The sequence below is a fragment of the Acomys minous genome, assembly GCF_964271855.1.
Source record: "Acomys minous genome assembly, chromosome: 6".
Classification (NCBI taxonomy): domain Eukaryota; kingdom Metazoa; phylum Chordata; class Mammalia; order Rodentia; family Muridae; genus Acomys; species Acomys minous.
The window spans coordinates 10,230,878-10,302,966 of NC_140487.1; the positions used below are offsets into that span (position 1 = coordinate 10,230,878).

Consider the following 72,089-nt stretch of genomic DNA (forward strand, 5'->3'; position numbering starts at 1 on the left):
TGTATCAGAAACTGCTGGTCTTGACAAAGCGGTGCCTACATTCGGGTGGTGGCTCTAGCCCACTATGGCTCTTTGCTAGGAACTTCCCTAAAGGTGCCTTTGCCTAGATGGTCCTTGGGGCCACTCCTAGGTTTATCAACGTTCTCTGGCCCTCCTCACCCGGAGATATCTCTTGCCATCGTTTCTTCCACTCCTCTATAAAGCCCGGTGCCCCCCACGCCCCGCCCGGCGCAGCGCCCCCTTCTTTGGCTGCGCCTGGCGGGGAACCGAAAGGACACGGTGCGCGGGAGGCACGCAGAGCTCAGGGCTGCCTGCGCTCGCAGTGCCTGGGGAATTGGCTGTGGGCGAGGCGGCCCCGGCTGCCCTTTATCGCTCGCTGGGCTCGTCTTTTGAAACTTTATCAGTGAGTCTCACCACTAGCCGCAGACGCGAGCGGCGGGGGGGCGGGGGCGCAGAGGCGCCGGCAGCCGTGACGAGGCGCTCCCGGAGCTGAGCGCTTCTGCTCCGGGCACGCATGGCGCCCGCACACGGAGTCTGACCTGATGTAGACGCAAGGGGGTTAATATGAACGTCCCTCTCGGTGGAATCTGGCTCTGGCTCCCTCTTCTCTTGACCTGGCTCACCCCTGAGGTCAGCTCTTCATGGTGGTAAGTCCACGCATATGGGCGCGGTGCTGATGGATTTTTGGAGATGGGAGTGGGGACCCTACTGGTCGCATTAGACCCTCCCTGGCCCTTTCCCAGTCCTGGCAGTTGTGAGTTCTGGAACAACTCTGTCTTATCACAGCATCCTGAGCTGAACCCCTTCGCTTTTCTCAAAAACCCATTTTAGCTTTGACAACTCCAAAAAAATTCACATGTCCCACAAATGAAAACTCTAATGTTTGATTGTTTGGATCCAGCTAAGTGACAACAAACTCAGCCAGTATCTTATTCCACTGAGAATTGTGCTAGCTTGATCTCTACTTCTAGCAGAGTAGCAGAGACGTGTGTGTGTGTGTGTGTGTGTGTGTGTGTGTGTGTGTGAATTCATCTTGAAAACTACAACTGCTACCCCCACGCCCCGACCCCGCGTCCTCAAAAACTGCCTCAAGATAAATCAATCCAGGCAGTTGTAGTTGCAGAACCTGAAGCCTGTGATTTGGTATTATTTCTCGTCCTTCCACATTCCTGGTGCTTCAGCCCAATGGGGCAGCCTCCAGGAAGGGACTATTGTCTTGATGCAAAACTACTGGACTGGGACTTGGGTACCCAAGATGCTACCCTGCTCAAAACTGTCTTCCTAACGGGTAACTCAGCTGCTGTCTCTGTGTGTTAATGTATGCTTCATTTTTGCACATTCTCTGCCTATCTAGAAATCATCCCCAGCTCTCAATTTTATGACCTTGAAAAGAGATGGAGTTGAGAGCTCTATAACTTTCCTGTACATAAAGTTCCAGGGCAGATATTAAAGTATTCTGATACCAATTCAGAAAGATATACTATTTCCAACACACACACACACACACACACACACACACACACACACACACACACACACCAACAGTGAGGATCTCAGCCAAATACAGGACAAAGAGAATGGACTGTTTAGACACCAGAGTGACTGAGAGAAACAGAGCAAAACACTGACAGTGAAAGGGAGTGGGGAGGTGGGTGGGTGTTCAGCTCATTCCTAAGCCTGTTGAACAGGAAGGCCGTTAGGCTTGATGTTGCTGACACAGGATCAAAGACTGATTTGTCAGATTAACCATTTTTCAATAAAATAATTATTTCTGTTTCCATGTGTGTATAAACATTGTTTATTGCTTGGGCATTTTTGTCACATTGTCTCTCAGCTGTCACTTAAATATATTTTTGTAAGTCACAGCTGTAATGATTTTATGCTCATATAAAATAATGGCAATACAAAAAAAAGTATTCTCCTTGTTTGATCGCTTCAAAAGACACCTATGGCAGCTTGGGTTGTATAAAAGGAACCTTTCTAAACATTTCACAACTAATGGAGAACATCTGCCTAGAGATAATGATGTAATTTTGTTGTTAAAGTTTCTTTTCAAAAGTACTTTATGGAGCTATAATGTTTTTTTTTTTTCAAATATTTAGTACTTGTGATAACAATAGAAAGATTTTTTTTCCTCCACAAAAGTTTCTATAAATGCCCAAAAGAGCTAGAAAATGAAACCGTTTTAAGGGTTCTTTAGCATGGAAAGAGTGGCATGTTTGTAAGAGAAATGTAGCATCAGATCCCAGCAACTGCTAATAGGATACATGCTGGCAGTTTTGAAGACATTTAGGTCAAACAAATGGGAGTGAGGAACTTCTAAAGGTCAGCTTCCTCCAAAGCCAAAAGCAGACATATGGCAACACCGAAAGCAGTCTTCTTTGAAATTCTTCCTGTGTTCTCTCAAACACATTTGCCCTCGCTTCAAGCCCTCATCTTCACAATGCTACTACTGCCTCTGCCCCTCTGTCCAGAGCATCATTTGGTTGCCCCAACTTGGGGAGATAGTCATCACTCTGTTTGAAAGGTAGCTTTGACCAGGTCATTGGCCACACACTCCCTTTGCCAGCTTCTGCACTCCATGAAAATTAAGCAATCCTTGCCTTCTAATGTTATCAGAGGATACATAATTCATGCTCAAGTAGAGCTGTGAGTGCTAGTCTCCTGGGAAACACCAAGCCTGGCCTGTCTGTTCACATCACTGTCGCCTTTCTCTTGGTCTCTCACAGGTACATGAGAGCTACAGGTGGCTCCTCCAGGGTGATGTGTGACAATGTGCCAGGCCTGGTGAGCCGCCAGCGTCAGCTGTGCCACCGACACCCAGATGTGATGCGTGCCATTGGCCTGGGTGTGGCTGAGTGGACAGCAGAGTGCCAGCACCAGTTCCGCCAGCACCGCTGGAACTGCAACACCCTGGACAGAGATCACAGCCTCTTTGGCCGGGTCCTCCTCCGAAGTGAGTCTCCCGCCCTCCCTTGCCTAGTTCCCTGCCCCCAGCCCTCTCTGGATCTGTGCTCGAAGCCCCTGCTCAGTTGAGTTTGTGCTCTGGGTGGTATTATCTTCTTCCGGAGAAGAGGGTTGTGGCCACCAAGGAACTATCTCATGTTCAGCTGTCTCACTGTTAGAGCAGGTTGAGAGGCGACAGGCTGAATGATAGCAAACCGATGTCTTTTTATTCTGTGCTCTGTCCATCGCTTCAACACTGCATGACCATTTGGGATCAGCTTTTGTCTCTGGAAAGAAAGAAGCAACCCCAGGGCCCTTCTGACTTTAAAAAAAAATTTTTTTTTTCCTAAGGCCAGAAACTTTCAGAAGAATTTAATCTGAAGATCAAGATAGTATGCTAAAACCTTTGATCAGCCAAAGACTGCCATTATTACTTAAAATACACTATGAAATTTTTGTAAGAAGTAGAGGCAGATCTCACCTCACCACCTCTGACCTCTCCTTGATAACTATGTCAGGGTCACTCTGTATCTGCTTAACAGTATTTTTCATAGACTGGGATTCCAGAAGGCATTGCCTGTATTTTCTGCGCTCTGATTGGTGCCTGGGCATTGTAAGTCCCATTTATTTGTTACGATGAATGACCAGATAAACTTTTAGTGAGACTAGCGCTTTTACAGCTACATTTTAGGCAGTAAGAATATTTACGAAAGAGCACTAACAACTCTGAATACAGAGGTTTCTTTTTTTACTTAGAAGACGACAAAATTTTTCTAGTTAGATAATAAGAGCTGTTAAGTGTCTGAGTATTGAAGGTAACTTAAAGCTAGTGATCTGTGAGCATATATAATCAGCGAAGACAAATTAAACTCAGTTGTTACTTTCAAATACTACGTGTCCCCTAAGTTGGCAGGAATAGCATTCTTGAAGAAATAGCTCTGCTCAATTTGCTAGTGGGAAATTTGACTCAAAATACAACAGTTTGTGTGCAAAGACAGAGGAGACAGAGAGAACTTTACACTTGTTTTTGCCCACCCCACTCCCTCCAGTTCCCAAGAAAACCATCCAGGCTGTGCACTTGGTAATGCTTAGCAGAGGGTGTTTCTATCATGTCATCATCATAGCCCTAGAGTTTTATGAGGCCAAATGCATAAGTGAATGTCTCTAAAATCCCCCAAGGGCGTAGTGCACTCACTCTTAGAGTATCCCTAAAGTTAATTTACTGTGATAGTCTGCAGTTTCATTCTCTAGCTTAAGAACTATATTCTTACACATTCCTTTTAGAGTTTCATTATGACATCGCAAATTTTTGAAAGTATAATAGCGAATGTCGCCCTAGTGGAATTTTAAGATGTCTCCCAGGTTAGTTCAGCAGTAAATCAATTAATGGTAGACCTTGTCGGACAGAATTTGCAAATGTCCATGGCAAGTCCTGGTGTGTGCTGTATTGTTTGTAGGTTTTCCCCCATTAAGATAGGTCAGGATTTTCTGGTGATTTTAAATTGAGGAGTGTCCCACATATCCAGTGATAACCTGTAGGTCCATTAAGCTCATTGCTTATGGAGGGGTGAAGAAAACAGCCATTAAATCACAAAGAAAATGAAGCGATTTAAATTTTTAAACATGTATTCTTAATACGGAGCAGGGGTGGGGGCTTGTGGAGTTTCTGAATTTGTTTTTTTTTTTCTTGTCACTGTGGGTTCCAGAGAGTCAGCTCAGCCTCAGCCTAGTCTTGCTGAGTCATGCCGCTAACTTATAAGGAAGCAGCTTCAAGAGAGAATCCAAAAGATGGCATCTCTTCCAAAACTGAGGGGTCATTCATAGAATACTCCTTTGCAGGGTCACTGGAAGAGAAGAGGTGGTGAAGGGAGAAAACTGAACTAACTGATTAGGATCTGAGGCCTCGGGTAAATAAGGGACTCTGGATGGTACTTCCTGCAGCTGATGCTCAAAACATAAAAACCCTCACATCACATGATTTCTTTCCACTCTTGCCAGAAGGCCAACTCCTTCCTCGACATCTCTGCTGATCCCAAAACTGTCAGTGATGATTTTGTATTGTTTTGCAGAGGGCTGGATTTGGCCTACCAGCAGCTTCTCCTGGAAATAATATTCACGAAATTCCAATGAAGTAATCCAGAGATGTCTTACAGTTAATTACTTAGAGGGGAATTTCAATCCAGAGTTGTGGAGGACCCTGTTAGAAACCTAAATGTCCTTTTAGATGATCATGGAAGATACAGTGAAGGGTAACATTGCTGTATCAAGATCACCGTTGCTCCAAAAAGGCCCCATGGTTACAGGGAAGTGGAGAACACTTGCCCAGTGTGACCTAGAGTTCCAGAGTAAACCAGAAGAACTTTTAAAAACATATACAATTTACTCTTTCGTGGGTAGAGGAAAAACCCAAACATAGTCTTTCAAGTAGATACCTCTGCAAATTCTAGAGCAGGCTTTAAAAAAACAAAAAGAGATTAGTGTTCATCCGTGTAAGTTTCAAGAACAAGAAAAGACAAAAAAAGACAAGAAAGAAAACTAGAGGATAAAAGAATGCATATTTGAAAGGAGTTAGACAATCCAAGACCCTGAAGAAACTCCAGCTCCATGTCTTTTCTCCCCAACTGTGTGACTTGCCTATGTGCCCAGTTGCTCCCTTCATCTCCCTCCTAAAACGATGGTAGCTTCAACAGTAGCACACCAGAAGTGTCCACATCACCATTTAGATCGGGATTTGATTTCAATTTCGATGACCTGAAAACGAATCATTTTTTTTTCCTGAGAAGCCCATGATCAAGTGTTGTTTTGTTATGAAGCCAGGTCTTGAAATGTGCTACTACTTCACACATAACATCGTAGTGAATCATCCAAAGCCCTTAGCTGAAAACATCTTAAGTCCATATCTGGATGACACCGCAACATCTGGAGACCAAACAAAGAGCCATGTGCAACAATTTTGTTTAAATAAACATCCAGACATTAGTGGATGTGTTTGACAAATAACAAATATTTAGAAAGATGATGTTTTTCTTTGGAAAACTTTTTTTAGAATTATAGAAAATTACTATTATTTTGGTTTGAGTGAGCAAATCAATGGAGTTGTTTACCAGTTATACGAGGTTTGAATTTTCATCTCAAGCACCTCTCTGGTGCATTCAAATTCTGTGTTCCTAACTTGCTGTAATCCACATCTTCCATGCTTTTCCTCACTTACAAAACGTCTTGCTCAAACTATAATATTACTGGTAAATACATTAAGCATGTATGATCATTTCTCATATATATTCATATAATATCATATATACATCTGTAAATATGAACACTGGATTCCAAACTAGACTTTCAATGATAAAATTGACAACTGTCAGCAAGGAATTTTTCAAAACTATATAAATTAATACATAATGAAATTGTTATTTATCCAAAAGCCAGTAGATAAAATTAAGCCATATCAGTCACCACTTCTCAATTCTTTTCACCTATGCGTTATCCTTATAGCATTAGCTGGGACTTTTGAAACAGTTCCTATGAGCCTACAGTCTTTGCTCAAGAGCATTCCTTGCTACCTGTAGCAAATATTCATCTAAGCAATTGTCCCTGGAAATAATTGGTTCCCTTTCTGATGGCTAGAGTTTTATAGGGAGATATTCCTGAAAGGCTGAGATAAGTGCCATTTAATATTCTTGTAGATTTTTAATGGTTTTGAATAAGGAGACCAGCAAAGCGAATTTTGCAAGAGATGCACAGTAAGCTGTAGCAATGAGTGACACATGAAAATGAGCAAGGCTTCAATGCGGAAAAAGCAGCTTGTTCTCCCAGGTGTGTGGTTCAAAAAGTTACACTGGTCTTGACAGACTGAATCGCTGAACGTTCTCTGCTTTCTGCCTTGCATTGGCATTAGCTTGTCCAGCTTCTATTTTGATTGTTAATATATTTGCTGCAGCACCATTAATAAAAACCCATGCTAATAACAAAGAAATACAGTTCCACTTGAAAAATGAGGTGCACACAGACCCTAAAGAGCCTTATATCTGTCACTCTACCACAACGCCGTGTTATGAGTTACTACAGATTATTAAAATAATTTAATGTAGTTACTGCACTGAAATATGTGCCTCTCAGCCTGCAAGTGAGAGTAGGCTGCTGTCTAATAAAGAACAAGTCTAAGAAAGCCCCCAAAGGGTTCTTGCCCAAGTCTAATTATAGGCGGTAAATTTGTTTCCTTCCAGAAAAACCAAAGCAAAAGCTTTGCACTGTCTCTGACCCATACCCATGATTAGTGCAGGTGTTCCAAAAGAAAGGAAAATCACCTCAGGAGTTGGACACAGTTTGCAACACAAGGCTATTGCATGTCACTTTCAACACTCTTTCAATTGCTTGTGAAAGCCGATGGCAAGCCAGCTCCCCAGTGTTAACGCCAGGGGCTGGTGGCTGACTGAATTCTCCTCTCACCCTGGCCCCAACATTTCTTTCATATCTGGGTTTCACTGATGGTAAGTTCAGTTTGCCGTAGTGTCCTCAGTAAGGTCTAGAAGTTTGGGCATGTGTTTGTTTGTTCTGGCCCCCAACCCTTGGGTTCAAGCACTCTTCCAGCCCAGCCTCTGGAGGAGCCAAGACTATAACCGCACGCAACAGTGTCTATCTTGACAGACTTTTTTTTCCAAGTTGTGATATCATGACTCCTAAACCTTACAATGGAATGAATGATAGAACTGAAGAATTCAGTGAAACTAAGATGACTCATGCCAGCTCTGCTCTTCTGGGACATCTAGGGCTTGAGGTGAATGTGATTTGCTGAACCTAGGAGCAAGGCTATCTTTTATCTTTTCTACTGTGTATTTAGGAAGAGTTGGCCGATAGATAGTTAAATGGACCAAATCCTACATTAAACATAAGTGATGTATATTAGAGAAAGAACATGAGATCTAGAAAGGACTCCTAGAACACCATAAAAGATGAAATACCAAGCAGTTTGCCTTATGAAAACAATGCATAAAACTGGAGAGAAGCTCTCTGACCACTTTTAAGAAAAGCATTTTTGTTTCAGGTAGTCGGGAATCTGCCTTTGTTTACGCCATCTCCTCAGCTGGAGTTGTATTTGCCATCACCAGGGCCTGTAGCCAAGGAGAGTTAAAATCCTGTTCCTGTGATCCAAAGAAGAAAGGGAGTGCCAAGGACAGCAAAGGCACCTTCGACTGGGGTGGCTGTAGTGACAACATTGATTATGGGATCAAGTTCGCCCGTGCATTTGTAGATGCCAAGGAAAGGAAAGGGAAGGACGCCAGAGCCCTGATGAACCTTCACAACAACAGAGCTGGACGGAAGGTATGGACTGCTCTCTTGCTCATGTGAGGACCCACTGAGACAGGCCTTAAGCTTTCCTAGCTGGCTAAAGGCTCTGTAGCCCCAGCTTCTTAGTGATTCTCAGCCCAGGGCCACTTGTTCTACAGAGTCCCAGCAACATGGCTGAGACATCATCACCTGTGCCCCACCTTCTTCCCACAGTGAGCTCAAGAAGTCCACCCATTGCTTTGAGCAGTGTGGTGAGTCAGGTATTTTATGGTTTCTGCTAGATAGTGTAGAATCCAGGCAGGAGGTACATCTGCCAGATAGTTCTTCATCCCACAAAGCAATAGCCTCTTGAATACTTGTATGGACCATCAATGCTCAGAGCATCTTCTCCCAGATGTTTCACGAGAGCAACTCACCAGGCCTGGTGAGTTGGCTTCTCCTAAATTCAGAGGTACTCTCTTTTGGAGCCAGACCCAGCACTAGCATAAAGCTTCCAATTCTTTGTTTGTTTTGTTTTGTTTTGTACTGGCTGATTAGAAGAACTAAAGAAAAATCCTTCTCCTTTCATCCTGAAGAGCCACCCTCATAGTCCACAGGAATTTAGTCTACAATCACCTTCAACCACCCATTTGGTGGATGAGGATGTTGAAAGTCCCGAGGTACTCACCAAGAGTCAGCACAAAAGTCAGGACTAGAACTTGGGCTTAACGCTTAGGCCAGGGGACTTCAACCTAGGACTAAACTGCTTTGATGTCGGTGTTTAGATACATGAATGAGGAGGGACCGTTTAGGTGGTGGCTCGACCTGAATAACAAAGAAAACAGAATCTTGTTATTTGTGCCTTTGGGTAGAAAGCAGATACTTCTTGGGATAAACAAATATTTGATCTGAACCACTGTAAGAAAATCTACTTGCCAAAGGAAACAGATAGCCCTAATTTGTCTTTTATCAATAAAACACTAAATATGCCTTATATTAATTTGTAAAGAAAGATCAGCATAAAATGGGGAGGTATGCAGGAGGGACTGATATGAAGAAGCATAGAAAAAGAATACAGATCTATTTGAGTGAAATCTTCTTACGAGGCTCTTGAGAAGAGCAAATATAATTTAAAAGAAGTTGGGGAAAGGGGACTCTTAGCACATGAAGTAGCATGAGTGCGGCTGAGCTGTTTACAAATAGCACCTTTTTTAACTTAAATATTAACATTCTTTATTTGCATGAAGTTGAAAATTTATAATGACCACTGCCAAGAATATAGACTATGGTTGTGCAATCCTACAATTTGTAATTATTGTTTGTGCAATGATTTACATAAAAACAATCTATACTAACCTTTGTTTGGACATCAACAGAACACAAGTAAGTTATAAAGTGTGGTAGCTTGGATAGGATACACTGCTTAAATATTTGAATGGGATATATTAACTGGATCTCTTTATTTGGAAACTTGGGCGATATGTCATTACATTGTATCCAAAAGAATGTCAACTTATTAAAATATATGTTAAGTTTTTATAGTAGATCATTAGACACTGAATAGCTCTAATCTTCAAAGCGACATATCTTAGCTATTATATGCTAGGTCCTTCGTAAACCACTGTTTTAATGCAAATCACATGATTTGTTCACTGCATAGAGGTGAACATCTGTCGGGCCTCAGACATTCTCCTGCCTTCTCCATGAAACGTAGGAGGCTACTTTTGATTGGGATAAAAGTGCACACACTAACTTCTTAAAACGTGGATTTAATTAATGGTGGGTGGGCAGACTTTCTCAAGGAGAGGTGTGACGTCAGTGAATATGAACTTTAATGAGAGCAAAGTGTTGAGATAAACATGCGTCTCTAATTCTCCTCTTGCGGTCATCAGACCTCCAGCTCCTACTCCCTCTTCTTGCCAGCAGAAGATCCGTGCAATCAAAATGAGACTAGGCTGGGCTCATGTTTGAGAGCAGCCCTCCTGAGCAAAGTCTCCAGCTGGTCCAGTTCTAGAAAACCCCATTCTACCAGGGTTGACAGCAACATGAGCTCAGGTCTTTTGTTTTGTTGTTGTTGCTGTTTTTGTTTTGTTTTCTTCTATTGCTTTTCAGCATTTTCCAAATTGTCTAATATGAGCACCAGATACTTTTAAAAACTGAGAGTAATGGTGTGTGAGGGGGAGGGATAATATATTTTAATTGAAAGAAAAGTCATCTTTCCCAAGACATGTCTGTTTCGCCAATGCTAAGTAACAACCCAACACTGCTGTCCACGTTTACCCCAATTTCCATCTCAATTTCCCCCAATAACTAAAGTTTAATTAATTTATTAATTTATTATGACAGCTGGATAGAGCACCCTCATGTGTTTTTATTTTGTAATACCATCTAAATCTGCATTATCATTCATTTTAGCCATTTTAAATAGACTTATCACTGTTTTTCTTCTTTTATGTTCACTTGAGATTTGCCTTTCATTGGGTCGAGTTTCCTGGTTCCAAATAGAATAGGAAGTCAGTTCACCAGGCATAAGAATGTTCTTTCACCGCATATCCAGGCTGCTCTTTGTAAGTCTGACGAGGGCACATTATGAAGACTTGCAATCTATATTAAGATAAGATGTGGTGAATGGCCAGCAAAGTTTACCTCATCGAGAGCCACCATTTGTTCTCTTTCATGAGCTTGCAAAGAGATTTTAAATTATTCTATTATTTTGTAAGAAGATATAATCATGAGTTCATTCAACTTTCTTAAGAGAATCTGAATTAGAATATCAATCTAATCAAATACTGTTCTTCAATAACTCAAGAAATTTCCATTAAAATATGAATTTCCATAACAGAATTTTTTTAATATTTTGATTTTTTTTTTTTTTTGGTATTTCAAGACAGAGTTTCTCTGTGTAGCCTTGACTGTCCTGGACTCACTTTGTAGACCAGGCTGGCCTCGAACTCACAGCTATCCGCCTGCCTCTGCCTCCTGAGTGCTGGGATTAAAGGCGTGCGCCACCACCGCCCAGCTTTTTGTTTTTGTTTTTGTTTTAATATTTTGAAAACATGTTTCCAATACTGAAAGCAGGAAGAAGATGGAATTCAATATCAGACCCACCTTAGTGCTCATCTCAAAATGGCAGTGACTTTCTCACTGGTTTTATCAGCTGTAATGTTACATAAAATATGTGGAGCAAATGGCTGAGACTTCTCACTGTAATAAGTTCTCGGTTTCTATCCCATTAGCGGAGTCAACATTATTTATAATTCAGGTAAGAGAAGCTGGCCAAAACTCAACAGGAACTGTTACCTAGGGCATAATCTCTTACTCTGTCTACAGACTCATTTTCTGTACAAAAGAATGCACTAATTAGACATACAGGGCTCTGCTATTTTATAAAGTGTTTTATAATACTGCCTTCCTAAATCTTAATAGAAATAACAAGTAGTATGAATATTTCTAATTTTCAGTTGATAAGTTGCCCTGAAGGAGATAAGATGACTAACCCAGGGTCACACGAGGATGAGATTCTAGGCTTGAGGTTCAAACAGAGTGTGTTTACCTTTAGGCACATATCCAGATTTCTATATTGTCTCTAGTTCTGAATTTTTAGAAAAACAAATAGTATTTGTATATTTTTTAAAAAACTAAAAAGCAACAGCTGTCCTTGGAAGGTAGCTTTGCTAATGACATTTTCCCTTGTGTAGCTTCATCTCAGACTTTCTACAATGAGCTTGAGGTAATTCGTTGTTTTTATTTCATCTTTTTATTTTAAATTTTTTTCATGCCATCTACTTTGATCATAAATTCCACTCCTCCAATTCCTTCCCCACCCTACCCACCCAACTTGTATTTTCTCTCCCTTAAAAGAATGAAACCAAATCAACACCAAAAAAGCCAACAACAATAACAAAATAACACAAAATATCGAGGCCACTTTGTCTCTGTCAGCTACTCCTAAGTTTGCGGCCTTCCCCGGAGTGTGCTTGATAGACCCAGTGTCACTACATTTAGGAAAACTGATTTTACCTCTCCAGGCAGCTATCAGCTGCAAACACCTCCTAAGCTGGAGGGGGAACTTTGTGCTCACCCCTGTTGTGTCTATCATCATCCTTGATTTTAAGCTGTACTACAATGTTATAGTAAAAAAAAATAAATTAAAAAAAAAAACCATGGTGCAGGACCCCTGGGCCCATATCTGCAAGACAATACAGGCAGTAAACTTCGAACCCCTACCCATATCTAGCCAATGGACAGGACATTCTTCACAGTTGAGTGGAGAGTGGGGTTTGACTTTCACACAAACTCTGGTGCCCCATTAGACCACGTCCCCTGGATGGGGAGGCCTGGTGGCACTTGGAGCAAGGATAGCAGGCTACCAAGAAGAGACTTGATACCCTATGAGCATATACAGGGGGAGGAGGTCCCCCTCAGTCACAGTCACAGGGGAGGGGAGTAAGGGGAAAATGGGAGGGAGGGAGGAATGGGAGGATACAAGGGATGTGATAACAATTGAGATGTAATATGAATAAATTAATAAAAAATTTAAAAACATGGTGTTGTAATAAAATATTACAACATTATAGTAATAAAAACAGAAATGTTGATGAATGGAATAGGACTAAAGACCAGACATAACTCCACATACCTGAGGACACCTGATTTTTTTTTTTAAACAAAAAAGACTCCTAGGGAGCAATCGCTCTTAACAGGAAGATGTCTTAGTGGTGAAAACATGCCACGGGTCATTGTGAGCTCAGCTTAAACAACTTGATCTCATGGAAGAGATTTACGGAATGTCAACGAATGACACTGCAAGTCTGAAAGCGCACTGTGTGTCACTGGGCTGCTCTTAGTTGAAAAGAGAACTTCCCAAAGCTCCCTGGGGAAACACATTTGACAGTATTGAGTTAGATAAGAAAAAAATATGAAAAGGAAAGAGCATGACCACAGGAAACTATCTTTTAGTCGGAAAGATGGTGGCATTTAGGTACAAGACAAGCTGCACCAAGTAGTGCACAGCAGAGTAGGGTCTGTTAGCTGAGGAGATCTTTCTCTCTCTCTCTCTCTCTCTCTCTCTCTCTCTCTCTCTCTCTCTCTCTCTCTCTCTCTCTCACACACACACACACACACACACACACACACACACACACACACACCCTACAAGCTAGAGATAAGAGATTTTCCATAGAGAAACACCCTTCAGGGTTAATGGAATGTGAGATATAAAGGTGAGGATGACCAGGGTTCTATAGAGAAGCCACTGACAGAGTAAATGAAGCAAAAGCTGGACAAGTATTTTTGCTACATCTAGAGATCCTTAAGTACTGTGCGGAGACATTTCAATGTTACTGGAAAGGCACTCAATAATTTAGTTCAATTTTATGCATTTTTTCAATTCCTTTTAGTCTACTTTGAAAGATTAATGGCTATCAAAGTTCAAACTTTTTATAATATATTTGAATTAATAATTAAAAATAGATTTATTAGCAAAATTACAAGATTTCTTTTAGCTGCTTGAATTTTAAGACTAGTTTTAAGTATAAAACTAGGACTGTTCTACTTGCTTTCTGCTGGGTGTGGTGGCACATGCCTTTATCCCAGCACTTGGGAGGCAGAGGCAAGTGGATCACTGTGAGTTCGAGGCCAGCCTACTCTACAAAGCGAGTTCAGGACAGCCTTGATAATACAGAGAAACCCTGTCTCAAAACAACAAAAACAAACAAACAAAATATGTATATAGTTTGCTTTCTGATATTAATTAATTATAAATAGAGCATGTAGTAACTATGCTGATATATAAATATATAAATATCAAATATCTGTATTTATCAATAGATAATAGATAAATTAAGCAAACAGGTATAGATAAATATCAAATACATTGATAAAGGTTAATATTGTCTGTAGTAATTATGAGCAGTTTCTAGCTAGAGATGTCCCCTTGACTGGAGCAATAAGCAAGAGTCTCTAGTAGCTGAACACAGCCTTGGGCCGGCTCCCTGACTAGCATCGGTCACACCCATGCACCAGGTGTCAAGAAAACCTAACACTTAGGCGCCATTGTTATGAGAATGCGTATGAGAAGACATGGCTATAATAGGCAGAGTCAGCACACAAATGGACTGTATTTACTAATTGAAATGATCTGAAAATCCTACTTCAGTTAGTACACAGCATTTTGTAGGGCAGGACTTTCTCCAGTGAAGGAGAGACTCCAGCATTCTGCTCAAAGGAGCACTGGTTAAAGACTGATAAGAGAGCACTAAGGCCCTGCGGGTGGCCTACTAGAGAGATGGGCCCCAGCAGACATGTAGGTTCACCCACAGGAAATGCCTCCATAGTCAACATAAAAATCAGTGTTGGATAGCTTGTAGGCAGAACCTTAAAGCAAAAATCTAAGCTCTAATAAAGATATCAAAAAATAGAACCCCTAATATCACTTGAAGTAGGTAATAAACAAATCATGGATCCTCCTTCAGGGAACTGGAATATGATGAAAAAGAAGTCCCACTCTTTAAAAGTACGAAATATCAATAGACAAGGAAGGGATAAAACCAAACTGTACTGCGGAGCCAAACTGTGTTCACTTCCTCTTCATTCTGACCTTCCCTGTAACAACAGCAGCATCTTTATAGGGCACAAAGTTCAGCCAGCAGATCTGTGTTTTCCAGTTGACTTCCTTCGTTCAGAACATTAAAAACTCAGATTTTAAAAACTCGGAGTAAGCGCCAGCCTCTGTCTCATTAATCCCAAATCAGTATGCATTTGATAAACTATAGGTCTCCTTATATCATATGACTCTGAACCCAACCAAAATTAAAGTTCTCAAACAGAGGATAACTCTTAACAAAATTATTTCAGTTCCGTCAGAGTTCTATTATTAGCAAATGTGTCCTAGCCCTGCATCATTTGCCAGCTAGAATTATTGTATACATGGTTCGTCAATGGCGATGCTAAGGCCCACAAATACAAATTCCACACCTTATATTTTCCAGCTGAGCAAGCCCACCTACAGTCACTGCTTTAAGAGATGACAGAACTGAAGAAATCGCAGTGCCTTATTGAACTTAATAAGTGTTTGCATACGCTAACCCAGTGCGCGTTTTCTAATAAACATTCTTTGCTCCCCGAGTTCCAGTGCATGCACAGTTGAAGGGTATAAATTGTTTCAGTGTTCAGTAACTCCTATCTTAGAGATGTGGTCCTGTCAAAAGGGTTTAATTGGTAATAAATGCGTTTGGCTCTAAGCCAATCTGGAAATTAAATAATGTGTTTTTAATGTGTGTTTCCTCAGGAAAACCGATAGGACCCAAAATATGTTAGCTGCTTTGTGGAATACAACTAACTAAAAACTGCAGCACTAACACACCTTGAGATGATTCAGTTTATAAGCTAACCATGTAGAGACCTAAAATAAATTCTATATTTGATTTCTAAGTCAATGCTGGCTGATCATTGGCAAATATTTTTTTTGTATAAAGTAGATGGTCTTTTTTTTTTCGGGTTGGAAAATAATTAGTATAACACAATTCAGGCATTTGTAAACTTGGCAAAATGCATGCTAAGAATATTATTATATTATTTAAGAAGATCTGAGGAGGTCACCCTAGCAGTTCCCTCTGCTGTTTTCATAAAGGCTGACATAGCAAACCTCCTTGAGAGGTTGGCAAAATACTTCTTATTCAGAGCATAACAAAAGATGCGGGCATTCCATGTAGAAAAGTGTAGGATTTACCCAGGGCTTCGCAGATCCCAGGATGAGGAAACTATGGAGGGAGTTAACGGGTGTCATATATTGCCTGCCTACACATCTCCCTTACTGCGGCAGATCTCCCTCTGTGTGTGTGTGTGTGTGTGTGTGTGTGTGTGTGAGAGAGAGAGAGAGAGAGAGAGAGAGAGAGAGAGAGAGAGAGAGAGAGAGAGAGGTGGGGGGGGGGTAATGATAATACCTTATATGTTTGTGTTGGTTGAGTAAAATAGCCCCGCTAAAACGCTTACCGTGGCCTGACATAAAATAAGAATCTAATGAGTGCTGCGCTTGTTCTTTATACTCTGAAAGCAGCCTGAGCAAAGAAATGAAAAAATAGGCCCTTCTACACGATGCACGCAAATCCTTCCTTCTATGGTTCTTTTAACATTCAGGATTTTGTCTCTGTGATGTAGCCTGCTAACATCTAGCATTCCTTTTTCTCAAGGGAGTTTAAAATATTAAATTCTAAAAGTAGAATAGATTCTAAGTAAAAAAATTTTTGAAAACTTAAAAATGCTCAAAATCAAATATTTAAGGCTTCCATGAAGGCAATGCTAAGTAGAAATGTTAGGGGAAAAAGTTAATATATTGATCTAAAAATGTTCTTTGTACTAGTGCTAAACACCAAAAATAAGTGTTTCTGTCCTTAGGAAATCTCTATTTCTTCTGTCCTTTTAAAATTAGCTGTAGCACTGGAGCAAGATTGTAGTCACAGGGCACCTCAGAGTAAAACTCAGATGGGATTCAGACATGCGGTGGCAGAGGAGGCATCAAGAGTCATGTGACCAGCACGGTGATGTAAAGATCCATGAGTGCCCTGTGATTGACCGGAGATGCCTAACATAGGATTCTCCCAGTGACCCTCAGTGAATCCCAAAGGAAGGAGGAGAGCGTTAGAGGCTTCAGGAGAGATGTCAAGAGACAACAGAGAAATGGAGACCTAGCTATATGGTGGTGTTGATGTGAGATTGTGAATGAAGCTGTCCATCTTGTACGGGAGAGAAAATGACTGCAATTCATTCTTCTACAAAATGAAGATAGCAAAAGTAGAAAACAGTGTGTACACATAGCTTTAAAAAAAGTGAGAAACTGAGCAGTGGAAAAGTCTGTGCAATAAGATGGAAAATGACTCCCAAATTAAAATCAGTAATTTAGGGGGGTAAGAGGAGAAAGGTTTACAAAGTCTGATCAGTCTTCTCAAGGAGACTCAATAAAATAGTAGCATCTGTAAATAAAAGTGGGAGCCTTGAAATAGTGGTGACAAGAGAACAAGAAGTTGGAAAAGGAAGCTAAAAAAAATCGCTCCCAAAAGTAAAACTAAAAACCCAAATGATAAATGGAGTTTAAGGAGGTTCACAAAGTCTCCATTTCTCACAGGCTTGAAACCAGGAACCAAATGAGCAGATAGATGAAACAAATTTCAATTTCATTGCTGGCTGGGAAAAGCTTACACCAAGTGATGGGGGCTCTATATAAACCACAGAATGTGGACTTTCCAGACCTTTCAAAGGCCAGGCCTTGAAGCTCACTGAGGAGATCATGGCTGCTTTGTGAGGGTCGGCCATAGTGTGCATTCTTAATAGGCTAACAGATCCTGCCAAACAAGGAAGGAAAAGCCCTTAGACCTTCCTTCAAACTCACCAGTTGGATAAGTCAGTTTTCCTACTCTAGGGAGCAAAAAATGGAGTGGGGAGGGGGGGACTACAGAACCAGAAATGTTACTTAAATGCATTTTCCCCTAAGAAAGAAGGAAGAAAATTCTTTAAGAAAAAAATTAAAATTAAAATGGCATAGAGGATAGATTTACAAGGTCTGTGAGCTAATTACAGTGTCATAAAGACTATGGGAAATGCAGAAAGGCAGATATTAAAGACAAGATTTCAGCATTGAAGTCTCAAAGAATATGATAACTGTCAGGGAGGATTAATGGGGGAAAATTCCTGAGGTGTGATATTTTGGAACACCAAAAACACAGGAAAGATTCTAGAAGTTTTCATGCACAGAAAAAAAAAGTGGAGCAAAGGCCAAAAAATCATCCATATTAAAGAATCAGTGAGATGCCACAGTCACTGTCTGGACCACTGGAGGCTAAAAGCCTACAGGGCTACATCTTCGAACTTGAGAGAAAATTGTTTCCAATCCAGAATTCTATACCCAGCCAAGCTATTAATCAAATGTGAAGGCTGAAGTAAGACTTCTTAGACATGCAAGAATTCAGAAAATGCATCCTCTGTGAACCTTAAAGGAGTTAGGAATGTACTACAAGCAGAGAGAAAGGATGGTCAGACAAAGGGAAAATAGGGCATCTAGGAACATGTGTGTGCAGGGTAGGAGGACATGATGCTAGATCTCCACGCCACAGCTCTAGCTCCACAGCTAGCTCTGTATTCTACGAGCATCCATCCCTCATGAAGGCAGGGTTGTGGTATTGGATAGTAAAATTCCACTCTAGGACGTTTTTGCACCTGACTGTACAGTTAACAGCTTCTGGGTCATCTGTGGGTTTTCAAATCTGAGATGTTTAAATCGCTTATGTAAAATAGTGTAACATTTGCACACCATATGCCCACATACATACAAACATACATACATACACACACACACACACACACACACACACACACACATGCACACGCACACACACACCCTTAAATTAGCTTTGTTATATCACTTGACAATTTAGGTGACTCATAGTTGTCATGTGATATTGACTAGGGAATAATGACCAGAGAAAGTCTGTAGTGTACAGTATGGACACAAATATCATAGACCCGACCACACGCATGAACAATGCTCAAACATGGAGTGATGGAGAGAGTTTGCGGATGGATGAGCTGCAGCTTACCTACACAGCACTTCATCACAGCACTCAGTGTACTGTTCACATTACAAACCCTGTCAAGTTTCTTCCTGCTAGTTTTTTCTTTTTAAATCCATACTTGGTTGAAGTATTTAGATATATTATGAAAGACTTAACCATAAATTATACACTATTGGTCCTCTCTGATATGATTTTTTTTTTCACTCTTGTATATCCCAGTAAAATGTCAGCAGTTCCTCCATCACCAGCTGTGCATGAGAGCCTCCTAGCTCTTTATCCCGTATGTCTGAACACCTCAGGGTGCCCCACCAACCAGTCAGCTCATTCGTGTGGCCTACTAACACACGCAGCCATTGGATTTGGGTCTCACACCATTGGGTGCCACCATCTTTCCTTCTCTGCAAAGCAGCCACAGGAGATCTTTACTTGTGGAGATATTTCTTTTTCCTCATGATTTAGACGCCCTAGAAACACAGAGTGGGAAACAACCATAATTAGATAACAAGATCTCCCTGTGCATAAAAATGCAGTGCCTGACCCTGCCACAGGCATTTCTTGGGGCTCTGCCCTCCACAGGCCCCCATGTTCTGCAATGGAGCGAGGACTCCACTCTGTAGCCCCTCTCCTGCACTGCTGTCCGGCCAAGCTCAGCACAGGCTGCGAATTAGAATTACCTGAGAATTGTAAGCCCTGTCAAGTCCTGGGCCTGCCCCACCCCCTCAAGGGTCTGATTTACTCAGCCTGGGAAGGGGCTGCAAATGATCCCCCAGGTGATTTTAATGTGCAGCCAGAAACAAGAACCACTGCTCTGTGCTCCAGTTGCCAGGGAACAGTCCTTGGATTCCTGTAACTTTACTACACAGAGTAGATGGAGTCTTCCCTTCTCTTGCCAGACTCTGCATTTCCTCAGACCACAGCCGGATTGTAAAAGAACATTTTCCTTTCCTCCTCTGTGTGGACACATATGCAGAGCTTTAAAAAGTGGCACATACCATATATATTGTTCTGCATTTGGTTTTCAGCACTTGACTTTCTTTCATGGATAAGGCACTGTCCTGCCTCATCACTTAAAGAGCCACAAAATACCGTCCTTGACCAGGTGACAGAATTTACATATCCATTTTCCCACTGATGTCATCTGGGTCTCTTCATATAGTTTGCATTTGCGAATATTATAAAGTGAGTTTTTGAGTATCATGTGTATAATTCAGTTTCAGGAAGATCCCAGTGTGATTTTGGATTTTGTATGTTTGCTTAGAAAGGCCACAGATCTGGGAGTTCTGCCCCTGTCTAGCTGGTGACTAGAGATTTTATTGGCCTTACTGGGCCTTGGTTTTCAGAACCGTGGAGTGGGAATACTAACTCTCTTGGCTAAGCGTGGTTAAGTTGCTGTGGTTCATAATGTTATTGTAGGACTGGATAAAGATCAGCTGGTAGAGTGCTTGTGCAAAGCTTGGAGCCCATTCCCAGGGCCACATAAGGAACTGGGTGTGCTGGCAGACACCTGTGACCCTATGGGGACAGGAAATCAGAAGTTCAAGGTCACTCTTGGCTACCCAGTAAACTAGAAGCCAGCCTGCACTACATGAAAGCCTGTATGAAATAAACCAGTGGGGTTATCACAGCGGAATATTGGAATTCTCCATCCTCAGGGTACGGTCCCATGCCTTACTCTCACCTCAAGGAACTCAAGAGAATTTGGAGGCATAGGTCTTCTTCCTTGAATTTCTCTGCTTCAATTGGGCTTTGCCATTTTTCAAAGTTCAGGGTTGGATTTTTAAAATCTATAAATCCTGCAAATAGGGGTAGAGGTAGCCAGCTCCCGAGTCTAAGTGTTGAACACGCTACCTAGTAACAGGAGTGGAGATGTGCTACAAAGCTAGTAAAAGAGTGAACTGTCAGCTAAGATCTGTCATTAATCCACAAACAAGAACTAACTTTGGTACTTTCAACTCCTGGGGACAGCCCCCAGACGCACCCCCCCCCACCAGGGGATGGCTAAATAATAAGGAGAACTTACTGTCTGGGATCACAAGAAGTCTGGGTGTTGGGCAAACCCCAGTTGGACCCACTGAGCAGCTCCACAGCACTTCCCGGAACACAGTCCCCCTCATCTTTTAAGACTGTGTACAGCTTCATATATTAGCCTAGTGGTGCTCTTGTTGTTCTTGTGTTTAAAAGAACTCATCTACAGACGGAGGAAAAGTCTTTCTCCTTGTCTCCCTTTTAAAGAGTAGTGATACAAATTGAATCATCCCGTTCCACATTCTAAGAAAAAAGCCCTGAAACTGCCATTCGTGATGGAGGTCACTCCTGGATCATAGAGGGCCTAGCCAGGCCCCGAACACACCGCTTCCCAGCATCTGTATAAAAGAGGTCGCCAAAAGGGGAGGAAATGTGTTTACACAGAGAAACAGCATCTGGCCCTGCCACCTAGATGCTAGGTGTACTTTCAAGATCCAAACTTAATATGCAAATCTTCCCGGTAATCATATAAAAATATCATCTTTGAAGCTTGTCACCTGGAAACGTAGCGTAACAAAGGCAGGGTAATGATATTTCCTGTTATTTTTAGAACCGGGAGTGTGACTTACAAGAGAATAGCCTGGCTGCTAAAGGAATGCAGGAGAAACAGAAAGGGCAGAGGCAGCACCTGGCATGGAGTGTGATGCTATCAGGTCTTGGGAGAGGAGCTTTCTGACAAAGTCGGGGAGCCTAGTAGGTATTCCTGAGGTTCTTTGTCGCCAAGCCTACAACCGGATGGTGCAGTGGCCTTCTTTCCCAATATCCAGAATAGAAAGGGCATTGGGGAGACAGTGACCCCTTCACGTTGTCCAGGCCTCTATAGTGTGGAGAATCCAAATCTTTGTCTTGGCCTTCTCTTACTGCTTAATCATAAGAGGGAAGAACCTCGGGGATACAGAGGCACAGTCTGCTGTGCCTGCAAAAGTGGGAACACTGTGGATGCCAATTCTCCAAGTTGGAAGACAGCAATCAGGCCACGTAAGCAAACAACCCAGGGCTGCTGCGATATCTTGCCTGTAATTGTTGCTCCCTTAGCCCTTGAACGCTTTTGACGTATTTCCAGGCTGATGAGTAAATTGAGGCTGACTTCTGGAATGAAAATCCTCTGTGCACACCTGACTCTACCATATCTTGGTCAGGTAGCAAGCCTGTGCAGGAAGCAAAGCCAGGTCAAGCACGAGGGCAAAAGGCCATGGAGAGGTTACTAGGGAGAGGCAGCTGGAAGCCCTGTGTACATGGAAAGAACGCTGTGGAGTGGTGGAGGGAACTGGAGCTCCAAGTAGCATGGTTCAGCTACCTTTCTGAGAACAACCTCTGCACAGCCCCAGGACACCAGGATCTCAGGGACAGTGCAGAGCACTGTTGAAATTCCCACCTTCCGTTTCTTAGAGAGACCCTAAGAATTTTGCTCAGATAGCACTTTGGAGAATATAATCAAGGGATTCACTGTCTCATTTCCCCATGCCCTGCCTCCAGATACCCTCTAACGTGATTCACACTGATTGGCAGACAAGCTCCCCTGTACTGTTTCAGTATGGGGGCCAAACCTAGGGACTGGAGGATCCCCAGGGCTTCTGGTCTCCTAAAAGGCACTTCTTGAGTTCCCAACGTTCACAACCCGTTAGCACCAGTATCATATTAAAAGACCTTTGGATATTGTAAACAAATAAACAAGCAAACAAACCAAAACTTTGAAAAGCAATAAATAAAAGATGAGAGAAGACTTAGCAGAGGAAAAACAGGGCGGTTCTTGGAATATGAATCCCATGATACAGAAGGACAGGGGAGGAGTTTCACCAGAAACAACCTAAGAGGAGACATGTTGAAGACTACACGTGCATCTGGCCTTGCTTCCAGCCATTCGACATGGAGCCCTGAAGCTCAGACAAGTCATACTGTCTCCTTGAGCCCCGGCTTCCCACGTATAAAATGGGAAGGACTGCAGCTTGAGGTTTTTCTGCAGACCTTGAGCATAACTTATTCTCTTTACTTACGTATGTCAATGGGTAATGAGTCAAGGCAGGAAAAACTCACTGTGTCTCGCGGAGGAGAATGGTGTCTCGTGGCAACTTACCCTGGGCACCAAAGCAGGCACTTCCTTGTATTGTCCTGTGGCCTGCCTGCCCTTCTCTGAGACCACAATCCTCACGCCCACCAAACATCAGTCTTTCTGTCAAGAGCCAGCCAAGACAGGCTTACCTCAGTTTCCCTTGCTTCCTAGGAAGAAAGAGCACTAGCACAGCAGAGCCATGTAAGCTGCATCATTTGGCCAGAGCTATGGGGTAACCTGTAACTTAGGGTCAGTCTAAGTACAACAGGGTTTATCTCTCACTAGCTGTGTTCCTTTGGGCAAGAGCATTACTGTCGCTCACGTCTACTCTTTCTCCTCCTAAACTTGAAGTGGTAGGGTAGAGCTCGTGCATTGCATAAGGGCATGGAAATGGAGTGCATCCTGCCCACACTGTGTCCAGTTGCTGCAAGCACTCCATATGTAGCCACTGGGCCACAGAAAGACAAGAGTTAGCAATTGTTTTATCAATCTGGTTTGGGTACAGGGTGACTATCCCTCACGTAAAAAAACTAAAATTGATAATGTTCCCAAACATGACATTTTGGTTTTTTGTTTTTATAATGGCATGATGCTGTGAATGGAAAAATTTTCTACTGGATACTTGAGGCAATTTGGAGATAAGATACAAGCAACCCAGAACACTATAAAATTACTTTTCAGCTCTGTGTCCAAAATGTATATGTAAATGAATTTCCAGTTTGCACTAGGATCCCATCTCAAAGACATTTCATATTATACATACAAATATCCCCAAATTTCAAAACTCCAAGGTCCAAACACTTCTGGTTTTAATCATTTCAGATAAAGGATGCTCAACACTGTAGTAGTATGCATTTTTGAGATAAAGATGTTATTATGTATTAGGAAATACTCCATTTCCTCTGCCTTTAAACTTTTTGAGACACAGAGGGGGGTATGGGGGGAGGGAGAGAGAGATGGAGATGGAGACAGAGACAGAGAGGTGGGGGCAGTCAGGGGAAAGAGAACATAGAGGGAGCAGTCTTTGGGAGGAGTTGGAAGACGGGAAAAGAATATTATCAAAATATACTGTATGAAAAATGTTTTAAATAAAAATTAAACAAATATGCCAGCTATGTACCCTATAAAATAGTGAGTGCTGGTTACATGGATGGGGTTCAGATGGGGTTTGGAGTTGGGGTCACCCATCACTTCTCCACTCAGCCCCTCAATGGCAGCAGTTACCACAGTGTTGCCAAAGCAACCAGCAAGTTGACAAATGATACTTCAGAGATTTTCAGAGCACTTCTCTATAGCTCCGAGGTAGCCAAACTCATAGCTGTGTCCTGTACTTAGTCCTGCCCCACTGAGCTTGCCTCTGTTTTTTCCTGCAGGCCGTAAAGCGCTTCTTGAAACAAGAATGCAAGTGTCACGGTGTGAGTGGCTCGTGTACTCTGAGGACATGCTGGCTGGCCATGGCTGACTTCAGGAAAACAGGCGACTATCTCTGGAGGAAGTACAACGGGGCCATCCAGGTCGTCATGAACCAGGATGGCACTGGCTTCACAGTTGCCAACAAGAGATTTAAGAAGCCAACAAAAAATGACCTCGTGTATTTTGAGAACTCTCCTGACTACTGTATCAGGGACCGAGAGGCAGGTAAGTTAAGCGAATTGCTTCAGAGAACAATGCTCTGCAACCTAATTGGGTACCTGGATTTTTCTTTTCTTTCTCTTTTTAATATTTTATTAATTTATTCATATTACATCTCAGTTGTTAGCCCATCCCTTGTATCCTCCCATTCCTCCCTCCCTCTCACTTTCTCCTTACTCCCTTCCCCTATGACTGTGACTGAGGGGGACTTCCTCCCCATGTATATGTTCATAGGGTATCAAGTCTCTTCTTGGTAACCTGCTATCCTTCCTCTGAGTGCCACCAGGCCTCACCATCAAGGGGACGTGGTCAAAAATGGGGAACCAGAGTTCCTGTGAAAGTCATACCCCACTCTCCACCCAGCGGTGGAGAATGTCTTGTCCATTGGCTAGATCTGGGTAGGAGTTCGAAGTTTACTACCTATATTGTCCTTGGCTGGTGCCATAGTTTGAGCAGGACCCCTGGACCCAGATCCACGGGTCATAATGTGGGTGCCTGTATTTTTCAGCAAGCCGTTTGTGTAATCGCAGACGCCTGCCTTCGGGTTCCAGGCTTGTGTTCTTTCTAATTCATGTTGAGACTGCACAGAAAATTCTCCCAAGCGCTTAGAGAAACAGGTTGACAGTGTGCAGATTCTGAAGAAACACGAACTACAAGAATGTACTGTGGCAACGAGTCAAAATATGCAGATCAGCAGAATTCTTGCCCACACAGAATTCTAGTTAGGGGGGGGAGATAAGCATTATGGGCTGTTGCCCCGCATCCTTCCTGCGATCTCAAGCTGAGCACGGGACAGTTTTGTAATAATCTTGCCCCACGACAAATTCCTCAACCATGACTCTGAAATGGCCCCAGGGCTTGGGAATTTATTGTCTTCCGAAGTCTCCTCTGCCTCCCACTCCCTTGCTCTGTTCAGTATGGTTACAAATGTCAAACCCCTCTTGCCTCTCTTTTTAAACTACGATTTAAAGCAAACAAACAAACAAACAAGCAAGCAAGCAATCAAGAACTCACTCCCACGCTTTTGGCCATAGGTGGATTGTGTATGGGAAGTGAATGTAAGCGGCATCTCATTTAACAAAGCCACACTCTTCCTTCCCAAAGCACATTTTCTCCACATTGTACAACAAGACTCCCTCTTCCAGCTTGCATATAGATGCTGTGCCCACCTGTCTGCTTTTATAGATAAGTGTTCTCCGCCTCTTACCCTCAAGATCTATAATGGGCTGCAAGGACTCTAGAGCAAAATAAGAAGGAGTGAAGGTCTCAGCGGGCAAGAGATAACGGGGGCCACAGCCCACTTTGGCTTGTGTTATTGCTTAGTGGGGAGAGCAATGGCATTTACTACCAGAAAAATTATCCTTCCACTTAGACTCTGAGTTTGTTTTCCATTCTGAAATAATTGCAAAAGAGCCAGTAAGTCAGTGCAGATGCAGCCAGCTGCTAAAGCGAGATTAACTGATAGCCGAGGTTACCAGGAAGCATCACAAGATTCCTGGAGCCCTTTTCCTGCCCTCGAGTTGTTGAAGTTCCTTTGCCACTCGATGGGTTAGCTGTCTGCAGCCCGTGCGCATGTTTGTGCATGTAGCTTATGAACTCAAGACCACTGAGCCGAAGGACGTGATGCTGGCCCCACTGCATTCCTGCCATGCTTCGGAATCGCGACCAAGTTATCCTACCTGTCAGACAACAGACTCAGAGAAACATGTTTTTTTTTATTTTATTAATTTATTCTTGTTACATCTCAATGGTTATCCCATCCCTTGTATCCTCCCATTCCTCCCTCCCTCCCATTTTCCCCTTACTCCCCTCCCCTATGACTGTGACTGAGGGGGACTTCCTCCCCCTGTATATGCTCATAGGGTATCAAGTCTCTTCTTGGTAGCCTGCTATCCTTCCTCTGAGTGCCACCAGGCCTCCCCATCCAGGGGACATGGTCAAATACAAGGCACCAGAGTACGTGTGAAAGTCATACCCCACTCTCCACTCTATAAATCAACCCAGAGGACTATGTCCCCTTCTGTCCTTAGTGAGCTATTTGACTCTAAGCAGGCCATGGTCATGGGATCGCCATGATTGTTTCAGGTCCCAGGAATAGACACGTGTATACTGAGCACTGCCCTAAGACTACTGTGCATGTACCACCTGGTCTGGTTGAGCCTAGGAAGCAGCCCTGAGACATCAGCGCTTTGTACATTTTTTCATGAGGACAAAATAATGGATGCTTCTTAATGATTGACACCAGCCCAACCCCCACCTTAGTTTACAGCCAGATGAAGAGCCCTGGGTATCACTGTCTGTACTGGACAGTTAAGAAAAAAATTAAACACCCAGTTCATGAATCATGTGTAGAAGGACATGTGTACTGACCCCATGTTTGGCTTGAGCTTAGAGCCAATTTCCTGTGAAAAGACCTTACGACCAAAACCTCCTATCAGATCTAGAAATCTTGCTGCCCAGCAAGGTTTTTTCTTTGATTTGCAACAGTTTACAAAGTGAAGAAAATAGTCCTACCTGATGAGTGTTTTCTTCTTCCTTGGTATTCAGGGGACTAAAGACCGTACTTCCCTGTCGTGCAGAGGGGTTTCCCTGCTGCCCCTTATGCTACTGGGTTAATTATTCTTATGTGCTTCATTCTTCACATTTGTATTAGAATGAAATTTTGTCTCCTGTTTTTGAATGAGTGTGTGTGTGTGTGTGTGTGTGTGTGTGTGTGTGTGTGTGTTACGTGCGTGCATGCATGTGTATGGTGCATGCCAGAGGCCAGGAATGCCAGGTCCCCTGGAGCTGGAGTTACAGGTGGGTTGTGAGTCACCCAGCAGCGTGCGTGCTGGAATCCAGAGTTGGATCCCTTGCAAGCGCAGTAGGCAGTAGGAAAAGCTAACAGCCTGAAAGTCTGCTGCTGGGTCATAAAGTCATAAAGCAATGGCCACTGCCTCCTGGGGCTCCGTCTGCGCACTCTCGCCAACTCTCTGCCTCTCCTTTTATAGGAGTAGATACTGAAGCCCTAGGTGGTTAAGAACTTCACAGAGCTGCCCATTTGTCTTTTCCATCATTTAACGCTGCCTCGAGAGCAGCCCTATACACACAGGTACACAGTTAAAGGACCTGCTTTCATAATGAGATGTAATCTGATCTTTAATTTCTATACTTTCTTAGAAATATTTAGGCTTATCTAATTTTAAATTGGGTCACCATTTTGGTTTTTAAATGATGTTGATCAAATAGGAGCCATCCTGGTCTTTTAAGTCTCCAGTTCCAATATAATAGATCACATTTCCAGTTGGTTTAGCAGATTATTTGTAATTTTCTGAAATATATAGAAATTATCCCTAATGGGCGTGGTGGCACATGCCTTGAATCCTAGCACTCAGACAGGTACAGGCAGAGATAGAAGGAGTTCTGTGAGTTTGAGGCCAACCTGGTCTAGAAAGTGAGTCCAGGACAGCCAAGGCTACACAGAGAAACCCTGTCTCACATAAATAAATAAATAAATAAATAAATAAATAAAAATTAAAAAAAGAAAGAAAGTAAGAAATGATGCCCTTGAAGCTGTGCTCAAGAATATACCAATGTCATCCACGTGATCTGCAATGCTTCTTTTGTAACCTTGATTGTTTTCATAAAAAACATGAGTGAGAATGTCTCATATCACATAGGCAAAAGCTGAGCTTGTTAAAAGAATATTTTGATTGCTAATATTTGGAGTGCTATGCAAATAGTCCCAGGTGTGAGATGCGAAGACCTTTGCTTTAAGCACACACTGCCTGGGTCTTGCCCTCTGACACAGGACTGATGGCTATCTTCCGATGAGTGTCCCCATGACTGGAATAACCTTCTGTGGTGTGTGCTCTAATAAGCTGGTCCACGCCACACTGAATGGATGTGGGTGTGGAATCTTCCTGGAGCAGCCTCTAGCCTCTGTTTGTGGAGACAGAGAGACAGGAAAGATAATTCTGAGAGCCACAAGCATGGAGGCTTTCTGCATCTAACTCACGGTGGGTACAGGAGCCTCTTCCTTTGTGATACAAGGGTGTTAGGTCTTTCCGTCTACAAGAGGGATGCAGCCTCATGCAATCTGTAACAGGATGAACACATGCTGTGCTAGAACATTCTTAGCATCAAGATAGACCAAAACTTTGTAGCAATATTTAAATCACCACACATGCTCCTCTTCTTTCTTCATTTTGTTTTCTCTATTCAAATTCATGCCCATTCTCCCCTGCGCTTCATCTTCCCTTCCTAAGTGGTTCATGTCAAGTAAGAAACACTTAAATGTTTTTAACATTGCTGGGCATCTTCTCCTTGAGAGCACGCGAGGAGCTAGTGTGGCGATGAGGTGAGCATTGGGGGTAGATGGTGTTTGGACTGGTGGGCTATGGCCTTCTGTCCCCTGCTGCATCCCGCTCAGAATAACAGTGCACTGGACTGAGCTGCAGCATTTTCCAGTTGGGTTTGTGCAGTAGATACATCTGCAGGTTCACTACATTAGTCTCCATCATGGCGGCGCCTTCCTCGGAGACCTGGTGGATGAGAATTTGGAGATCCCTGTACTTTTCAAACTTAATGATAAGGTTTGGAAAATCAGTAGTTTGGAGATCCATGGTCAGGGCTTACGCCTATTATCAGAGAACAGGAAACCCAAGGGGACTTTGTTTTCCAAGTCTTGGGTCCTTAGAAAGGGTAAAAAGTGCTCTGATTTGTAGAGCTCTGAATAGACATCACTCAAAAAAATGTTCTCTACCCTGGTTCATGTGGCATAACACACTTTAAAATAATTTTTTTTTTACATGTAGACCCAATATCTCCAGAAAATCTATTGCAAGTATCTTGTTTAAATGACTTCAGCCATTAAGGCGTCGTCTGCTGGAGTCAACTTGACACATTGGTTATCAAGTCACTCCTCTTGGGAACCCTGAGCAGGGTACCAGGATGAGTGAATTTTGATGAGAAGAGCCACAGAGTGGATAGCTTAAGTGTTTCTGGTGAGAACAGATCGCACTCAGTATCGCTGCTGGGAGCATGGGTTGAGTTCCTGACAGGTCAGGTCTGGTCAATGTCCCGAACATGAACATATCCTAACTCTTGGCCACAATCCCCCTCATTTTCAGATCCAGAAAACAGAATCTCAAAGTGTTGTAATTTGTCCAAGTTTTCACTACCTAGAACTAGTTAACAAAATGAATACATAAAAAAATCAAAACAAAAACCATACTTTTCTCACTATACTGTTTCCCTCATTTTTGGATTCTGTGGAAAGTGTGTGGGGATCCTCTATAATAAAGGTACAGTATAGTACATAGATATGGAACTTTAATTGGGGATGCCACAAAGCTGGGTGTTAAAACTGATCAGAATTAAATAGCTATATTTAGATTATGTTGAAGCCCTTTTCCATTAAAAGCTTTCCAATATATTTTCTCTCTCTTCCTCCCTCTCTCTCTCTCTCTCTCTCTCTCTCTCTCTCTCTCTCTCTCTCTTTCATGAGTGTGTGAATGTGCACCATCCTGTGCATGCACATGTGGAGGACAGAGAAAATATTGTTCCCAATTTTATATTGAACCTAAAGCTTGTCATTTTGGCTAGACTGACTGTCCAAAAAGCTTCCAGTATCCAGCCATCTCTACCTCCCAACACAGGTATTATGGGTATGCAGGAGCCATGCCTGGTGGTATGCAGGAGCCATGCCTGGTGGTTTTCTGAGTGCTGAGATTTGAACTCAGCTTCTCAGGCTTGCACTCTGAGCACTCTTATGTATGAAGCCATCTCCCTAGGCCACCATTTCACATTTTAAGGGAATATCTTTAATTGTTCCTAATAAATGGTAAAATCAAAAAACAAAACAAAACAAAAACCCAGAGAAGAAGTTGTGGAAACAATAGCCAAACATGTCCCCTTATTCTTCAACTAAAGAAAGCTAGTGTTTTCTGATGATCAGCTATAAACAAACACCTCTACCCACAGCACAGGTTTGCTGAGTACTAGCAAAGTTGGGAGGTTGGGCATGTGATATTTTGCAGGTCAAATTGGAGGCCACATCTTAAGGGAGGGACTTTCTGAGATGAGCAGTCCGGTGGCTCTGGAGTTATCTAGTCTAGTGACTGACCCCAGGCACCCGTAAATCAAAGCACCCCTTCAGTTAAAGATAGGGACATCTGTACTGGAGGAACGCTGCCCTCCCCCTGCAGGGCGGTGTCTGCACCTAATCACAGACCACTTTCACTGGGAATGATGTAAAACCCTGACCCGGGCCAGAGAGCATCCCGAGGTCTCCCCTCTAACCAGAGGAAACAAGCAGGCCTCCACCTCTTCCGCAGTCAAGTTCAAACACAAATGGAGCTCTTGGGTAACATGTTGCCGGGTAGAAACCCAAAGCTTGACAGGCAGCTGTTCCTGGTGTTAAAATGTTGGTGCCTTCCTTTATAAACAATACCTGGCAAAGCATCCCTTGAAGTCCATGGCAACCCAGTTCCTAAAATCGTAGCGTTCAGAGACTGGTATTCTAGATAAGTCTTGTGTCCTGGCTTGTAGACACTCATGAACTCTGGCTATACCCTGGGGTGTGATTAAAAACAGGAAGTAAGATTTTAACCAATGGGTGAACTCTACTTAAATACTAATATGTACAACTCACACCAGGACATTTTAAGTCCTTCATTTCTTTACTGAACAAATATTAGCTGAGATTATTCCATATGCCACACCTAAAGCCTGCCAAGCGTAAAGACAGGGAAGGCAAAGTTGGCTGGTCTTTGCCCTCAAGGCTTCATCCAGGTGATCTTCATAGGTAATCCAGGCAGCCCCAGGCAACATTACATAACCTAGGTGATAAGGATCCCTCGGTAATAGACAGGTGAGAAATAATGTGTCTTAGGCCTTGCTCCTTGCTCCATTCCTCTATACAGGGACTGACTATATATTCATTAGTTTTACAGCATAAAGAATCATCACTCATTGTGTTATGCTCTGAGACCTACAAAACTTAATGAATTAATATCTAAAGGGTGCAAGGAGAGCCCAAAGCAGGACCACGTTGAAAATGTTTTGGTGATGCTTCTAAACAATCATTTTCACAGAGAATTATTAATGCTGTACAATTAATATTAACTATAGTCTAGTAAACTATCTTTTAAATTTCGTAACTGCATACAATACCCTTTTCAGCCTTAAAGTACGCAAGTGTCTTGACTTGCACACTGCTGGCACTCCTGAATCCTGTCCTGTCCTATGCAGTCATCTTAGTCTACTCCAGGGGCTACTTTATTCTCTTCTACTTGGGAGATTTTTCCAGAGTTCCCTGAGGACCCTGATTGCTCTTTCCATACTCTCTTCATGGTTTGATCTTCTACGATCTTACAGCTTTAAACATCTCTATGCATCCTTTTGTTCTCTTGACTCATTCTTTTTTTAATTCCCTGCCTAATAGATTCATTTAGATTTCTTGTTAATACGTTGACTGGCTTTACTCAAAGTTGAACTGATTTGTCCCACTCTCAAAACTTGTTTTCTTCTCAAGAAAATGGAACTGCCATCTGCTGTGGTGGCCAAGCCGTCACTATGCACGCCAATTGTCTGTCATACTCCCTTTGTTTTTTGCCTGTGCCACCCACATCAGGACCTCTGACATGGATACAGGATCTGTCTGCTTCTCCATGTTCATTGCCATCCCAGAGGCCGCAACAGAGCTGTTTCTCCATTTACAGAATGTGCCAGTGTTTAATTATTAGTTACCTCTCCGCCCCACCAGGCTCCACTGGGAATCGTGCGTCGGTAGGAACTGTCTCTCTTACTTATTACATCCCAAATACCCAGGATATGAATGTAATGGCTTGAGATAAATGGCAAGGTATAAACCACATCAAATAGTGCTCATTCACTAGCCGAATTATGTAGCTTTACAGCTTAAAGGTAGCTCGGTTTCCTTGCAGGGAAATATAAGGCATTTTTTTTCTTTTGTTTTATCACTAGTTATAGTGTACAACATGTAATAAAAAGTTCCCTTTAGGTTGAGGGCTAAATAGACATTTGCGTTAACAGGCATCTACCATGATTCATGATTAGTAGTGTTGCCTGTTGGCCCTTTTCCTGGATGAGATAAAAGATGCCAAATAAACACAGTGATGGAGTGCATCTCTGGCTTTCAGCTTCCTCGGGTACTCAGTTCTTTTACCCATCATTTAGTGGAATGCTAGTCACTTCACCTGATTTCATTGTTAACGAAAGAAAAAGCTTTAAAAATATCCAGTGGTATATATATATATATATATATATATATATATATCCAAAATATAAAATAGGGTATACTAAATGCTAAACTGATGCTGGCAATCAGGTGAGTGTATAACTTGTTAAACAAAATTTAAGTCATTATATATCCAATTCTTTGACACAATTTGAACCATTAAGAACAAATTAAGTATCTAATGAGTGAGTTGGGGTTTTGGGTGGAGGATAGGAGGAATAACAAAGCTCATTTTTAATTTCTATATTAATTGCAGACAAGGTGATTTTTTAGAGTACATTAAAATAATGACTTTAATTATTTCATTTAAGCCTTCCCAGGGAAATCTATTTTCTAGTGGTAAATCTCTTCTTCCAACTCAAGGAAATGTCACATTATTAGTGAACTATCAAGCACTGAATCATAGAATAGGCACCAGGGGCTAAAAATTATTTTCTACTATTTCTACTGATTAGGAAGCCATGGAGAAATTTGCTTCTCTGTTTCTCTTAGGATATGCTTCACCTTATAATTTCTAAGGTTTTCATGACTTGACAACTGAATAAATCATTCATTTTACTCTGTTTGTAGTACAGAACCTTAATCTGGTGCCACACCTCACTCAAGTTATCGATATGAATTTCTACAATTTCAAAGCAGGCCATGCTCTGCTATAGAGGCACACATATATAGTCTCAACTCTCTCAGGGAGATTACAGGCAGCCTGGGCTACATATAAGGTCACATCCTCAAAAAAAAAAAAAAAAAAAAAAAGAAGAAAAAGAAACAAATAAATGTAGAAAATGTAAAAAGTAAGAATGTACCTCACTTCTTGCATGTGCTCTCTGCATAAGTAAAAATATTTCAAGAGAGGTAGACTTGACTGCTGTGCTCCAAATGTATAACTGCAAACTGGCAAGCATTTCTTCAAAAGTGTGCCTTCACCAGACAAACAGGAAGGCTGTTTTTCGTTTTTAAGAAATTGCCCTTAAATTTAGTATTTAATGAACATGCAAATACGCATCGGCACCTGAGTTCTATGTCGTAAGACGCAACCTCTGCCCCCAAAAAGATAGGATCAGAATCCACGAGCTAAGGACCCAGTTCCAGGAAGTGTATTGCTGGCCTTTGGGAGGACAGAGGGACGTGCACAGAGGAGGCGTGTTCCATGGGAGGTGTTAATGTGGGCCTGAATCCTGAAAACGTAGGAAGACTGTGGAATGGAGGGGAAAGACTGCTTACAGATGTGAATGAATCTTAACAGGAACAGCCGATGTGACTTCAAGTAATGCCAGAAAGTCGCTTTGCTCAGAAGGGAGGAGAAGGGCCTATTTGGAGAGCAGGGGGGTTGATAGGAGTTCAGGGAACAAGCGCTGGGGTTGGTGTGGGGGTGAGGAGAGAGAGGAAACAGGAAATAACTTTGACCAGGCCAGATAGACCAGGTATGGAAAGCCTTGCAGAGTCTGGCCCTAACAACGTTAATTCCATTGTAGGATTTGCTAGCTTAACAGGACATGGCTTTCCTGTGCCAGTCAAACTTTCAAGCTAGGAAAAATGAATAAAAATGAGTAAAATCATCTGAACTAAGTTCAGCTATTGCCTTTCCTAAGTAGCATTAGCTTTGCGATCCTTCACGCGAAGAAGGGGGAAGGTCTGCAAGTAGATGGATGTGCGGTCTCCAGCATTTGCTTGGTAACATTCTTTTGTTTCCCTCAATAAATCTGTGTCATTAATGACAACGTGTAAGTCAAGCAGAGGAGAAACAGCCTATTGGATGACAGGTTTAAGTGAATCTTGCTTTATGCCCTAATGGTCAACATATGGGCCTCTGTTGACCTGAGTGGCAGGAATTTCTAAAGATACAGGCAGAGAGGGTGAGAGGGAGGGAGGGAAGGAGGGAGAGAAAGAGGGGAAGAGGGGGAGGGATGGAGAAAAAGAGAGAGCGAGAGAGAGAGCGAGAGAGAGAGAGAGAGAGAGAGAGAGAGAGAGAGAGAGAGAGAGAGAGAGAAGCCCTTCCTCCAGGTTCCAGAGGTATGGGTCTGGGAACTATTAGCCAAAGCCCCCTGTTCCTCCTCTGCTGTCAGGAAGATGCATGTTGGTGGAGACAGAAATGTTTTTACACTGGGAACCCTGGCTCCATTATTAATTTTATAGCTCTGGGGATGGGATGCTTGATTCTATAAGTTCCCTTGATATTGCCCCACCAACTATGATATGTGGTCCCAAACACATGCAATTTAGAAACTTCCATTCTTCGCCTCTTTTCACAAGCATATGTGAGCTCTTATTGTAAGTCAGGATGAGGACATAACATAGGGGGAGGGAAAAAAGGTGTGTTTAGCCAGGAGCAGCATCCTCCACCCTGCCGTGGTGCAGGCCCTCCCATCTGCAGAGACTGCCTGCTTACTGAGGGACCTAGAGGTTAGGCAGCCCATCTGAATGAGTGTTTGGGGTAAAGATGACAGAAAGGCTGGAGTCTGGGCCCACAGTCGTCTGTGTCAGTGTCTGTCACCAGGCTGGCAACACATCTGGGTACACTTCACACCCAAAGCAAAGGCGAAGGTGAACTACATCAATCACAGTGTAGCAAGAGAAAGTGATAAAGCAGCAGGAATTTTTAAAAAATAAGTGTGATAGTTAAAAAAAAAATTACCCAAATACATCTTTTCATTAGAAGATGGCAATTTGGGTGGCCTGACTAAGAGGACCATTAGCTGAAGCTATTTTTCAAATGTCTAGCTGGTATTTTTTATTTTAATTTATTGTAATTTATTTAGATTACATCCCAATTGTTATCCCCTCACTTGTATCTTCCCATTCCCACTCTCCCTTCCTCTTCCACCATTTTTCCCTCCCCTAGACCTCTGACAGACTGGGACCTCCTCCCCCACATATGACCACAGCCTATCAAGTATCATCTGGATAGCCTGCTTCCCCTTCTTCTGTGTGCCTGCTGGGCCTCCGCACCAAGGGGAAGTGATCAAATCAGGGACACTGAGTTCATGTCAGAGGAAGACCCTGTTCCTCCGACAACCATGGAGAATGAGCTGTCCATTGGCTATATATGAACAGGGGTCTAGGTTTACTGCCTGCATTGGCCTTGGTTGGCGCATCAGCTTGTGCGGGTCCCACCTGGATCCAGATCTGCTGGCCTTGATGGTCTCCTTGAACCCTTTGGGTCCTTCCATCCCCCCATTCTTCCATACCACTACCAGTGCTCCACCCAGGGTCCAACAGCAAGTCCCAGCATCTATCCCGACACCTTGCTGGGTGGAGTCTCTCAGAGGACATCTGTGTTGGGATAATATCCACTTATAAATTAGTACATGCCATGTGTGTCTTTCTGGATCTGAGTTACCTCACTCAGGATGCTCTTTCCTAGTTCCATCCATTTGCCTGCAAATTTCAAGATTTCCTTGGTTTTAATAACTGAGTGGTATTCCATTGTGTAAATGTACCACAATCTCTTTATCCATTCTACCACTGAGGGAAATTTAAACTACCAACTATGCCAACTGACAACCTGAGTTTGGATCTACTGAACACACATAAAAACCAGACACAGCAGTGACTGCATGTATCACCCCACCGGAAGCTCATGGGCCAGCCAGCCTGATGTAGTCAAGAAGTGCACAAGTGAGTCCCTGTTTCAAACAAGCTAGAAGGCAAGACCTAATATCCAAGGTTGCCCTCTAACCTCTACACATGCTCAACATACACATATAACACTCACCAGTCTAGGGAAATGCAGCATAACTCACCATGCTAACCAGACCCTTTCATCTCCTTGCAAACCTTGGGTGACTAAATAGCCTACAACAACATGTCATGAGTATCCCCTTCACAAAAGATCCCCTTCAAGTGCTCCCAAAGCTATAAATGAGGCCCTTTGTAAGTTCATTGGAGGAAGGTTGGATGGGATGTGTAATATTGAGGATCAAAACTGTGCTAGGCAAGTATTGTAACACTGAGCTACATCCCTGTTCCTGGGTTTGGGGATATAGTCTCACTATGTATCCCAGGCTGGCCTAGAACTCATGACCTTCCTGTTTCAGCCTCCCTGGTGCTGGAATTTTAAATGTTTTCAGTGACATGCAGCTTATAAGTCCATGTGATAAAGAAAAGTAAGGGACAGAACAGGAAAGATACAGAAGTATTATTCATGCTCTGTTCTACGGGTCCCACCATTTGCTAGCTGTGTAATTCTGAGCAAGCTATTGCACCTCCATGACCTCTGTTCCTTCCTCTACAGATTCATGATGACAACAGTGTCTTATAAGTTTGTGGGAATCAAATGAAATAGCAGAGGTTCATTGCTTATCACAGGGTCTTAATTACATAAATGTTCTATACACTTTATATCTCTGGTTATGAACAAAACTGCAGGAAGGGGTATAAAAAAGAAAGCAGAAGGTAAAGAGGAAATAGAGAATAGATGGATAAATAGGAAAGAATAGAAGGTGTGAATAATCTTCCCCTCTATTCGGTTTTGATAATGTGGACAACCACCTTAAGACTTAAGGTGGAAAAATGAACTGAGTCTTTTTCACTTACTGATCCTGTGGTGGACCAAACCGATGCAAGTGACTCATTAAATATCCTATTGGTGCATATCCAGAAGTAAGAAAGCAGACATATGATAGACTCCAGCAAGCCTCTTTAGTGTTCACACATGTACACACATGGATACGTAAGCTTCATTCTTGGCGTTAATTCTAAGTATAATGGTGTCACTGTTTTAGAAAGATTGGTGGGAAGACATTATAATAGGACAATTCCATTGTTCTAAGTCTTACCAAGCTTTCTATGATTCCATTAATGGAAGTTACACTGGCCAATTTCACACAGAGCCTGCACTTTGCTGTGATGAAATAGCGCCACACTCTGCTCTAATGGCACAGGTGCCTAAACTACCCTTCTGCCCTACAGTCTAGAATTACATCTAATTAGGGCTTCACCCCAAAGAGGGACCAATCTGTAGACCTTCTCTAGGCATCCTTCTCCTCTCCTACTTCCTAGATGGTTCTGGGCCTCCTTGTTGGCCTATTCCCTACACTCCAGTACCTCAAGAGGGCCCATTACAGCTCTAGGCTATGACCCCACTATTGTTCTCATTATCAGTAGCTCTTAGTCTTCAAAAATCCTCTTTTATCTTTCTTCTTCTTGGCCTCATTAAGCCCCATTTGGGAAGCACTGGGGAGTGGCATGTTTACATTACTTCTGTTTTTGAGCATTTTATAGATGAACAATGAACTGATGTACTCCATTGCCTCTTTTTGTTAAACACACAGAAGACACTTTTTGCTTGCTTTTTCTTTCTTTTTTTTAAAGTAAGGATTGAAGTCAGGGTCTTGAACATAATAGGCAAGCACTCTACCAGGAGCTCTATCCTTAGCCCTCTTTTTTGGACAGTTTATTTTTACTAAGTTGTTTAGGCTGGCCTTGAACTCACTTTATGGCCCAGGTGTGCCTAAATTCACTCTCACTCTATCTCAGTCTCCCTGAGATTATGGGCCAGGACCACCAGGCCTGACTCTGAATGAAGTTCTTCCAATAGCTATTGCCTTGTCTTTCCTTTCCTCCCTGAGTTTGGATGGTGTTGAACTCAATTTGACAAATGATCCTTGGCTTCGGCGGAGTACAATCCAGGTTTCTGCATTCGAGAAACAAACAAACAAACAAACAAATCTACCCTGATAATTCCTGGGGCTAAATGAGAACCACTGTCTTAGATGCCCTTAGGCTTCTGGTCACTGGGGATAAACCACCAAGTTAGAAAACAATAAGGGGCCTGATGTAGGAACAAGATGCTTTCCCATCCCAGCCCTCTTAGAGCCAAAGCCCAGGGGGAGCACAAAGAATTCAAGTGCATCATAGTATTGTCACAGCTGGACAACTACAGTTTGGTGAAATGAAAAGATGTTTATTGGTTTGCAAGACTTAAGAAGAAAAGACAGAACATTACGAGTGACCACTGGAGTGCCAGCATCTCACGCAAGACCTTTAGCCTCAACCCCTGCCCTCCTGAAAAAAATAACCAAGCCCATGAGCCTCACCTCAACCTGTTTCCTGAATCCCAGGGTCTCTTTAATAAATATTTCTGCCTTTACAATCCCCAGTCACAGCATGGTCAATATGCTAACAACTAAACTCATCTTTACTTAAAGTCTTCCCCTCCCAGGTATTTCTCACCTTGGGGACTCACTAGTACCAACCTGACTGCTTAGAACCAAACCTGAAATCCCCTCTGGACTCTTGTTGTCCTTTTTCCATCATCCATCTGTCACCATATCTACTGGCCCTGCCTCTTCAACTAACTTCTCTCTCACCATCATCTTGTGTCTGGGTCACAGTTCTGAACGAGTCTCTATCTCCTTGCCCATATGTTGGCTTACTTCAGTGTATTCAGTCCCAGCACATTGCTTTGCCTTCCCAAACACAAATTAAACCATGTTGCTCTTTACATGAAGACCTTCAGTGGAAATCTGTTACTCATGTAGTAAAGTTTAAACGCCTTGCATGAACAATGCAGCCTTTACTCCCATCTTCAGCCTCAGCTCTTTTACTCTTCCCTTTGAACACTGAATCACGGTCATGTGGAATACCTTTCTAATCCTCACATACTGCTTCCTTTATTTCCCCCTTTATCATATTCTTTATACTAACATACATAACACATGTGGGGGAGTTCAAAATCACACTAGCTGCATTCACGGTAACCATAGTATAGTGACTTTTCGCCATCAAACGCATCCATATAATCTGTGCCCATATCGTGACCTGAAAGAGACCCAGGATTCTAGAGTATTCCTCCTGTTCTTTGTCCCCACCTCTAATGAAAAGCACTAGCCCAACTTCAGTATTCACAACTCATTTATCCCAATTCTATACTTTGTCTAAATAAAAAACAGTGTGAAGTAGAAAGCCTGTGTCAGCTTTCTGATGATGTGTACTGATTCATCCAAACACTGGCCTGAAATGACCTTGAGGTCCCAGCTTCACTCATTTCAGTCCCCACGATCTTTTTAAAGTCCCTTTCACGATCCTCCTGGAGGACTTGACCTGTCCTCCACACAGCTTTCCTCCCACTGTGTCTTCAACCCATAGCACTGTGGAGCCAGATGGACATGTTTTTGGTCATTTCCTCCTTGACCCCTCCACTTCCAACCCCATGCTTCAGCAGGTTGCCAAATACTAGCGGCTCACCCTCTGAGGCCTCCCTGCACTGTCCTTCTCTCTTCACTTGTGGCTTCTTGCCTGAACTCTTCCCAGAGCTCATGTTTGGCCTCCTCGCTCCCAGTCACTCTAATAGACTTAGGTATGTTTTTCTTGGATTAAAATCTACACTGCTTTCACACCCACCATAGACTAAAATCAAAGCTCTGTCAAGGAAAAGGGCTCTTTACCCTGTTGTTCCAGTCTTCTTTCTGTGATTTTTGAGGAATACACACCCCGTTCTTCAGCCATACTTGAATCCCATAGACTTGTCTGAAGCATTTTTTGCTAGGAGCTTTTTGTGCCTGGAAATGCCTTTCATCTCATTCTTTCCCTAAACATCAACATGTCCTTTACATTTTCTTTCTAATGCCCCCTTCCTGCTAAAGCCATGTAGCTGAGGACTCTACCTGGTCCCATTCCCTACTGTTCATATTTATGCTAAGAAATATCAATATGACAATGATATAAGTGCCTCAGGACAGCATCTTTACTTTGCTCACTGATCATGCCCAGAGCCTACCTCATAGTAGGTCCCAAAAAACACTTGCTAAGTCAATGAATGGATTTTTAGCAATTGTTGAGCACTCATCTAACAGTCACATACACATAAAATTTTATTCCATCCCCGCAGAAGCCCTGTGAAGAAGGAGCTGGTTTTACAGCAACTTCGCAAGAAAGGAAAAGGAAACAAATTTAAGTAATTGCCACAACCATAGAGTTGACACATGGCAACGCTATGACCAAACCTCTGATTGCCCACATTCTAAAGACCTTGGCTTTATGGTCTGAACATTGTCTGCCCTGCATGTGATTCTACTGTGGTTTCCGGTTGGTTTGTCATTAACAGATGAGGTGATGGTCTGGAGGCTGTGGTAGTATCTCTGTACATACTTATCTCTCCACTCCATTACAAGACTGCTGAGGACTAGGGGATCCGTCCTATTTATTTTATTTTATTTTCCCTGCCCCCCAAACCTCAAGCAGCCAACACAGCACCTTATCCATGTTTATGTCCGCTAAATATTTATCAAATAAAATAATGGGTGTGAAGTTAAAAGGCAGCATTTGGCAGTACGTCCTTTTCACACTATCAGTAATTTTGAGAAGACTGTCCTGATGGTCATCCTGAATCGAGGCGCAGCTGCTGCCTTTCTAACCCTTTGCTTCTTCAGCATGAAGGCCCAGGGCCATCCCTGGCTGACCCACCCTCTACCCCAACCCCGCCCTCTGTCATCCTTCCTGTCCTCAGGAAATTCCTCTGTCTGTCTTCCTGCTCTCGACAGCTGATCACGCACAGCAAGTCTGCTCTCCCCTCTGCTTTTCTTGACCTCATCCCCTGCCTGAACCCTGCTGTTTCCCTGGTCTCTCTGCACAAGCAGAGCAACATGACTCTCATTCAGATAATTTTCACACAGAGCAGATAGTGATAAACAGACTCACGAGGTATATGAGGAAAAAAAGTCGTTATCTTTTTTTTTTTTTTACCCTGTATTTATTTTTCTTCTGTGGGTTTGCCAGTTACTTGGTGTTGCTTATTGGTATAGAAATAGGAGCAGTTAAACAGAAGGGAGTAGTCAGTAGGATAAAGACCTTTAGGCTGGAGTTGCAGCTCAGTGACAGAGTCCTTGCTTGCCTACTATACCTCAGATGCTGCATTCAAACCACATCACAGGAAAAACCCACCATCTCTAGGATATTCAATGTTGGTGTGTCCCAAGCCTCTAGAAGAGATGGAAGCTGGACCAAACAGTAGTCTAGCCTGAGCAGGACTCCTTTCTCTGGTCTGGCCTTCACTGTCTCTGTACACTTGCTTTATTCGTGTCTTCCCGTGGCTCTCTGCCTATCTACAGAGCTCAACATAGAGCTTGGGGCCAGAGCCATTGAGTTTATGTATGGCAACTAACTGTTGAGAATGCTACCTTATTGGCCCAGGATGAGTCTGGTGCCCACTTGTGGTCCAGCGAAGAGGGTGATGTTATAAAATCATAGCTGCCAATAGCTCATCTTGGTAGGAAAGATCAATGTAGAAAGGACCATTACAAGCTGAGAAAACTCTCCAAAATTGTCCACTGTTCTTGATTATGCATCTGGCAAAGTTGTAAAGTTGTAAAGAGACAGAGTAAATTTAAAAAGCTTTATGTCTTTGAAACTCTTATTTCTTTGTTTGACGTAAGGGATCACTGTGTGTCCCAGAGTGCCCTGGAACTCAATATGGTTGGCCATAAACTTTACAGTGATCATTGGCATTATAGGTGTGAGACAGCACACCTAAATCTATCTTTGCCATTTCTTTTTAAGAAACAGGTACATAAATATAGACTTCCATTTAGCAAACATAGCATTAATTAACTAAGATGCCATTAATATAATGCTATGTTTGTTCTTTGAAGGATTGTATTTAATAGCCTCAAATAGATACTTCTTACACCTCTTGTTGTCTGCTAAACTACAAGAGGGAAAAGGAAAGTGACAAATGAGGCCAGGCTGTGCCCTCCTTCCTCAATGCCTCACACAAATGAGACCCACTCTCTTCACCAACTACAGTTTGGGTCTCTTTCTTTTTTTTTAAATGTATTTTTTAAATTTATTCATATTACATCTCAGTTGTTAGCCCATCCCTTGTATCCTCCCATTCCTCCCTTCCTCCCACTTCCCCCCTACTCCCCTCCCCTCCCCTAAGTCTGTGTCTGAGGGGGACCTCCTCCCCCTGTTTATGCTCATAGGGTATCAAGTCTCTCCTTGGTGACCTATTATCCTTCCTCTGAGTGCCACCAGGCATCTCCATCCAAGGGACATGTTCAAATATGGGACACCAGAGTTTGTGTGTCTAAGCCAGTGTAAGCAGGTCTGGGAAAACACTGGACTCCTCTCCTTTCCAAGATTCAATGTCTCCTGTACTCAGAGAAGGCTGATCTTAGCCGCAGCTCCCTTTTTACGATGTGAAGGTGGAACAGGAAGAACTGGGACCACTCCTCTTTCCCCCCCCGCCCCTTATCTATCCCTGCTCACCCAATGGCCCTTTAATCTAAGTCTGAGTAAGAGTAGTATAGAAAAATCAATCCAATTAAAAGTAGGAGCTCTAGTCTCAGGTTACCAAAAGCAAATCCAAAGTTCCTGGTTCACTTTTTTTCTAGCTTATGCCCTCTGGACATGTCTCAGCTACATAGAGGGACAATACAGGGACCCACAGAACACAGACTCATGCTCTAAGGAGGTTGGGCTAGGCTCTGTTCTCAAGGATGGCCCATCATGATTCTTCTGTGAAGACTTACTGTATTCTGCCCAGATGTTTTCAGTGGTATCTCTCTGGCTTCCCTTCCAGGTTCCCTGGGTACAGCAGGCCGTGTTTGCAACTTGACTTCGAGAGGCATGGACAGCTGTGAAGTTATGTGTTGTGGCAGAGGCTACGACACATCCCATGTCACCCGGATGACCAAGTGTGAGTGTAAATTCCACTGGTGCTGTGCTGTGCGCTGTCAGGACTGCCTGGAGGCCCTGGACGTGCACACATGCAAGGCCCCGAAGAGTGCTGACTGGACGACCCCTACATGACCTCAGCAGAGGTCGCCATCTCCCTTCCTTTCCTCAAGGACTCTAACTGCATCTACAAGGACACTGGACCTCTGAGTTGTCCTCAGAGGCTGTTTCTTAAGACATGTGGCCTTCATCTCAATAGGAACCCCTTTTCCCTCTCAGGGGGCCCCAGGACTGGGAACCACATGCTGCCACATAGTTATACCCTTTTCTATCTGTCTTGGGCATTCTGAGGTCACCTCTCTCACTGCTGATTTCTTTTTGGAAATGGTATGACAGGCTGTTAGAAGAGGAGGGTCATGGGACCCCACCTCTGTCACCTAGATATTTCCTCTTCCCTCTTTGGCCATGGGGAGAAACATCACACAGTAGAGGAACTTTCTTTGTGTCTTCTCACAGATTCTAACAGTTCAGAAAAAAAACCCATGCTACTCTCTGGGGGTCAGGGTGGGTACGGAGGGCAAAATCAATTGACACAAAATTTACTTGTATTTAAAAAAAAATAAGCAAAGGCTTTAACTAAATGATAACTGTTGCTACCACCCTTGGTGATTGCCTGGAGAAGGATGGCTTTCAATAAACATCAGGTTTAAAACACATATGTCTTCAAAGAATTTATTGGCTACTCCCATCTGATATAATAGGGTAAGAATGTTTGTCCTTTGAGCCAGTGTTATTTTGAACTTTCCTGTCAGCCAACACCTCAGGAAAGGATGTTTGTCCCTCAACTGTCCCATCAGTTGAAAGACTCTTAGAAGATGAGAATTCTTACTGTGTTCTAGAGAGAATTTGAAGGGGGTGGTGGTGGATGCTATGGCAGTGTTCTTTAACTATTCAGTAAGTATGGTAAAAAAAAAAAAAGGAATACTAATAATTTAATGCATGGAATATCAGAAATGTACTTGTGTGACTAAAGAGAGAGGAAGAATCAAAATCCCAGTGTGGAGGTATGCATGTGACCAGCGGGAGTTTTTACTAACTCTACTTTGGACATGCAGACTTTGAGGGAGGTCAGACCAGTGTGGTGCTGACCGAGAGGTCTGAAGAGCCCGGGGCTCCCTCTCCCATACTCAGATGCCTACAAGGACTCTCCTTGTGTGTTGAGGAGCATTGGCTAAGACCCAGCAATCCTTAAGGCCTGACACTTTTATGTTTGTTTAGTGCTTACAAGATGATGTGATAGTGTAGCCTAGAGAAAACAGCGCATAGTTTCAACTTTAAAGTTGGCAGCACTACTGTATTACATTGCAAGCAATCTGCAGCTTGGAGACTATATTTAAATAACCCAGCTGTAGTTACGGGACTAATCACTGTGGAAATGGGGATTGGCTTCTGCCAGGAAAGGATGTGCAGAGAAAATGGAGTGGCTGCCTGCGCCATGTTTTCAGTGCTGCATGATCGACAGTGAACCTGATAAGTTTACCTCTCCTTGTGCTGTGCAGTCTGGCTCTGGTTGACATATAATTTCTTCATAGAGAAACTATGAAACATAGAGAAACATAGCTAACAGAATGCCCCATGGTATACATCCAGCATCAAATTGGTGTTTTCTCACTGTTTCATACTTTGGCCTTCATCTTTCCATCTTTGTCTGGGTCATTCAGCCTGAGGCTCATGGAAAGCAAATGGCTGGAGTTCTTTGTCAGAACTAGTATTAGCCTCTAGCCTTTCTAAAAATTGACTTAACGCCATTACCATCTCCCCCGGCCCCCCCCCCTCGCCACCTCCTTTCTTCCCTCCTCTTAGGGGTCAAACTAGGGTCTTGTCCTTGCCAGAGAAGGAAGGGCTCTACACCTGAGCCACATCTACATCCTTCCTCTTGGTTTCTTTCTTTCTTTCTTTCTTTCTTTCTTTCTTTCTTTCTTTCTTTCTTTCAATTTTTTGTTTGTTCCCTTTACATCCTCAGAAACGGGGAGCCCTCAAACATCTGACAGCCTATCAAGTTTCACTTGGACTGTGTGTGTCCTCTTCTTTGGTGGGCTGGCAAGAACACCTGGCCAGGGGAAAGTGATCCATGTGTGGGGGCCAGAGTCCATGTCAGAAGTAGTCCCTACTCCCCATATTGTGGGACCCACAAGGAGACTGTGCTGCCTACCTATTACATCTGAGCAGAGGGTCTAGGTCCTCACCATGCATGGTCCTTGGTTGGTGCTTCAGTCTCTGCAGCAGCCTCTCCCCCGGCCTGCTTTGTTGGCTTCATTGATCTCCTTGTGGAGCTCCTGTCCCCTCCAGATCTTCCTATGCCCCAATTCTTCCATAATACTCCCTGTGCTCCGCCCCCCCCTACGTTTGGCTGTGAGTCTCAGCATCTGCTTAGATGCCCTGGTGGGTGGAGTCTTTCAGCGGACCTCTATTGGTAGCCTCCCTTCCTGTTCCTTCTCTTCAACTGTTTCTATTCTATATGCCCTTCTCAACAAGAATTGCGCATCCTCCCTAGGGTCCTCCTTCCTCTTTTTCTTTCATGGATTCAGTAAGAGGGAACAATGAGGCAGGAAAGTGGCAACTCAGGGTTTAGCACAGGGGAAGGTGAGGTTGGGTCACAGCTCTATCCAGGATACTAGGAAAGCATTCACAAGGGTCCCAAAGCTACCCGATGAATGCTACTAGATGCATGGTGAAATCTGAAATCCATGGGTGTATTTAGGGTCGGGAAGATTCCTAGAGTACGTCAGTTCTTTCCGGTTCAAGCAAACTAAGATCAAGAGAAGTGAAGGGATCTCTGAAGACATCAGCTGGGAACCCAGTGCTCCACATAAGCAGGAACACAAGGCAACTCGAAAAAGTTAGTTTGTCCGTCCAGAGGAACAAGTTTCTCTCAAATGAACTGGGAAGAGACTAAGTGATTTTAGTCTCCAGTGGGTATGTATCTTTTTTACAATTATTGCTTAGATTTTAAATTCCCGAATTTCTTCTTATGCTGAGATATGTCCCCCTGATTAGTATTAAGAAAGCAAGTCCTAATGACGTGAAGGCTGTAGAATATGCTCTGGTGTGTGAGGACATGGTGGCAGTCCCTGCAGAGGGCGGTGGGTCTTCACTGAGGGGAGCAGAAGCAGCAGAGGGAATGTTCTCATCAGTTTTTCTTTTTGAAAGAAGACATAGTTGAAAAAGATTAAAACAGGTAAAGATAATTTCAAACTCACTTTCTTTAGGGCTTAGTAGAGGGCTGGTATTCTAGAAGACTGAAATACATTAAGTCCTTGATTATCTTGGGCTTTTAAGGAAAGTATACCACACTAGTTATCCAAACAAAATAAGGAGGAATTCCATTCAGGTCAAAGCCCTGCAAGTAAAAGTCTGAATATAAATTGGCTCCTTAGGCCTTGGCTAATTTTAATTAATCAAAATTTGGCCCTCTCTGAATACGTTTCCACAGTACATCTTGACTAGTTTACCAGGGTTTTCAATAGAATAATATTAATATGACCCTAAGACTTAGCCCGGGCATGGCTTTTTTTTTTCCCAACAGATTTTCTTCACTGAACTTGTTTGGGTTGCTGACTGATGGGTGCCTGTTGTTTTGACACATGCTTTGTCAAGAAATCCTTCAATTATATAGTACCCTCAGAAATCAGTGTCCTAGCTCAAGAGGTCAGTCCTCCCTTCAAATGTCTTTAGCCTAAGCAGGAAAGGCCCAGAACCATAACACGCTCAGTTCCCAGTGGGCACCTTCTGGCAGATTTTTGAGGGAGAGGCATAGGGCTCCCCAGAACATTTCCTTATCGGGACAGGTTGAAACACATACCTGAGAGGTGAGCCCTATTGAAAGCTGTTGAGCTTGAGAGAAGCCAGATAATGGGATGAGGCATGAAGAAAAGAACCTGCTGGCTTTGGCCGAATGACTGGCAAGCTCTGTAATGGTGGGCAGTGGCTTCTCCGTTCTTGTTGGCCATGCCTGCCCTTTCTGCTGCTGTGGCTTCCCTGGCCTTACCACCAAACACCTTCTTCCGGAGAGTCCAGGCTCCTGGCTGGAACGCAAGGATAGCTCATTGCAGTTGAAATAGTCACAACATTCGTTGCAAAATGGCTTTTAAATTGTCAGTACTATATTCCTTCATCTTAGATTTATTACACAACAAAAACAAAACAAAAAACAAAAAATAAATCCCTTAGTTGTTGCTGGTTTTTTGGTTTTTTTTTTTTTTTTTTTTTTTTTGGTTTTTTTTTTTTTTTCTTCAAAGAAGGTATTTTTAAAGCCAGAAAAGCAAGCTTCCCAGTGACTGTCCTGGGCCCTGTTAGAGAGGATCCTTGCCATCTGTGGTAGAGCTACTGCAGACCATCTCAGAGACCCTGCATAGCCTGTACATCCCTGGGCGACCACATCCTCAGCATTTAGAGGCTGGCCTGCAGCTGGTGTCTCACCAGCTGAAATGCATTCTCCTCACTGCTACCACCTCTCGCACGCTTTCAAAACAAAGGCCCAGAGAAGTGTTCAGTGGATCAGAACCCTCTTTGTGCCTGATTACTGAATTTCAATCTGGGCTTCCTTATCTTAAGAGCAGAGATTGTGCTCAACAAACAGGCCTTCCTAATTCTAAAATTGGCACATAGTCTTTTGGGGCATGCATTGACCTTCTAGAAAGAAATGCTTGGCTACAAGCTGACAGGTGAAGCAAGCTACCTTGATCTTCTTCTACCAAGAGGGAGAAAAGTTTTGCTCACCCATGATCTGGGGATCAACAAAGTAACAAGTAGTTTACCAAATCCAACATGATAATTATTTTTCTAAGCCACAGTTATTCCATCCCTGGCTGTTTTATTTTTCCTTTCTCCCCAATATTTCCATGGATTCTTCTTTAACCAAACCTCCCACTTCCACACGCTAATAAAAGTGCCACTTAGATTGTTATAAAGAACTACTGTTATTTACAAGTCAGCATTTTCTATGAAATCAAAACATAATAAAGTGAAATTTTGATGTTAGGCTTGTTATTTTAGACTCTTGCCAAGCCTTCACTAAGAAATATTTTCTGGTTGTGTGAGCTATCGAGAGACATCCTTCATGTTTATAAAGGGCATCAGAACACACAACTAGTCTTTGCCAATGTCCGACCAATGATGTGGATGACTAGATAAAAACTCCCATTAAGGATTGGAACAGTCTTCCATCTTTGTTTGTTTCACTGTGGGTGCTCTGTAAAGGATAGCTCCTCTGGGTGCTAGCATGCTATAGCCATAGGTATAAACCCAGTATCTCTCTGTAGTATCCAATGCACTCTCATCAACCTTTCTGAATTACTGCTTTTCCTGTAGTCTGAAACACCATTTTCTCAGCTTGATTAGAAAGATGAGATCATATGACCTTTCATTTCAATTTGCACATACTGAATATATAGGCTAATTATTTCAAGCAGTAAAAGTTCACTAAATGGGCACAAACTCTCCCCCAGCAAAGGCATTCTATTCCTCCATCTTCTCTTTCCTGCTAGTCTGTGTTCTAAGGATGACAGGACTTGGCAAAGCTATCCCTAAACTTTAAGCATCTTGAAGTACTCCCACAGAAGAGATGCTCACTAGCAGAGATCCTTCTAGGATGCTCTTGTCCCATCCAGAAATTCCTACAGCTACTTGGGTTATCTGAAAAGGAGGTGATTTTCTTAAGGACATTTCAGCAAAGTATTTTAAGCCAGAAATTATCAATAAAAATTCCCTATTCTTTGGGGAAATAATAGGACCCACAGTGTCCTGGAAACCTACAAGAAGAACTTTATGACAGGCAGATCTGGGTCCTGGGGTCCTCCTCAAACTAAGGCACCAACCAAGGAGAAATAGGCAGTAAACTTCGAACCTCTACCAAGACCTAGCCGACGAACACGATATTCTCCACTGTTGAGTGGAGAGTGAGATCTGAATCTTACACACGAACTCTGGTGCCCCTTTTCTGACCATGTGCCCTGGATGGGGAGGCCTGGTGGCACTCAGAGGAAGGATAGCAAGTTACCAAGAAGAGACTCGATAATCTTAGAGCATATATAGGGGGTGGAAGTCTCCCTCAATCACAGACATAGGGGAGGGGAGAAGGGGGGGAAGTGGGAGAGAGGGAAGAATGGGAGGAAACAGAGGAAGGGCTAACAATCAAGATGTAATATGAATAAATTAATAAAAAAATGGTAAAAAACAAAAACAAACAAACAAACAAAAAAACAATTCCCTATTCTTAGACTCTTTGTATAAGGGAGATGACCTATACAGGGTAGAATATATATACAAGACAGTCTGGTTTATGTCTAGTAGATGATGCTGGAAACAGGTTCCTTCTCTTCTAATTGGAACAAGCAAATACATTCAGACCTTATCAAAATGTCCCCTGGTGGAAGAGAAATGGATGGGGTGATATAAATGGTCCTTAGTTAAGAGCCAGGGGTCTAATATTTTCAACTAGTCTTCTTGAAAGTTCAGTTAGGAATCCCCACCCCACCCTACCCCACCCACACACCTACCCTGTGATTCTCAGCATTGGTGTATCAGACAGACTTGGAAAGAATGCTCATGAAAACTGCAGTCACAGAGCCCTCGGTCTATCACAGCACAGAGAAAAGGGGCTAAATACTGAAGTTCATGCAGGCCTATGCTACATGGGCCATGGGTCTGGGAAAGCATGAAGTGTTTGGTTTTAGAGGGTAGAAGCATAATTCTTAGTATTTCCTCAATTTCACAATTTGCTTAATTTATTTTTATTTTTATTTTTTTAATGTCCTGGAAGGCAAGGGAGTAAGAACATTAGAACTCAGCATCAACTAGTTGAGTAATTTTGAGTTCCTCAGTGCAGTCATGGAGAAGGGTAAGAACAAAGGAGAGACTACAAAATATAAAAGGTCTGTGTTTCAAATACAGAAAAGCTAAGATCCAAGTCAAAGTTGCGATGCCAGTTACTCCTACTACAGTAGATGGCAGGGAGCCTGGCATACAGGGGCAGTAGTTAACCATTATTAAAGCCTTTGTGTTAGTTACTTTATCCTCAGTGTGACCAAACTACCTGACATTAACAGCTTAGGGGAAGATAATTTCTTGCATCTTATGGTTTCAGAACATTGAGTCCATGGTGACTCGGCTTCAGAAGTTTGGTTAGAATATGGAAGTGTGAGCATGTGACATGGAAAGCTGTTTACTTCCTAGCAGTCAGGAAGCATAGAAAAAAAAGGGCTGAAGAAAGAGGCCAGGACAAGATACATCCCCAAGATTCACACCCAGTAATATATTTACTTGGATGCAGCTCCGCCTTTTACCCTTTACCACCTCCTTCCAATAAGCCAGGACATTGTGAGCCCATCAAAGGTTTGTTTTTTTATCATTTATTAGGTAAGAATCTCTATGATCCGATTACCTCTGGAAAAAACTATCGCAAAGATCTCTAGGGCTGTGCTTTACATATAACCTGATGGTTTTGATCCAATTAGGTTGACAAAATTAAACCATCACAGCACTGTAAACACATAATGTTAATGAGTAGCCTTTTTTTTTTAAATAGATAGGCATTGAATGTTTCTTTAAGTAAGGTAAGATGTTGAGACCTCAGTCTACTTGAATCCCTGACAGCTTTAAGACAATTCCTTGGTGCCTTAGCTCTATTGATAGGACCATTACCCAGCCAGACTACTTAGTGCCTGGACTGGCTAACTTGATCATGCTACAGATGTTTTTGAGGAAGCTACTTAGCAGTCATAGCTGCCCGCTACTAAAACACAGCTCCAGCTCCCCAAGGCACAGCCCCAGACATCAGTATTTCAAACAGTGTACACTGGACTTTTGTCACCACAAGTATCACTGTATCAGATGGCTCTGCAGACAAGTTCACCTAGACTGGGTCAGGGAGTACTTCCAAGAAAAGGTCTGTGATTGGTACATGCACACTCCTTTATCTCCATGGTGGTCTGCCATCATTGGAGCAGATAACTTTGCTATATCCTTTCTTTGACTACATTTTTTTAAAAAAAGTATTTGACTCACTTGTAAGCCAGCTGGGAGACAGCCTCCTCTTCAGTGGTCTTTTCTCGTCTACTTTTTACTTTTATTGTTACTGGATCAAGCTAACTGGTGACGCAGAGACGGAAAGGGAAGTACAACAACTGCAATGAAGCAGTGGTAGCAGCAGCAAGGACAAGAGTAGTTATGAGAAGGTACCTGGAAAGTTCCAGTGAGATATGGGGCTGGAGGCATTAATGTCAACAATTAATAAATGGGACCTCATGAGGCTGAGAAGCTTCTGTAAGGCAGGGGACACTGTAAAGAGAAAAAAGCGACAGTCTACAGACTGGGAAAAGATCTTCACCAACCCTACGTCTGACAAAGGTCTAATATCCAAAATATATAAAGAACTCAAGAAATTAAATGCCACCAAACCAAATAACCCAATCGAGAAATGGGGCATGGAACTAAACAGAGAATTCTCAACAGAGGAATATCAAATGGCTGAGAAACACTTAAAGAAATGCTCAACCTCCTTAATCATCAGGGAAATGCAAATCAAAACAACTCTGAGATTCTATCTTACACCCATCAGAATGGCTAAGATCAAAAATTCAAGCGACACCACATGCTGGTGAGGATGTGGGGAGAGAGGAACACTCCTTCATTGCTGGTGGGAATGCAAACTAGTACAACCACTTTGGAAATCTATCTGGTGCTATCTCAGAAAAATGGGAATAGGGCTTCCTCAAGACCCAGCTATTCCACTCCTTGGAATATATCCAGAAGATGCTCCAGCACACAACAAGAAAATTTGCTCAACCATGTTCATAGCAGCCTTATTCATAATAGCCAGAACATGGAAACAGCCTAAGTGTCCCTCAATAGAAGAATGGATAAAGAAACTGTGGTACATATACACTATGGAATACTATTCAGCTATTAAAAACAAGGACTTCCCGAAATTTGTGGATAAATGGATTGAGCTAGAAATGATCATAATGAGTGAGTTAACCCAGAAGCAGAAAGACTCAAATGGTATATACTCACTTATATCTGCATATTAGCCCAAGGGGCATGTCCCACGAAAGCCTTCACTTACCAGGAAACTGAGACAGAGGAGAGGACATTCTAGTGGGATTCTAGATGAGAGAATCATGGGAGAAAGGCAAAGTAGAAGGACCCAGAGGGTCCTAGAAGCCTACAAGTAGAACATTATGATAGGCAGATTTGGGCACAGGGGTCCCGCTCAAACTAAGGCACCAGCCAAGGACAATACAGGCGGTAAACCTTAAACCCCTACCCAGATCTAGCCAATGGACGGAACACTCTCCACAGTAGAGTGGAGAGTGGGATATGACTTTCTCTCATACTCTGGTGCCTCACCTTTGACCATGTCCCCTGGAGGGGGAGACTTGATGGCACTCAGAGGAAGGACAGCAGGTTACCAAGAGGAGACTTGATACCCTATGATCATATAGAGGGGGAGGTAATCCCCCTCAGGAACAGTCATAGGGGAGGGGAGTAAGGGGAAAATGGGAGGGAGGGAAGAATGGGAGGATACAAGGGAGGGGATAACCATTGAGATGTAACAAGAATAAATTAATAAAAAGAAAAAAAAAAGAGATATGGGGCTGGAGGCAGACACAGCAAAGACAATGAGCGCTGGGGAGAGACGGTGGACCAAACCTTAAATGTCAAAGGGCTCAGCCATAACAAGCCTTGATAACATCTATAACACTATACGATGTGTAATGACATTAGATGGTGTAAAGGGCGAGGGGTTCTAAAGACGCTGGGCCTGACAGCTGTAATACTTGGTTTCTAGAAAGTTCTAGAAGAGTACTGAAGAGCTATAAGAATAGAAGATACCGCCTGCTGCCACCTATTGCTGCCACCTACTGCTGTTGCAAGCTGAGAATTTCAATAGCTGCCAAGTGCCGTATTTTTAAAGCCCAGAACAAGATGCCTCCAACCTGAGTTGCTTGAGCCTTAAATCTCTAGCTTCTAAGGCCTAGAGCAATAGGCTCTGAGCTTTCAGAACTTGGAGTGAAATTTGGCCCTTAGGTCCACGGCACTCTGAGACCCAGGATTTCCAGCATTAAAAGCAGATTTGGGCCCAGGGGTCCCAGTCAAACTATGGCACCAGCCAAGGACAATACAGGCAGTAAACTTCAAACCCCTAGCCAGATCTAGCCAATGGACAGGACATTCTCCACAGTTGAGTGGAGAGTGGGGTCTAACTTTCACACGTACTCTGGTGCCTCATATTTGACCATGTCCCCTGGATGGGGAGGCCTGGTGGCACTCAGAGGAAGGATAGCAGTCTACCAAGAAGAGACTTGATACCCTATGAGCATATACAGGGGGAGGAAGTCCCCCTCAGTCACAGTCATAGGGGAGGGGAGTAAGGGGAAAATGGGAGGGAGGGAGGAATGGGAGGATACAAGGGAGAGGATAACCATTGAGATGTAATATGAATAAATTAATAAAATAAAAAAAAAGTATCCCCTCTCCTACCCACAATTTTTGTTCACGTAGCATAAAAGGCCTTCAGATAGCTGGGTAATTATTGCTGAGCCTAGCCTTGAGTTTGTGATATTTAGCAGTGAAGATATCAAGATGGTACCAGAAAGATGAGAAACGGTGAGGAAGAAAGAGTTTGGCTGATGACTGACAAAATGGCTAGCCCTGCAAACTAGACAACTTGGGGTAGATGGTTTATGGGAGGAATTAAAGCATACCCTTTTGACTTGATAATTTTTCATGGACCAAACTAAATTTCTATATAATGCTGCCCAAAGAAGTAATGAACCGTGAGAACCACTTCCATCAACAAACAGTTCACAGTCTATTCCCTCACGTTATTATCTAGCTCTAGATAATAGCATGATTAACATCTTATCAACATATGTGATGTCAAGTAAAGAAGCAGTCCATGAATTTGAGGGAAAGTAGGGTGGAGGTGCGCATGGGAGGGGTTGTAGGGAAGAAAGAAAAGGAGAAAATGATGCAATTATGTCTTAATTTCAAAAAAAACTTTTTAAGGATTTAAACATCTGATCAATGTGATCAATTTAACGTTTGGACTGTATTTGGTCTTTACTTGATTTTGTATTTTTGAGTATCAATTGGCTCTGTGAAAGCCCCCGTAATTGAATTATAGTCTCTAGATTGCTCCAGACAATCCACCCAGTCCTATTTTAATAGCATCATGGGCTGTCTTGAGTTCTCAGAGGAATCACATTACTGTCTGTAAACGCGATTCACATAATCAAATGACAAGGATGGCTCTAGTATCCACACAGCCAACTGCTCATGACACTCACTTTAGTAGAGCCTCACAAACCCATCTGTAAATAGTAGGGCCTGGGAGTCACAGGTGGAGGTCATCTGCCGACCAAATCACTATCAGGCAAAACAGACAAATCTGAACTGGAGTCTCCAAAAGTCTACCCACAGTCATGACGGCATTGAACTCTTGGTCATTATTTTGGAATCATGATTAATTCATATATTCCTGGCCAAAGAGTAGGGCTAAATGGACAAGGGAGTGTGGGTTTCATTTTCCTGCACATCGATGTAACTATACACAATGCCTTATCTGCTCAACAATGCTCATGAAATAATAAGCACTGGTGTTTTTAAAAGTATTTACACCAGCCCTTGGAGATTTTAGAATCATGATTCACAGATGAGAAAATTTCCTCTTCTACAGGATTTAGTACTTGGCACAAGAATTACTCAGTAGACCATCTATACAAGGGAATTTGGATGGTCTTTTTGTTAACTATTTGTTTAAAAAATTTCTTTTAATTTTTGTCAAGCTGACTGAATGGCGGAGTCAAGACGGTCTCTACTTTGCATATTGTAGCCTGACAATTTAACATTTTCTGAAAACTGGGTTGTTTATCATGTACATGACACTTCAGCGATGTGGGAGATCACATGGCATTTTCAGGATCCCGAGAGAGGTAGGATGCCTGGGATCACAGAATGTTACATTTGTAAGAAACTTTGCAGATCATTTATTCCAACCTTTACATTTTATTAATGTGAAAACAAAAGAACCCCCATGCTTTGGATTGTGACGTTAGCAAGAGACTCTGAATCATATTTAGAAAAGAACATTTGTTAATCACTCAGTGAGCCTGCATTGAGCATCCCCTATGAGTCAGACAATGTGTTACATTCTAAAGACAGCAGGGAGTGAGACGGATGTGTACTTGCTCATATTCCGAAAAGACAATGTATTATTCATTCAGTGATTCTGTATTGAGCATCCCTGTGAGTCAGCCTGTGTACTACCTACCTACCACCAGCAGACACTGAGGCAGACGTAGTCATGCTTGGAGTGTCTGGAGGTACTGATAGAACTTATTATTGTATACGTTTGTTCAAGGCCATGATTGGATTTAGTGCCTAGAACCATTCTTAGATCTGGATATAATTATTCTCATTTTTGAGCTGAGACAAATTTCAGAAAGATTTAGTAATTGGCTTAAGGGCATAAAGGACTCATAAAAGCTTGGAAACAAGTGGATATCCAAAGAATCATTATGCTTTTTTCATTTAACTTATATGGCAACAAAATCTTCTGCAGAGCCATATTTAATAAAACTCTACCAGGAAATTGGTCCCTTTTCATTATAATATGTTTTAAAAGGTGCTCTTGTCCAAACTCAAGTAGCTTTGAGGTACCCCCTAGAAAGCCTGACATCACAGCCATGATAAATATACATGATAAAAAACATGATAAAGATGTTTTTAAACTATCAGTTATCAGCATAAAAATAGCCTCAAGTCCCATGACTTATTAAAAGAGTCCCTAAACTCTTTCCTAATGCTTGTTTGGTTAGGTGAAATGAACGTGTTAATATGTATGTATGTACAGATAGATAGATAGATAGATAGATAGATATCATATATATACATATATAATATCTGTATATAATAGATATATACTATATATAATCTTTGATAATAGTCTTGCTTCTCATACAAAGGGAAGAGGGACAAAATTTTCTTAGCAACAATCTCAAGAATTACTTTTTCAAATTATACTCATATGTAACGCTATATTTTGGAATCTTTTAAAGGCATGGTGTGCCTTTAAACATAATTTGGCATTCAGTTTTACTTTGCTTGACATAAAGTGTGGGTGTTCTTTATTTTCCTCATTTCTATAAGGAAAAATTGGAAGATACTTATAATACCAGGTGAAGGGTTCTAGGAATAGCAGGCTTTCCCACCCCCTTTTCATCTAGAAGAGTCCAGCTGAGTTGGAGGAATAATGCAGGTTTCCAGTAATGACCTTTAATTGACCCCTAGTTGACTGTTCCCTCCAATCTGGGATTATTCTGATGTGGGCCAAATTCCTCAGAGCTAAGTCCCTTCAGAAACGGAGGGAGCCTGGGGCAAGCCCTGACATGAATATTTGAGGAGCATAGTGAGAGCCAGAGAAAGAATCCTGCCTAAGTGGAATCTTAAATGAGGGGTCAAGGGACAGGGTGGAGGACTTTTATTACAGTTTTTCCACACATGTATGGAATGGATTGACACTCATGTTTATTTATAATGCAGAAAAACTGCCCACAGACATGCATTTTGTTTTGTGAGGAAAGTGCTGAGAAGTGTGAGATCATGGAGAAGGTAGTGATATTGATAGATGATAGATAGATAGATAGAGAGATAGATAGATAGATAGATATAGATAGATAGATAGATAGATAGATAGATAGATAGATAGATAGATAAATAGATGATAGATGATAGATAGATAGACAGATAGATAAAATATAGGGAGTTTAATCCTGCTTAGAACATGATTCATTGCTTTGGAGCAATAAACAGTAAAATGAGATCCAAAAGCAATGTTTTCACTTATTGCACTCACGAACAATTTTCCTTACAACTTTAGGAGACTCGGAATCTTTCATAAGATTATATTGTCATCCATGAGGGGCGACTAATTCCAAAAGCCATTTTATTTATTCACTTATTCATTTTTAATATATTTATTTATTAACACAGAATTGTGTCACTTTTCCTTCTTTCCTTTTCTTCCTCAACCCTTTCCAGGTACCCTCTCTTGAACTCCCTCATTGATCATAAATATTATATACATACATATGTATGTAGGTAGGTAGGTAGATATGTATGTATATCTATGCACAAATATATAGAACTGCTGGTTCTGTTTTGTTTGTTTGTATGTGGTTTCAGGACTGACCATCGACATCATAGCTCTGGCATGTAAGGTTCAGGGAACATCTCAGAAGAGAGGGAGAAAAAATTATAAGAGTCAGTATGCCGGAAGTCTTTTGTGAAACTTTCACTCCTAGAAACGACTGTATAAACAAGATGGAAAGAAGAGCAATATCAACAGGCAAACTAAAGTAAAGGAGAGAAATTTCATGGAGTAACTCCTACACAAAGAACTATAGGCAACTAATGACTACTGGGAGAAACAAAATTAGCATCTCTCAAGCCTGACTCCCCATTGGTCATTTTGTTTTTATTACTTTCAGTGGGGCTTAGAAAATCTCACCCTTTATTTTAACCACACTCAAGGGTACACTCATGCCCAGGAGAAGATGGCCAACACAAAATGAGTTCAATGGTGTTTTTGTAGATTTTTGTCTAATATTGTTTTGTTTAGGCATTTTAATTTTCTCTAGTTGGTCCTTTGCTTGCATATGATGCTTTCTGACTTTGTGGCTTCCATTGGTTTTGTTTGTGTGTATATGTATGTGTGTTTCTCATGTTACTTTTTTCTTCTTCATTGTGGTTTCTAGGTTTTGGTTTGTTTGTTCGTTATATAAAAAGAGAGAAAGAAATGGCCTAAAGTTGGGTGGGTGGGAGTTGGGAAGGCTCTGGGAAGAGTTGAGGGAGGGGAAATTATGATCAGAATACATTGTATGGAAAAAACTTTTCAATTAAAAAAGGATATTACCCTTAACAAAACCACATAGTATTAAAATACTATTTTCTAAAGTTTCTTTTGAAAATTCCTGAATTTTACTATACTGTGTTTATCTATATTATTTTTTGCAAGGTAATAAACCCAGGGCTATGACCCAAAAGAATCCCAGACATACCTTAGGTCCTTTAATAAATAGTTAGTCAACAACCCACAGCTAACTGTCTGCTCATCACTCTCCCTAGTATTTGGAATATAACCTTAAATAAGATAAATAATTTCTACAGTATGGCAAAGCAAATGGTCCTTCTCTGTCCCCTGCAAATTATCCTGCTGCAAAATGTCCACAATTCAGGTAAAATAAGGATCTTTCAGAATTTTGTGGGAACTCTACCAATGCCCATAGTCAAACACAAGGATGTTTCTTAGGCCAGAAAAAGAAGAGAAAATTGAAAGCTCAATATTGGCAGCTTGAGTGGTGGTTCACTAATTTTTCTACCCAGAATTTGAAGTTTTAAAACCCACGTTGATACAGGAAATAAAGTCACAATTTTTTGTGATGTAGAAGAATTGAAATTGGCAGGCAATACACATATAGTCAGCACCTTCAAACGGCCATATACGTTCAGTGAAAGGAAATTCTGCACAGCAGCATGAGGTAAGAATGAAAAGACATTTGGAGAAATGCATCACTGGCGACTTTGTCCTTGTGCCAACCTCACATAGTGTTACTAACATAAGCTAAGATGGCTACAATGCCATTGAGTCACATAATTTTATGAAATCACTGTCCTGCATGTGATTCATCATCTATCAAAATATCACAGAGCGAATGAGTAGTGTGTTGTGAAATGGGATGATGGTAGGGAAATTTATCATTCCCAGAAGCCTCTTCTCACTTTAGTTTAATGCTGGGATTTGTATAATTTCTATGTCTTAGGAATTATCTAGGTAAAAAGTTAACTTTAAGGGAACAGTTTTAGACTGTTTCCCTCTTTGAAGGTAACATTTTCAACCAAGCAGAAGACGATTCTCACAAAGCAAACAGCACCAAACATGAGCTCATGAATCCAGACTTGCAAAGGACAGCATAAAACAATCACAAGACAAAACAAACTATATAACAAGACTTCAAAAAAATATCAAAGTTACACTAATCTTCATTAAAATTTTGAAGAAGAGATTCAAGCACCAAACAATCCAGTCCTTAAATTTGTTCTGTATTTCCCCATGGCACAGCAGATCCTTCAGAAATAAAAGGCTATGCAAAGCAGAGGAATACTCGTGTCGTATTTTTTTATTTTTTTATTTTTTATTTTATTTTATTACACATGTATAAGACAAACTACATACAGCAGGGAGAACCATGTGACAATCATGAGAATAATGAGTTCTATACATGTTACATTCATAGTGACTTGGCCATCTGCATTCGTCTCGTTTGAAGCAAGTGTTTTTCCTGTCTTGCTGGGTCTAGATTTCGGAATGAGATTCAATATCTATCCTATCTCAATTCTAATAGCTTAACTTCTTTATCTTGATCTAAAATGATCTTGTCCCCTAACCAACTAAGCTTGGTTGTAAAACTATACTATCTTGGCTTCAATGCCTCTCAGAGACTTGAGAAGGAATAAAACTTAAATTACTGAGTGAACCAGCAGTGTGGGTTAGCAGCTTCCAAAATATATAAATTGACTTAAGACAGTTTACTGCCTGACCAGTCACCCAATACACTTTATAGCGTTAGAGCCTCATCTTCAGCTTTCTGGCCCAATATCTCTGCCAGACTTGTTCACAGGGCAGGAGCTATTGAGGACTTACTTGTTTACCCTGACTTGGCAGAGTGCGGCTGTCGACTCTACCTGCATATAATTAATTAGCCCATTTTAAGGCAGATTCTGTTTGTGGCAGGAACGAGAACATTTTGCCCAGTGGCTGTTTTGCCACCTTTGAAGCCATCTCCATAAGGAGGCTCTTTGATGCTCATCATCTTCCTTGAGGTCGGCTGGGTGTTGTCAGGAGTTAGCTTGTCTTGTTGTCGAAGAAATTTAGGATTGTAAGAACAGCTCTAAATGGCATATTCTGTGTGTCTCTGAGGCCTTTGAAGACCTTATTCAACTATTTTACCTCATGTATTGATAGATTCATATCTATCTGTTAGACTTAGGTTATATATTCTTGTGTTAAAATCTGCCAAGTATTTGACATGCCCATGACTTGTATCAATATACTAAATTCTATAGCCATGACTTAGACATAACCTTCATTATAAGTAACAATTAAAGCCTTGAATTAAGAAGGTTCAATCATCTAGCTTTTGTTCTGTCCTCCCTCTGTGTTCCTAAATCTCTCTTTCTTTCTTTTCAGCTCCCATCTCCTTGCCTACGTATGTAAGATAAAGGCAGAGAGAGACATTCCTGCATTTTGTGGTCATTATTTTAAATTTTTTAATCTGGAAGTTTCTATGAGCCAGCAGTTCTACTTCTGCATATATATTTAAAGAAATCAAATCAGCATGTTAAGATTTATCTTCATTCCTACATTCTTTGCAGCATTATTCATAATTGCCAAAATGTAGAATACACCTAAGTATCCACCAACAGATAAATGGGTTTTAGAAACAGCAGTCTGTTTACTGACAAGCCCCCACAATTTACAATGGTTTCATTATAGTGTAAAAGTAATAAAAAATTAAATAGAAAGCAGACTACAAGATCTTATTTTTATGTCTTCTTGGCTTAGCAATATAAAGAAGAATTCTTTTTCATATGGTGCTGGGCAGCACGCCACATAGTTCCCAGTCATACATGTGAACAGAAGGATGAGCACCTAATACTTACTCTACAAGGCGCTGTGCTGCCAAGATGCTTGGTATGTAGAGTATTGTAAATACATTCTGAGTTACAATATTTTCAAGTTATGACTGTTTGATCAGAACCTAGTAAGTCAAGGACTTAAATGTTCTTACCACAAAGAGTTCATAAATGCTGGAGGTGATGGGTATATTAATTGATATGATTTGAGCATTACATAATGTATACTGTGAAATGTCACCTTGAACCTCATAAATATAATAACTATTCTCTTCCTACTATAAACAGAACAGTGATATATAAACAATATGTTTATTTGTGACATTAGGAAGACCCTGAAGAATATTGCGTAATAACTTATTTTTAGGAATATAGGAACATAGGACCTATAGAAAGCATTACTGATCAAAACAGTGACTATAAGTGTTTTGGCAGCTTTTGATATTAATAACTTCATAGATGTGGTGGTTTGAATGAGAATGATCCTCATAGACATATAGATCTGAATGCTTGGTTATCAGGAAGTTGCACTATTTGAAAGGACTAGGAAGTGCAGGAGGAAGTGTGCCACTAGAGGTAGGCTTTGAGGTTTTAGAAGCCCAAACCATACCCAGTGGCTCTCTCTCTTCTCTCTCTGCAGTCTGCAGACCCAGATGTAAAACTCTCAGCTCCTTCTCCGGCACCATGTCTGTCTACATGCTCCCTGCCATGATGATAATGGACTGAGCCTCTGAAACTGTGAGCCAGCTCCCATTAAATACGTTCTTTTATAAGAGTTGCCCTGGTCATGGTGTCTCTTCACAGCAATAGAACACTGACTAAGAGAGTAGATAAAATAGTGTTAACCACAAAAGTTATGAATGAACATCACTATGGATAAGGAAGAGTCTAAGCAAAACAAGAACCTGCCAGTGTCTTACCCAGAACGAAGTGATTCTGAAAACTGCCATGGGTGTTGCACTTGTGGTTTATGGGGGATGACAACTTTGATCATAAAGGAAACTAGTCCGTGATACCTCTGGTGGCAGCCATGTTGATGATGGAGAAGATTACATTGGATATAGTTAATTTTACTGGTTTGTTTCTGTTGCTGTAACAAAACACTGATCAAAAGTAACTTGGTCGTAATCTATCACTAAGGGAACCCATAGCAGAAACCTGGAGGCAGGAAATGGCTGAAACCACGATGTAATTCTGCTCACTGGCTTGCCTCATCTGGCTTGCCTCATCTGGCTTGCTCTGATACTATTCTTATATAATTCAGGCCTATGTGCACTGGGATAGCACTGTTCAGAGCGGGTTTGGTCCTCCTATTGGATAGCAATTAAGAAGATGTTCCCATAGACTTGCTGAGGGGCAATCTAATGGAAGCAGTTCCTCAATTGAGATTTCTCTCTCCCAATGGCTCTAGCTTGTGTCAAGTTAGCAACAACAAAAACATTTCATTATTCAAACATAACCTTCCCTTTCTTGTTTGTTCCCAAGATTTCATGTTAATATCACAACATAAAACTTAGGCTAACTTTAGAAATCCCAGTCATTAAAAAAAAAAATCACTTCACTAAAAGTTCAGTATCTCCTTAAACTATCTCGTCTTTTAACAATGGGATCCAATAAAATCAAAACAAATGAAATAGACCTTATTCCAAGATGGAAGAACCAGGGCACAATTATAAGCAAACTCCCAAATCTGAAAGTGCAAATCGTTGTATGCCAAGCACTCACAATATTCTAGTCTCCAAAGGGTTTGGGTAGCACCCCATCTCCAGCTCAGCCATCCACAGCTCACACAGCCCCCATGGAGGGCTCAGGGCAGCTCCACTTCACAGCTGCCACTGCCCCTAAGTCTGTGCATCTCACTATCCTGAGGTCTTAACTGAAACTGAGACTGCACCTCCACTAATGGCTTCCTTGCCTCTTTTCAAGGACTTTGCCCCTTCTGCATGGTGTCAAGCCTCCGCTTCTCTCAATGGGCCTTCACACTTGGGATTTTTCCACTGCAGCGGAGGTGGCACCTTGACCAATGGCCTCTCCTGGCCTCTCACTGTGCCGAGCCTCATATGCTTTCTATCCTTCAGTCCTCCTGCTTTTGTGTCATGAAATCAGTACCACGTGGGAGACTTATTCATCACCAAATTTGGCTGGAAGCAGCCTTGGTCCTCTCTGGGGTCATAGCGTCTATATGCTGATCCTGAGGAAATACTTCACAGAAGATTTCACCTCAGTGATGCTGGTCTCTTATTAAACATAGATGGTTCTTCAATACCAAATAACCATCTTTGATTTTTCTAGTAAACACACAGGTTTCACTTCCACAAATTCCTGATTCAAATATGTCACATGACAAGCACTGATGGAATCTTGCTTCCCAGTAAAATTTCTCAAACCATGTCTCCAAGGTTCTACATTTCTCTCAACATTCTTCTTGTTCAAGCTCCTACAATAGCTCCTTAAGTTCCAAATACTCAACCATCTTTTCTTGCCCTAAGCTCCATAGTCCTCAACCTTCCTCCCATTAGGCGATATCTGTCATCCTAATGTCCCATTAGGCAGGTCCATCATCACAGTATCCAACTCTCTAGTACCAACTTATGCTCCAGTTGCTTTCTGTTGTTGTGATAAAACACTGACCAAACCAGACTTGAGGAGGTATGAGTTACTTTGTTGTATACACACTGATCACACTCCATCACGGTGTGTGGTGTCGGAGGACGAACACAAACAGAAAAAAGATAGAACCATGGAGGAAAGCAGCTTCGGGGCTGCTTCTCTGGCTCACTCAGATACTTTTATTACACAGCTCAGACCTACCTGCCTTGGAATAGCACCAGCAGCAGTAAGCTGGGCCTTCCTATATTAATTACCAATTAATAACCCCCCCAACAGACTTGCCCACAAGCCAATCAGATGGAGGCTATTGCTCAACTGAGGGCCCCTCTTCCTACCTAGATGATTCTAGTTTTGTGTCAAGTTCACAAAACTAAATAGAACAGTTATGATGAGTTTGGCAATGACAGAGCAATTTGTGTGGATAGAAACACCTATGGATGGACGTCAGCAATCATGGTAATCTCCAAATTCTGAACTTAGAAAAGTGGGAGATTGTGAAGGAGAAGCTCTGATCCTTAAGGTGGGGAAGGCCATGATCTGGCATCAGCAGTAGCTATGAAAATAGTGGAACATTAAAATCACTACAAAGAAACACAATAGGCATAGAAAGAACAAGCATGCTGATGGCCTCCGTCAACTACAGTGGGGTATTACCGTCTACAGGTAGTTCTACAGAGTCCCCCTTCAGACCATAAAGCAAAGACTGTATTTGTGGCTAACTTACAGCATGTATTAGTGCAAAGTATCCCAACAAAGGACCAATAAAACTTCACTATTAGAAATAAGAAATACTTTGAACGCATAGAAAGACTACCACAGGAAATATAAAATGCCAAGTTTTCACTAAAATTAACCTTTTTAGTGACTCTTCAAATGCAAGACTAGACACAATGATCAGGAAAGCTTCCCTTAGGCAAGCCCTTTCCTTCCTTCTTTCATCCTATATCTGCGTTTCTTCATATAGTTTTGAGGTCAACTGCAAAGAAGTAGGCATTTGGCAGAGAGTCAATAAACCAATGTTATTTTAAAATAAAAGAAGCATAAATGAGGGCTTAAACTCTTCTTCAATCAGTTTTTATTATACTTGACCAGTTTCTACCAATCACGGCACACTATGTGTGAAAGTAGAACCCTGTTTGGATTCAGCCACATTATGGCCATAATTGATTACAATTGGAAAGTCATTGTAGGAAGCTTTCTGAGAGATTCAAAGAGATAACAATATTTAATTATCAGCATTACATATCTGGGGTTGGGAAGGCTGTGTCCAGTTGATAAAGTGCTTGACAAGAAAGCATGGAGATTAGAGTTTGATTCCCAGCACCCACTAAAAGCCCAACTATAGTCCTAGTGTTATAGAGACAGAGACAGGAGCATCCTTGGGCCCCACTGGCCAGCTACTCTTACCTAGCAGATGAGCTACCAAGAAACAAGCACCTCTCAAAGAATATGGTAGCGAGATCAAGAAAGACATCCTACATTGACCTCTGGCTTCTACATAAACACACATATATGTGTGCATGCATATCCACACACAAACATATACCACATTCTACACTGAATTCTTAAAATTAAAATTAAAAAACCAACACTAATTAAAATATAAAAAAAATGAAACTATAATACTTTCAAAAGTTACTAAGAGCAAGAAAAATCTAACTGTAGGCCCCAATTTCAACAGCTCCCCATGTGGTATGTAGCTCTTGAACTATCTTTAAATTTCAGGAGTACAGACATTGAATTTCCTATAGGTAAAGAAAAGGAAGTAAAAATTTTAATATCACTAAAGTTTTTTTCTCAAAACACAGAAATACTACAGTGATACTAATTTCCTCACATTTACTCTGCCTCTATTTTGTACTGCTAATAATTAGGCTAATTCTGTGCTAACAACTAGAAAAATGAATTTCAAAATGAGTTTTCAAAAGTACATTGATGCATTTTAGAAGTAACACGTAGGAAAAAAACACTGAATTTTCAGGAAAGGGAAAATCTTCAATAGCTTCCTTGATGTTTATTTTCTCCACCATCTGCCAATCCAGGCTGAGGCTTACACCCAGGAAAGAGTGATCCCAGGTGAATTTGGGATTTGACTATATCATGCTAACAGTTGAGGGGTGACTTGAAAACAGTAAGAGATTTCTTTCCTTCTCTCCCTTCACCCTTCCCTCCTTCCTTTCTCAGGAAAGGAGAGAGAGAGAGAGAGAGAGAGAGAGAGAGAGAGAGAGAGAGAGGGAGAGAGGGAAGGAGGGACAGAGAGAGAGGGGAGAGACAAAATCTTGAGTAACTGAGGCTGTTTGCTCCATCAAGAAGGATGCTGAGAGGAACCAGATGGAGACTTGGACCTGTCTTTCTACAGTTAGTACCCTGCCTCTGGGCACAGTCTTCCTCTCAAGTTGAGCATCCTCATAATCTAGGCATGAATTTTATATCAAAGATGTTTTAGGTACAAATGCCCATTTTAAAACACAAACCAGCCACTCTTTCAAGGCTCAGGGAAGAGTAGGCAATGTTTTAATAGGAGAAGAATGGGAAAAACTGTTGACCCATGGGAGCTCTGCTATCTGTATATCATAAGCGAAGTCTTCTTTTCAATTTAATTTGAATATAACTTTCTTAATGACATTAATGTCTTCTTTTTGGGTAAAATGAGGCTCTGCTAGGCTTGCACAATTTAAAAAAAAAAGAATTGTACTCTAGGCTGGCACCCACATGCAGAAAGAGAATGTGAAAAAGCTCCTGTACTACTTATAAACCCCATTAAACTTGTGGGTGGTTTTGTTTGGGGTTAAAGTTATGCAAATTCAAAACACCCTACTAGGCTCTGCAAGGAGCAGAGACTACTCATTCTGGGGTCTCTTCAACCTGCAAGATGCCAGTAGTGAACCAGCTGGCAAAGCTCTCCTATGCTAAGAGCCCTGTGTGTCAGTGATATTGTCTGGGGTTACTAGAGAACATACGTAAGGAAGCATTCCAATAGATAACAGAAATGCTGATTTAGAAAAAAAACAAAACAAAACAAAACACGCTTGGGTTTGGCCACATCCTCTACCTCCTTCTCAGAGGCACCCTAAATTACCAAACCCTATCTATAGCCACCACCCACTTGGATGACCTGTGCTGAGGAAATCTGCATCTATAGACTAATGAAGTGAGACTTTCTTAAGATTAGCCAAGGAGTGGTCCATTTTGCAAATTTCTTGGGGGATTATGAAGACTCCTGAAGGCTGATGATCACTGCCACACATTATTCTGTCCAGCTGTTTAGCCACACATTAGAAAATGATTGGCGGGCTGGAGAGATGGCTCAGAGGTTAAGAGCACTGGCTGGTCTTCCAAAGGTGCTGAGTTCAATTCCCAGCAACCGTATGGTGGCTCACAGCCATCTATAATGAGACCTGGTATCCTCTTCTGGTGTGCAGACAGAACACTGTATACAAAATAAATAAATAAATAAATAAATAAATCTTAAAGAAAATGATTGGCTAGAACAAGAGATTGGCTGGAGAATCCCATTCTAATCTGCAATCTGATACTTTTCCCAACTACACCGTCATCAGTTAATGATGTCAGCTTTGCTGTAGAGCATCAGGAGTGAGATAAAAGCATTGAGAGGCTGGTGCCATTGCAGTGTGTTAGGGAAACAAGGAAAACTCCCAGAGGTTTTTTTCCCCCTGAAGGGAGAATTATTACTCTATCCATTATCTACAGTCCAAAACTTGAAAATTACTTTGTCAGACTTTTCATATAATAGCCATGTCTGACCCTTCTCATCTATTGGTCCCTCAAAATACTTCTTCTTTCCCCTTTTTTCCTTGCCTCCATCTGTGGAGAGAATATCTTGTGTCTGCATGGAAACATCATCTCTCAATAATAAATCTGTTGGCCTATAGCTTAGGCAGGAAATAGGAGGTGGGATATCTGGTAGGCAGAAAGAATTCTGGCATAGAGCTAAACCCAAGAGATCCCCTGGCCAGACATGAAAGAGGACAGACACATGGTACCTGAGCCAAGGTAGCCAGTCCCGTGGCAGAATGTAGTGTTGGCATGTATTTTTAAATCTATTTTATTGGGGTTCTTATTTCTCTACTTCCTTTCACCCCAATATCTTCCAACAACCAATACCAGGTAGGAGAGAAAGAAGGTTTTTGGGGAGAGGGGGCACAGTTCTCTTTAGGTATGTCCTGCTTGTTAGCGACTTTGGGTCCTTTGGGACAAGACCAATCTTTGTTTCAGGATATTTCCAGCTTCTTCTCTTCAGACCACAACAGCAACCAGGAGCAGAGCAGCAGGTGGGGAGCCGCCGCCACCTTCTTCTTTCTCTGAGTGGACGCCCCTACCCCCCAACTCTGGCAACTTTTATTTCCTCTCCAGAGTCCTCAGTATTAAACTGTCTGCACGTCCCTCTCGGAGCCTGCATGAGGCAAATAGTCACCTGCTATGGCAATCTAAAACAGCCCCATATATCACACCTGGGATTAAAAGAAAAACATGTTACCATAACGTAACTGAGTTTTTAAAGAACCCAAAACTCCCACTACAATGTAGCTTGGACTAAATGGGTTGTTTTAAGTCATGAGCTAATCAGAGAAGAGCCTAGCTATATGGCCATAGGTATTTGTAAAAATATTTTGAGTCTCATGAGTCATTATTCCGGGAGCTTGGGGCTGGGAGACAAAACCGCCACCACAGCCATCCAAACCCAGGCCCTTATCAGCCATTTCCAAGGCTCTGTAACTTGCAGAAGAAAGCTCGGTCATATCACTCCCGCTCTCCAGCCCACCCTTTCCATAATTCACTCTAAACCATTTCACTATAATCTTCCAGAGCACCACTGGTTCTCAAATCCTATCAGGATCAAATACCCTCGCCCCAGGCAAGGCCAGACTCTGCTTAAGCCTGCTTCCCGCTCGTTAGTCTGTGTGTGGCCTAGCATCAGGGATGTACTCAGCGCGCAGTGCATCGTTTAAGATGGAGATGGAAAGAGCTTTGAGATCAGACAACCCTGAATCTGACTCTCACTCTGGGTGTCGTGTCCTGGATAAAACACCGATTCCGTAAAGTATGAGTGAGGATTAAGGAACGAACAGGCAGAAAAATGTGCCGTAGAGAATTGGCTGGGTAGATGAGACTGTTGTTTCTTGTAAAGGATTTCCCTGCTTTAAGACACACTGTCCCGTTCCTTCGGATGCTACCTACTGAGCTGATGTCTCCTCCAGACCACATCCTGTGCAGGTCTCTGCCCACTGAGCAGAGACATCAGCACACATTACTGTTTGGTCAGTTGCTTGGTCTGTTTAAGAAAAAGGTGCAGGAGGCCAAAGAGGACCAGCCATGCTCTTTCTCTGGCATCCCAACAGCAGGAGGCACGGTTTGGAGTTCTCTACTACACACCGTCCTTGCTCCCAGTGGCCCTCAAGTGGCACAGCACCATCACGCATGCGCTCACATTTCCATATTGCTGCCTTCACAATCTGCCCTCTGTCTCTTGCCCCTCTCGCTGTAGCTGTTTCCTGCATGTCCTCTCTCTGTAACACCATACATCCCCTTTCTCCTCCTCTTCTACCAATTATTTCTACTGATCTGCCTTTCTTACCTTACCATAATTGGTCTGCTGTGCTTCTGTCCGAGGACGTCTCCACTCCAGGCTGAACATCCGTTGTGAGAATGCCTCCATGGTTTATGACCCTATGGGCCAGCAGGCTCTCGTACTCACTAAGGAGCTGGAATGAAACTTGGGGAAATATTTTAAGTATGATTCTCTTTCCTCACAGTTGGAATCAATGATTTGCAGAGCATTTATATGTGTGAGGTGGGCCCGTGTCCCTCAGACGGTGTGCTTGGGCCTTGTATTTAGTGCTCAAGTGCTTTACGCCCGGCAGCAGCAGTTACTTCCTGGGACCTTCATTTGACAGGCGCTGATTGACTTTGCTTCGGGTCTCCCTCCCAGGGAGCATTGTGCTATGATTCAGGGGCCTGACTGAGATTTTTTGATCAGATACTGGAAACATTCTAAGTGTGGACATGCAGAGAAGATTCCAAATAAAGTTCATGAATGAATGATTCAATTAATCCAGAACTTTGAGCATACCTCCTTGCTTACCTCTTAGTCACTCTGGATTGCTGTTAGCAGTGACCAACATCTGGATCCAATAACAACGGTGAAGTGTCATTTTATGGCTCCATAGAGTTGTTTGCTCCTTAAATGCAAGAAAACAGAAGCTTTCCCGGGACTTTTTAAGAATGCAAATTCTATGCATGAGATGGGAAGTGCATGTAAATTCACAGCATGCTTTTATCAGGTGATGTTTCCTGATCACATTGACAGTATTCAGTATTAAAAGTTATAAATAAAATCTTAATGGAACAAAGCAATTTTAAAGTGGTAGTCTGTTTTTCAATTTTTCTCCTGTAAATTAGGCTGTAATAGAAGAACCTTAAATAATGCAAGGGGGAGCCCCTGACTAATGAGATATTCCTCACAGTAATTTAGGGGGGCAGGGGTGACATGTGGCACAGAAATCCTGCTAGAGGGACAGTGTGGAGTTTTCCAGGAGGGTGACCTGATCCTTCACACATTTCTCCACTTCTCCAATGCACCTCAGATTCCCTACCCAAGAACGTGGTCTCTGTCCTGAATGTAGGCTCTGTCTTGGGGGATAAACTGGCAAAAAGAAGCCACATGAATGTGCAGTTGCCAGCGGGGACATTGAGGCTTAAGAGGGTGCTGGGAAGTAGTAGGCCTCTCTCACCATGGGCAGACAAGGCGGGATCAAAACAAGAGGGCTAGAGTTTAACTGTGGCCTATGCTGCTTAATTACATTTTCTTACTGTGAAATTTCCCTGGAATTTGATTTGGGGCTCATGTTAGTAAGAGCCTTAATTTCTTTCCATGCCCCACACCCCTTGTTTTTGAATAGTTGCCAACCTTGAAATATCCCGATGCACCAGAAAAGTATGTGAAGACAAGCTTTAGCAGGAACACATACTGTGCACTGTAGGCAGGACACTGCAAGAAGGTATGGAGAGGCAGGCGCTCAGCAGAGGAGGGCAAATGTCCCATTACCCTGCACGAAAGACTCACCTGAGGAGCACTGTTGACATACCAGGCACCCAGGTAATACTCCATGCCAGATGAATCAGAAAGCCTGTGTGTAGCCGTGGTCTACTAAGGATCCCCTCCTGATCTCAATGAACCACAAAGACGCAGAGGACTGGTCTAAGAAAGGGAATGAAGGTTGAAGTAAAAAAAAACAACAACAAAGGCAAAAAAGCAAAAAGCAAAAACCAAAAAACCCCCTCATTTGCTTCTGAGTCTAAAGCTCACCAGGTGTCTTACAAAAAATGGTTCTTTTTCTGTCTCCGTTTCTTCCTTCCTCAACAGGGCTATCACACCATTTTCAAGAGCTATGGGGAATATATTGTTAAGGACTTGTTTTTATTTTATGTGCGTTGGTGCTTTGTGTGTGTGTGTGTGTGTGTGTGTGTGTGTGTGTGTGTGTGTGTGTGCCACACCCTCTGGAACCTAGAGTTACAGACAGCTGTAAACTCCGTGTGGTTGCTGGGAATTGAACCTGGGTCTTCTGAAAGACAGTCAATGCTCTTCACTGATGAGCCATCTCTCCCGCCCGAGTTATGAGAACTGCCAAGAGCACAGAGTGAAGCCGTTGCTAATAAGGAACTTTTATGAAGGCTGAAGGGAAAATAGTTTATCACAGTTCAGTGCAAAGCCAATTAAGGTAAGGAATGGTCTTTTTTTTTCCCCAGAGTTAATTTATTTTATTCATATGTCAGTGTTGTGTGACATACTTTTCTTTTTTATATTTCTTTTTACATATACATTTATATTATAACACATAAATAAACTATATACACAAAGAAGAACCAAGAAACAATCAGGAATTATATAAATGTTACATTCATAGTGTTTTTGCCTATTCATATTTGGCAACCTTGAAGATAACATCTTTCCTAACTTGGTGAGTCTAACATTCTGAATGTAAATCAATATCTATCATATCTAGTCATGATCAACTTAAAACAGCTATCTAAACCTAAAAACATCTTAACCCCTAAACAACTAAGCTTAACTGTGTTCAACCCTATCAGGGACTTGAGAAGGAGTAAAACTACTCAGCTATCAAAAACAAGGAAATCTTGAAATTTGCAGGCAAATGGATGGAACTAGAGACAATCATCCTGAGTGAGGTAACCTGGACCTAGGAAGACAAGCATGGTATATCCTCACTCAGAAGCAGATGTTAGCCACTTAATATAAGATAACCATATTACAATACAGAGACTGATGTACCAACCAAGGACCATGTATGATGTGGACCTAGACCCTCTGCTCAGATGTAGTAGACAGGCAACACAGTCT

General features: G+C 42.1%; 1 protein-coding gene across 1 annotated transcript; it reads left to right on the forward strand.

Annotated features, from left to right (window-relative positions):
* The first annotated feature begins 270 nt into the window (after positions 1 to 270).
* Positions 271 to 44,048, forward strand: WNT2 (Wnt family member 2). The gene is made up of 5 exons (XM_084786060.1): positions 271 to 647; positions 2,730 to 2,956; positions 7,991 to 8,268; positions 24,228 to 24,492; positions 43,248 to 44,048. Exons 1-5 carry the CDS (start codon positions 565 to 567, stop codon positions 43,475 to 43,477), a joined length of 1,083 nt encoding a protein of 360 aa, XP_084642186.1. The 5' UTR covers positions 271 to 564; the 3' UTR covers positions 43,478 to 44,048.
* Positions 44,049 to 72,089: the final 28,041 nt, after the last annotated feature.

Excerpts from the sequence above, each read along its gene's own strand:
- WNT2 (XM_084786060.1), top strand. The coding sequence starts at position 565 with ATGAACGTCCCTCTCGGTGGAATCTGGCTCTGGCTCCCTCTTCTCTTG. Across the intron at positions 2,957-7,990 it reads TGGCCGGGTCCTCCTCCGAA|GTAGTCGGGAATCTGCCTTT; the intron begins GTGAGTCTCCCG and ends TTTTTGTTTCAG. Across the intron at positions 8,269-24,227 it reads ACAACAGAGCTGGACGGAAG|GCCGTAAAGCGCTTCTTGAA; the intron begins GTATGGACTGCT and ends TTTTTCCTGCAG.